This window comes from Thermobia domestica, chromosome 7 (assembly GCF_964235325.1).
Source record: "Thermobia domestica chromosome 7, izTheDome1.hap1.1, whole genome shotgun sequence".
NCBI lineage: Eukaryota > Metazoa > Arthropoda > Insecta > Zygentoma > Lepismatidae > Thermobia > Thermobia domestica.
The window spans coordinates 235124649-235196737 of NC_137460.1; the positions used below are offsets into that span (position 1 = coordinate 235124649).

The window sequence follows — 72089 nt, forward strand, 5'->3', positions numbered from 1 at the left end:
AGCGAATGTGGACAGAGTATTTTTTTTTTCCTAAAAATACGCAGATCAAAATCAAGGTGTGGCACCGCTCGGTTTCATGGTGAAAAAGGTAGCTATTTGCTCATTTAATCGGGGGTTAAAATGCTTTTCACGGACCCAAAGAGATGTTTATTTCTTCGGAAATCTATCGAATAGTCATTCGCCTGTTGCCGCTTTTCAACAGCTCATACCACTTGTAAATAGCCTTCAATGCTACCGCTTCATCGTCATACACTGATTTTGACATTTCGTGAGCTTCTTTGGCACTTTTTGCAGCTTAGAACAGAACTTAATATTGGCGCGCAACGGACACTCTTAACATCCTGACTCTTCTGCCTCTGGAAGCCAACTAAAATGTCATAACTCGTTGAAATTCAACACTGACTGTACCAAAGGTTTAGGCTACTAGCATGGGCGCCCACAGAGGGGGGCAATTGCCCCTCCCTGAATTTTCGAAAAAGGTTAGCATCTATAGCCTCTTCTGGTGACAATAGTATACTTTTAAAATCAACATTCACTAAATGATTTAGAGTAACAAAATTTAGTCAAATACATCCCCAAGATTTTAATCTACTTCTCTCCCCCCATGTGATGTTTCATTTTTTTTCAGTAATAATTATATTCAGCCTAATGCTGCATGCAATGCTAAGTATTTTGAATGATGGTATCCGTCAGTTGAGTTGAAAAGATAATTTCGCTCTTTGTTGTTTCTTTTACTGACGTGGTGCTGACAGCAATGAAGTTTTGTTTTGTTGGGTTTAATTCTAGCAATTGTGTGTGTGTGTGTGTCTTGCCCCCCCCCCCTTGTAAAATATCCTGCGGGCGCCCATGGCTACTAGGCTTACTAGTTGAATGGGTATAACATCGATAGATGGCACAGTGCAACTACATTTACCATACTTTTTGATCATACCTTGTAAGGTTGAAAATCCTCCTCGCTGACCTAATAGAAGTATCCATGGCTGAGTGGTCTTTGGCATTCGGTTGCAGCCATACGTTTCACCGTTTTTTGATACTTGACCTATAAGGGAATAAACGGGATGAGGATGGTTCACTGAGATCTGTATATGACGTGTTCGACTTCCGTGCGACACTGAGTTCAGACTAATTCTATACGAAAGACGCAGGAGGAACGGAAAATGTTGTCCACAGTAATACTTGGAGACATTTGCTAGTATGTAATAAAAGTATTTACAAAACTATTATTTGTTATAATGATTATTACATAGGTTCTGTTCTGTAGATCACAGAATTGAAAGTATTGGAATTCTCTTCGTGAATGATTCATTATTTAATATTTTAAATATACATGTCACTTAAAATATTTGTACAGCATTACAATACACAACTTTATTATATTTACAGTTAGCAGAAAGTGTTGTTGATGCACTTCTCAATCTAACGTAAACATCGTTCAATATTACCACAGTTAACAAATTAAGAATACAGGGTCTCTGAAACAGATTGTATATTTTTTTCTTAGGTGCTCAAAGTGTGGAGAATGGTGTCAGTGACAAGGATTGAATACTCTTAAGTTTTGATTGAATACCCGCCGTTCCCAAGATCACATTCTCTTTCACGGTAGCACCAACACAATAACGGAAAGCTTTCTGCTGTGGAATATGCAAAGACGACGTCCGTTATCACAGTTCAATGCAACTTTCGACGACAGTTTGCGGTGTATCTACCTGACAAGAACTCCTTTAAGCGTTGGCATACACAACTCATTGAGACAGGTTACCTATGCAAAGGCGAAAGCACCGGCCGTCCTTCGCAATTTAGAGGAGACAGTGGATAGAGTTCGGCAATACTTCCAACGCAACCCCACGAAATCAGTTCGGAAAACCAGGAGGGATTCCTGAGAAATGATTTTAGAGACAGGGTAATCTTCAGTAATGAGACCTTCCATATCAACGGCAAAGTCAACAGGCATAATATTCGAATTTGGGGCTCAGAACATCCACGGCGAATCACTGAGCATGTCATAGATTTTTTAAAGTTGAACATCCTTGCTGCCATGTGCAGAACGAAGGTTTTTGGGCCATTCTTCTTTGCAGAAAAACTGTAATGGGACATTCGCATCTTGACATGCTCCAGATATAGTTGATACCACAACTTGAAGAGGACTCCCGAGATTTCATTTTCCAACAGGATGGACCTCTCTACCCACTTCCATAATGGCGTGAGAGGGTATCTGAATAAACATCTAACACAGCATCGGATAGGTCGCGCAGGTCTTCATAGGGACTGGCTTGATGAGGCGTTGTTGAGATGGTCCCCGAGGTTTCCAGACATGAGTTTTTCTTTCTTTCTTTCTTTTTTTTTTTTTCCCAAAGGCCGCGTCTTTATCCTACCAAAGTCTTGAGATCTGTCGGAGCTGCGAGACGGATCACAGAGACCTTTGCTGCTGTTACAAGAGACGTGTTGATTCGATAATGGGAGGAAATGGACTATCGACTAGATATGTGTCGTGTCACGCGGGGCGCCAATATTGAATCTTTGTAAGGTAAATAAAAAAAACTGATGCTTTAGGTACATTAAAAATAATGTTAATATATTACTTTGCTTTTGTTATCTAAAAGGATTCTAATATAACATCAGGGGGCCCGAGATTTTTTTTTATTTATAAATGTACACTCACGTCCAAAATGATTGTCGCATATCTATAACTGCCTTCTTGTGAGAATATAATTTGATGATGATTTTGCAGGATACTTTTAATAGTGATTACTATGTGTATAATCGGGAAATGTATATTGTGATAATCGCCTAGAAGCAATTATTATTACATATGTAAATTATGTAAATCAACTCGATATTAAAATTTGAGTTAGCCAGAACACAATTTCTTTTTTTTTAATGAACATCTTTACTTTGCGATTCAAGCAGCTTCGATCGCAGGTAACGGAAAGACAACTTTTCTGCACAATAGATCCCGTTTCTTTCTGTCCTCGTGGCCCACACACAGGCTGAGCAATTAACAGGAATTCTTCGAGAAACTGCTAAAACATCCTTTTGACATTGGAAACATTCAAAAACCCTTTTGGCTTTAGAAGCATGTCATAAACTCAACCTAAAACGTTACAACGAACTTTTTTTTTAAAGAGAACAACGAAAACCGCCACCACAACAAAGCAAGTTGCGAATTTTAATTTTTTTTGAAAGAAAAGAAAGATCTTTTTGTTTATAGATAGGTACGCGCCCTAACACCGAAAGAAGCTACGGCAGTTGCAATACATTCGTCGAACATTACACACGGCCGCTCTACGCACACACACACACTCTAACAAATATCGACGAACTTATTTTTTTTCTAGTGATCCTTAATTAATAACTATGTGCTAGTGCATCGCCGTCGTGGTGTTTTGTGAGGGGCCTACCAGCTAACATTTCCTATTGATTAATATCGTTCAAACACTGTAGACTACATTGATAAATATTATTCGAATTATTTTACTTTAAGAAAAAGGTGTTATCAAAAGCAGAAGTGGTTTGTTGATAGTGGCGGTGATCGAACTTGTTGATAGTGGCAGTGATCGAACTTGTTGATAGTGGCGGTGATCAAACTTGATAATAGTGGCAGTGATCGAACTAGTTGATAGTGTCAGCCAACTCCATAGTAGAACAGAATCAAACATTTACATCCCATGGAAGCCCCAGCATATGCTCTGTGAAGAGGCAAATGAGCGACCAGCCGAGTATCCAGTCCAGCAGATGCACACGTCGGGATCCGAAGTAAGGACTTCAAACAAAGAACTGTGACGGAAGCATGGCCCACATGGAAAGGAGCAGGAGACGCTAAGTGCAAGCGAACACTTTAACAAGTTTAACGCAAAGAAGAAAGTACGTGCCTGGTAAGAAGCACTCATAAAAAGAAATGGCGATCAGTTGCAGTGAGAAGGTAGGAAATATAGTTATTTTATTTCTTCCCCATTATGACTCAAGGCCGGACTATTTTGGCAGATGTCATCCGTCGATTTCTTTACTTCGTTCCCCAATCGGGTCGAGACAGTTGGTGTTGTTTGATTCTCCGTTCCCATACGGAATGAACAATTAACGTGCCTTAACTTTCATCCAATAACCACAAATCCAGTTGCATGTCAGTGATCCATTTTATTTTATCGATTTATTTTATTTTATTGAAGAAATATTACATCTTATTGCATAACCTTTTGAGTTCTTAACTCCTCATCATAAACTAAGACTTTCTGTTACATAATTAATGAAGAAAGGGTCAAAATAAGAACCATATTTGTATCGAGTCCTAATACTTAGAATAATATTCATGTCTGTGGAACTGCAAATTTGAGAGTTGCACTTTGAATAAAACATAAATTCAATGTTATTAGTTATTTGATTATAATTGTTTGGATAGGCACTTTGTAAACGGAAACGAATTGTAGTTGCACATCTATAAAGGTTTTTGTAAAAGCAAGAGTTTCGGCCTATCGGTAGATTAAATAATATACACAAAAGTTAGGATAATTCATAGATAATTATCTAATTAAGCGACCCATTGAACAGACGGACTCTGATTACTAAAGACAAAAAGTCAACTGATTCAAAATAATGTCCAATTGATATCCCAACTACTTTGTATCAATATTATGTGTATTTTATTGCTTGTTTATATGGTAATTAACGTTGATTTTTCTTTAGTAATTTGTTTAGATAAAATTGAATAAGGATTTGAATGTTTATATGTATGAATATTTAGCTATATGATATATGTATATATATATATGAATATTAAGATCCACAAGTGCACTTCTATTCTATTGTATCTTTTCTATAATTTCACGTTTCCATTCCCATTCGCTAGCAAGTCATGACTTTTAAAGTAAATCAAAATTATCCAATCATAACTTCTCTACAGTCTTTTCATTTTTTTCTATTCTTTTTTTTATTTCATTCTTCCCTAATAATAATATCTGGAGGTGATAAATGAACTTGAATTCAAGTAATAACATTCTGTTTGCCACTGTTTAATTATAAGCAGAGAAATTAAAAATCTCATTTACTGTTAGAAATTATTCCATAGCATATATGATAGCAATTCAGATTAATTGTATTTTTTGAGCCTTAATTGGAAATTAATTTTAAAAAAAGAACTGTTAATCAGAAGTATGAAATGATTCAGGAAATCACATAATTGTATGCTGAGGTAACAGACTAAATTCTCTATTTAACGTTCTCTGGTGGAATCATTCTGATTCCATAAAAATAATTCAGGTATTGCCAATAACATTTTCAAAAATCAAGCAATGGTATTGATTCCTGTTGAAAAGATTTTTCTTCTGTTATTTAATTTTTTTCGTTGACTACTCTAAATTGTTATTCCGTTCACTAGTAACTACTTTTATTTTTTTAATTAATTAAAATTTTATTGCTGTTACCAAATTTCTGTGTAACTTATGTTATTTAAGCAAAGTAGATTTAAATTCCTCACCCCTGCTAGACATGGTAAAAGCATTTTTTTTTGTCTTGACATTACCAGTAATTTGGGAGATGCCTGAACTGACCACCGCAGTCATAATTAATTTGAGTTATTTTGAATTATTTCGATTTATTTCCATTATATCTTTTATTTCAATAAATCAAAAATCTATTGCAGCATTCAGCAATTGAATTTTTATTCAAAAATTCACTTGCTTCTCCAAGTGGTAGTCAGTACAGTCTGTCAGGGACGTACGCAGGGGGTGGGTCCTGGGGGTCCGGACCCCCCCCGAAATTTCGACTTTTGTATACATTTAGCCTAATCTTAGGGGCAATTTTAGGAATTTTAATATAAAATACCCTCATATTGAGTCTGGACCCCTCTCGAAATAAATTCCTGAGTACGCTACTGCAGTCTGTCCCATAAAAACTGCATTAGCGAGAAAATTCTCTTTCAGCTTTGCAGCGTGTGACCGTTCTGTGGAGGTTGCGTAAAACAGATTTTATTTTGTTTTGCTTAATTTCTAATTAGCTGCGCAACTACTTTTTCCTAGCGCCCTGGTAATACCGTTTTGGGGGAAAAGTAGAACTTAGAGATCTGTTTATCATTAGAAGTATTACTTTTAAATTTCTCTACGTTTCATGAATCGCTAATTGAACATTAGACTTGGAAACCTGAGGTTCAAGCCCCGCGGCGTTAACTTCAGCTTTCCATGATTTAGTTTACTATCGCACCGGTGCACTTTTCGGAAGCAAACCATCAAAAGCCCAGCCTTGGTAGGCAAATATAAATTTACATATTAATTTATTCAGATCTGGCGAACCCTAGCATAATGCATATCATTATGATAATTATCACATGCTCATATTCAGGAATCGAGGTCAAATTTACATATCTAATAAATTTGACCAAAACCAACCTTTACAAAATTTGGCGCAACCGGACTTGGACCAAAGTACCCCGTTACAAAATTTGGCGCCCGAACAGGGACCCGAAAATACTATACGAAACTCGAAGCGTCGTTAATTAGAATCGATTTATTATCACATACCGAATAGAGAACGATCAACGTTCGTTTCCCCTCCACCTTACGTTCTTTTACAGGAGAAAGTAGAATGGAAATTCTCAGTGGAACAACAGCAACTTGGAAATAATATCAAAGTTTCATTGGCTTCTTAAAAAAAACGTTATCAGCATGAGGAAGAGAAAGAATCAAGAGAGGAAATCATGTATATATATATAGGTTTATTTGTTCTGTTTACCTAAACAAAAAGTGACAATTATTCTGTTTTGTGTGGATTGAAGTAAAGAAAAAGAAGAAAATCAATGAAATCAAAATGGGTAAGAACAGGTAGGCAACAGGATGTATGAAACATAACCCAAATTCATTTATTGTTTCATTTACACTTTCGTTCACATATACATACATATATATATATATATATATATATATATATATATATATATATATTCTATTAGTGTTTTATTTACCTTATTTTGCATTTTTATTTATTTTATCAGTAATGTCATGTGTTAGTAGAAAGTAAAAATAAAAACGTATATTCATTTATTTCAATATTAACTATTTATATATTTCATTTATGGTTATATTATGGTAATTAATATTAAGCATTGAACGATGTGGATCAATGGGTTGTGTTGGCGCTAAGAGGGAAGTTCCGAGCAAAGCGCCACGTATTTCATGAATTGATAAATATACAAGTGTGTGTGTGTATCGAACTGCAACTAGAGCGTTTTCTAGAAGTATTTGTTTTTATTGAATAATTTAATTTCTCCTAGATTACGTGTGTGAAGGAAAATTACTTCTTATAACAGTGAAGATAACTTTACCAATATATTAGGCTTATAAGTGTCTTTTCAGATGCCCCAGTTGTGTCCATCCACCTTGCGGCAGAGACCTAGGAGCATGATGTCGTCCGATGAAGAAAGTTCAACTCGTCTTGCAGATGGACATGAGCAAGAGATGGATCCCACAGACAATATTAATAATACAGGAACGCTTGAAGACGCACCAGCATGGGCAAAAGTCCTAATAAGGCTGATTCAAAAGAACACAGAAGAACAACGGAAGTTGAGAAAGCAGCTAGAGGAAAATCTGACAAAAAGATAGAAGAACAGACGAAACAGATTAGAGAAAGCCTGCAGCGGGTGAAAAAAATTATCGAAATCGATTCTCCATCGGCACAGACAGTGCCAGAAGCCAGCAGTAAGCCACAACAGCTGCAAGCATTGGATCACCAAACCCGTCAGGATTCGAGTCAGGAGATTGAGGAGTCCCATTCTCCAATGGACAACCCTGCAACTAGTTCAAGTAACTTGAAGACTCACAAGGTCAAGCATAAACTGCGCGGAAGGACAATTCCAGGGAAAATAAGAGTCAAACCAAGACTCGAGAAGTACGTCAAGGTGCAGAACTCCTATGAAGGACGTCAAGAACGAGAACGCAATTATTTATACAGAAGAGGAAATGACCAGTACAGATTTCACAAGGAAACTTCCTTATACCGAGAGCAAGACACTTGCAGTGCCGATGCTAGGGGAAGATTCGAACACGTGAATGAAGGATCAATCCAGCATCAAAGTTATCACTGGGATCCAGGTAACTCAAACAATTACTACGGTCGTCAGGTAAAGTCCGTATTCAGCCAGGAAGAAAGTGATGGAAACTGGCAAGACGACTTCAGTCTAACCTGGTTAAACCCACATGATAAAGGCAAGAATACCAAAGACTATACATATCTGAAAGGTCAAAATAGACCGTATGGTATAAGGATGAGTACGGTCAAGAGAGTTAAATGTCAAGAAATGTCCGATGACAACTGGCCAGAAGGAACAAATTTGCCATGTTACAACTCACTAGACAGACCTAAAAGCACTGAAGACAACCTGAATGGTATTAGCTTCGCTACCATTCAGTTCACCATGATGTTGGCATATTAGAACTTAGTTAGTGGCCCAGGGTTCGAGATGATGGTCAGAGAGAGAGAGCATGCTAGAAAGCAACCTATCTTGAATTATGACGGCATGGAATAAATTTAAAAGAAGTACCACAATGATTGTACACCGGAAGCACTTGAATTCGAAGCGATAAAAAAAAGAAGGAATCCAATAACTAGATAGAGAATGTACTGCAGAAACAGCAGACGAGAAACTTTTAGAATGGCACGCCCCATTGGAATGAATCTGACACCTTAATAGAAGATGAAGTATAGACACCATAATACTAAAGAAAAATTGTTATTAACCAGCGTATTCCTGAATCCAATGACTATATTGCGAAGTGAGGCAAATATGAATGAAGAGGACAGATGGACAAAGATATCCGCCAAAGTGCGACATTCTATATTGAAACCGGCCTAAGAGACACAATTTTGAAATACATGTGAAAGTGCCTAGAGATGCATACGTATATATGTTATGTACAGATAGCGAGTCATCGGTTGAGAGAAATTCCCGATTTGAGCTCTGAAGGGAGTTTTACGCTTTGAGCAAGAGACTCAACGCACCCCTTCACCTTGGTGATTATATCTGCGATGAAGGCGCCGAGCTGAACGTGGATAAGCTCTGAGCTGCGAGCAGCCACCAAGAACTTAGAAAGTTTCAGTACGTTGATATGAAACTTTGCCCTCCGAATATGGTGCACATAATAATACGATGTTATATAGAAGAGGTGAAAGTACAGCCGGATAGTGAAATCTCAAGTGCGAGCCATGGCCTTGCCCTCGCATAAGGAGGAGCTCTGCCTCCAGAAAATCCTCTTAACTCTGATGTCATCCTTCCCTGTAGTCCAGGACGCTGAGAAGTGTATTAAAAGATATTGTTGTGTCACCTAGGGAAGCCAGTACTTTGGGAAAATGAATTCTTGCAGTTGATGGTCAAAGTAAACATCGCGATATTATTGTAAACCATGCCTCATGTACTAAGTGAGTAAAGCTCAAGAGGACCACATACTTGAAGCCCGGGACCACACTGACTACCAAGTCATTATATAGAAAATGACCACCACATGAATAATTAGAGCCAGGATTTTTATGTACTTCTTAAAATCAAAACAATTTTAGGGTTCGGAATTTTAGGAACTTATTTTTGGACTTTTAAATTTTGTGCATTTAATGTAACATATCACCCATGTTCTCTTGGAATGAAGCCGTACTTCAACGAAGTTGCAGCACTTGCTTCATCTTAGGAGGGGGGTAGTTGTGACAATCGCCTAGAAGCAATTATTATTACATATGTAAATTATGTACAATCAACTCGATATTAAAATTTGAGTTAGCCAGAACACAATTTCTTTTTTTTTAATGAACATCTTTACTTTGCGATTCAAGCAGCTTCGATCGCAGGTAACGGAAAGACAACTTTTCTGCACAATAGATCCCGTTTCTTTCTGTCCTCGTGGCCCACACACAGGCTGAGCAATTAACAGGAATTCTTCGAGAAACTGCTAAAACATCCTTTTGACATTGGAAACATTCAAAAACCCTTTTGGCTTTAGAAGCATGTCATAAACTCAACCTAAAACGTTACAACGAACTTTTTTTTTAAAGAGAACAACGAAAACCGCCACCACAACAAAGCAAGTTGCGAATTTTAATTTTTTTTGAAAGAAAAGAAAGATCTTTTTGTTTATAGATAGGTACGCGCCCTAACACCGAAAGAAGCTACGGCAGTTGCAATACATTCGTCGAACATTACACACGGCCGCTCTACGCACACACACACACTCTAACAAATATCGACGAACTTATTTTTTTTCTAGTGATCCTTAATTAATAACTATGTGCTAGTGCATCGCCGTCGTGGTGTTTTGTGAGGGGCCTACCAGCTAACATTTCCTATTGATTAATATCGTTCAAACACTGTAGACTACATTGATAAATATTATTCGAATTATTTTACTTTAAGAAAAAGGTGTTATCAAAAGCAGAAGTGGTTTGTTGATAGTGGCGGTGATCGAACTTGTTGATAGTGGCAGTGATCGAACTTGTTGATAGTGGCGGTGATCAAACTTGATAATAGTGGCAGTGATCGAACTAGTTGATAGTGTCAGCCAACTCCATAGTAGAACAGAATCAAACATTTACATCCCATGGAAGCCCCAGCATATGCTCTGTGAAGAGGCAAATGAGCGACCAGCCGAGTATCCAGTCCAGCAGATGCACACGTCGGGATCCGAAGTAAGGACTTCAAACAAAGAACTGTGACGGAAGCATGGCCCACATGGAAAGGAGCAGGAGACGCTAAGTGCAAGCGAACACTTTAACAAGTTTAACGCAAAGAAGAAAGTACGTGCCTGGTAAGAAGCACTCATAAAAAGAAATGGCGATCAGTTGCAGTGAGAAGGTAGGAAATATAGTTATTTTATTTCTTCCCCATTATGACTCAAGGCCGGACTATTTTGGCAGATGTCATCCGTCGATTTCTTTACTTCGTTCCCCAATCGGGTCGAGACAGTTGGTGTTGTTTGATTCTCCGTTCCCATACGGAATGAACAATTAACGTGCCTTAACTTTCATCCAATAACCACAAATCCAGTTGCATGTCAGTGATCCATTTTATTTTATCGATTTATTTTATTTTATTGAAGAAATATTACATCTTATTGCATAACCTTTTGAGTTCTTAACTCCTCATCATAAACTAAGACTTTCTGTTACATAATTAATGAAGAAAGGGTCAAAATAAGAACCATATTTGTATCGAGTCCTAATACTTAGAATAATATTCATGTCTGTGGAACTGCAAATTTGAGAGTTGCACTTTGAATAAAACATAAATTCAATGTTATTAGTTATTTGATTATAATTGTTTGGATAGGCACTTTGTAAACGGAAACGAATTGTAGTTGCACATCTATAAAGGTTTTTGTAAAAGCAAGAGTTTCGGCCTATCGGTAGATTAAATAATATACACAAAAGTTAGGATAATTCATAGATAATTATCTAATTAAGCGACCCATTGAACAGACGGACTCTGATTACTAAAGACAAAAAGTCAACTGATTCAAAATAATGTCCAATTGATATCCCAACTACTTTGTATCAATATTATGTGTATTTTATTGCTTGTTTATATGGTAATTAACGTTGATTTTTCTTTAGTAATTTGTTTAGATAAAATTGAATAAGGATTTGAATGTTTATATGTATGAATATTTAGCTATATGATATATGTATATATATATATGAATATTAAGATCCACAAGTGCACTTCTATTCTATTGTATCTTTTCTATAATTTCACGTTTCCATTCCCATTCGCTAGCAAGTCATGACTTTTAAAGTAAATCAAAATTATCCAATCATAACTTCTCTACAGTCTTTTCATTTTTTTCTATTCTTTTTTTTATTTCATTCTTCCCTAATAATAATATCTGGAGGTGATAAATGAACTTGAATTCAAGTAATAACATTCTGTTTGCCACTGTTTAATTATAAGCAGAGAAATTAAAAATCTCATTTACTGTTAGAAATTATTCCATAGCATATATGATAGCAATTCAGATTAATTGTATTTTTTGAGCCTTAATTGGAAATTAATTTTAAAAAAAGAACTGTTAATCAGAAGTATGAAATGATTCAGGAAATCACATAATTGTATGCTGAGGTAACAGACTAAATTCTCTATTTAACGTTCTCTGGTGGAATCATTCTGATTCCATAAAAATAATTCAGGTATTGCCAATAACATTTTCAAAAATCAAGCAATGGTATTGATTCCTGTTGAAAAGATTTTTCTTCTGTTATTTAATTTTTTTCGTTGACTACTCTAAATTGTTATTCCGTTCACTAGTAACTACTTTTATTTTTTTAATTAATTAAAATTTTATTGCTGTTACCAAATTTCTGTGTAACTTATGTTATTTAAGCAAAGTAGATTTAAATTCCTCACCCCTGCTAGACATGGTAAAAGCATTTTTTTTTTGTCTTGACATTACCAGTAATTTGGGAGATGCCTGAACTGACCACCACAGTCATAATTAATTTGAGTTATTTTGAATTATTTCGATTTATTTCCATTATATCTTTTATTTCAATAAATCAAAAATCTATTGCAGCATTCAGCAATTGAATTTTTATTCAAAAATTCACTTGCTTCTCCAAGTGGTAGTCAGTACAGTCTGTCAGGGACGTACGCAGGGGGTGGGTCCTGGGGGTCCGGACTCCCCCCCCCCCGAAATTTCGACTTTTGTATACATTTAGCCTAATCTTAGGGGCAATTTTAGGAATTTTAATATAAAATACCCTCATATTGAGTCTGGACCCCTCTCGAAATAAATTCCTGAGTACGCTACTGCAGTCTGTCCCATAAAAACTGCATTAGCGAGAAAATTCTCTTTCAGCTTTGCAGCGTGTGACCGTTCTGTGGAGGTTGCGTAAAACAATTTTATTTTGTTTTGCTTAATTTCTAATTAGCTGCGCAACTACTTTTTCCTAGCGCCCTGGTAATACCGTTTTGGGGGAAAAGTAGAACTTAGAGATCTGTTTATCATTAGAAGTATTACTTTTAAATTTCTCTACGTTTCATGAATCGCTAATTGAACATTAGACTTGGAAACCTGAGGTTCAAGCCCCGCGGCGTTAACTTCAGCTTTCCATGATTTAGTTTACTATCGCACCGGTGCACTTTTCGGAAGCAAACCATCAAAAGCCCAGCCTTGGTAGGCAAATATAAATTTACATATTAATTTATTCAGATCTGGCGAACCCTAGCATAATGCATATCATTATGATAATTATCACATGCTCATATTCAGGAATCGAGGTCAAATTTACATATCTAATAAATTTGACCAAAACCAACCTTTACAAAATTTGGCGCAACCGGACTTGGACCAAAGTACCCCGTTACAATATTTTGTGGTAAATTTCATAGGAAAAAATTATAAATACGAAAATTAGAATGAGTTAAATAAAATGTTGCTAAATGGACAAGAAAATTTTATTTTCGTTTTATTGTTATTTGCTGCTCTTTTGACATGAAATTTGCCACATACATGTCTTTGCCGATTATATACATACTAACATTATAAGAAATATCGGGCGAATTCGTTATCAAATTATATTCCTACAACAACATATTTATAGACATGCAACAATAATTTTGAACAGGAGTGTACATTCTTTTCCACACACCCTATTTATTTTTTAATTGCATTCCAGAAACGACAAACACAATATTGTTTACTCTTTCATAAAGTAAGGCCTAATTCAAAAAGTTCTGATCAGTTTTTCTGTCACTGTTTCATTAAGACCGAATTTGTTGATGTGTATATTGTAGAATATGTTAATTTTCTCTGTTAGTTATTGTTCTTCAGCTAGGATATCCTGAAGAAGACAATGACGTCAAAACGTGCGGAGATGCGTTCACAAATTCTGCGCTGTTGGTTGGAAAACAGGGAGAAGTCACACTGCCTAGTCGCAACGAAGGTGAAAATATCACGATGGACTGTGAAACGAAATTTCAAAAGTTCATGCACACTCATAGCAAAAATGAAAAACTAAGAACTGGAAGACCGAGTGGTACAATGGACAAGAACTTAGACCGGAAAGTACAGAGACAAATTATGAAGATTTCGTTTCTCTCTCTGCACAATTTGAACAAACAGTGTGGAACTACAAAATCAACCATTGAACGAATCGAAAAAAGAACTATCATAATATCTTACAAGAAACAAAAAGTACCAAAAAGATCTATTCAATAACCAAATACTGCTATTATAGGAGCAAAGCTATTGTATCGCTTGTTGCTTATATATATATATATATAAGACTTGTGTTGGACAACGAATCTTATTTCAAATATGATTTTCCACACTTATAGGGCGCACAGTGTTGTAGTCCTGCCAACAGAAATGACATTCCAGATGTTGAAAAAGAAATATTCCATTGAAAATTTCGGCCCCAACTGGCAGGCAACTTCTCAGAGTGGTGACAGCACACCTTTTTTCAGTGAAGATACAATTAAGGCACGTATGTGTCTCATAGTGTCTTGAAAAACATCTCCTCCTACCATTCCCCCGGAAGCATCAAGATACAGTACTGTTTTGGCCAGATTGAGCCACAGTTCACTACTCAAAAGTATCACATGAGTGGTTAACGAAACACAAGTGGAAGTTGCAGGGGAAAAAAAATGCAATCCCTCACTTCTCCTAAACTTTGATCAGATTTAGGGGAAGTGAAAAAAGGGTGCATAAGGCAGGGAAATATACTGAAAATTTTACTTTCTTCAAGATGTGGTTTGAGGACAACAAGCAGATTGATAAATGTATACTGTGGAATTTCATGTGTAATATCAATAACATTCGTTTATTCAAGAAAAGAAAGAAAAAAAACTATGATGATAGAAGCTTGAGCGACTGGAACACGTAGGAAAGAGTAGAATACAGTCATTAAGCTCCACCATTCGTAAGAGACCTGTCATGCGAAGAAAGTATTTACAATGCAGAAGAAAATGTTACGAATAATGTTATCAGTTCCCTTTCATACACCAAGTAGACCACTGTTTCAGAAACTTAAAATATTACCATCACCGTGTATATACATTCTCGAAACATCATTCATACATATGAATAAAAGAAACTTTCAACTCAATTCGGATCTACACCAATACAACACAAGAACAACCAATCATATTCATATACAAAATTTCCATCTAACAAGAACTCAAAATTCGTTACAGCACATAGGAATAAAACTATAATAAATTGTCAGATCGTGTCAAACGAATGACAAACTTGCAGTTTAAAAGACACCTCAAGTTACTGTTACTTAAACATCTTTTCTATGGTTTAGATGAATATCTTCAGTGTGATCTTTCTTTGTAATGTAAATATTAAGATTTATTTGCATTTTGAAATATATAAAACAAGGTACAATTTATATTTTCTCTAAAAATGCACTTTTAGTTTAAGTTTTATTGTTACGTATATATTTTGTATTATTATTATATATATAATTACTTATTTATTTGTTTACGTTCTGTTTTCGTAGGAAACTATATCTAACTGCAGATTACATTTACTGTTGTTTGTTTCTAATTATGATACACGTACTCACACATATATTACTTGTAATTTCAAGAGTGAAAATAATACATGTGTTTGTTAAACTGAAACCTTGACACAGGATATAATTATCGTAAATAATTCAACATTAACTAATGTATAAATTGATTTCTTCCGGCGAGAAAAATATTGTATTATTATATATTATTTTTCTAATAATTGCATTATTAATTATAGCGTATCTCTCGTAATTATTATTATTATTGATTGTAAATGTAACTATCTCTTGATGAAGCCATGAACGCTAAGTTCTTACGGCGGAAAATGAAATAAATAAATAAATAAATACATTTTTCTTTCTTTTTTTCATGTATGCTTTTGGTACAAGTAAGTTCAATGAAGATATTTAGTTTTAACGGTTGTTGCAGAACTCCTTCATTAGTACCTTTTCTTATTCTTTTGCTAAGATTTCAACCAAATACACAATGGCGTAGCAAGAAAGTGAAATGAAATCTTTAAGTTTTATGTCCTACTGTAATGCCAGCTAGGGTAAAGGAGATAGTGATGATGAGAAACGAATGAAATGGTGGAATGACTAAAGCGGGAGGAAACGGGAGAACACCGAGAAAACCCGTGCACACGGTGTTCGTACACTACAAAGTTTACTTGGCGCAAGCTGGAATCGAACAAAGGACCCCATGCACCAGAGTTGAACGCTCTATCACTGAGCCACCGCGGCCCCAGTGGCGTAGCAAGGTGAGCACAGAGTGAGATGGGCTAAGGTCCCCGCTCCCCTACGTTTGCATTATAATAATTAACTCTTGCCCTTTTCAAACTACTGCTATTCATGTCTTATTTACAACTCAACCAATTTTTAAAGAATCATATTACTGATAAACAAATAAACTTCAGAGATTTATTTTAGTTCCAATAAAAGCAGTACAGGAAAAGTCGTTTTTAAGATGCGTAGAATTTAAATATGTAGGTTTGATATGATTATTATATTTGCTTGTAAGTATTTTTACTAGTATTATTGTTTATAAATATTTGTACTACTACAAAAAATTAACATCTAATGTGTTTAAACCTGGATTGAAGGTAACCAGTAAATGTATGAAATAACGGCGGAACCAAGTATGAAAAACATGCACTAAATGTACTTAATGGAAACGAAGAAATAAAACAAAATAAACTACAACCTAAATAAGGAAGGGACCCAAAACTACTGTCTCGCCGAAAGACTCGGATAGTAGTGCTACATCGCTGAAAAATACATTCTGATTGCATAATACTAACATTCTGAACAAATTTACAGCAAAACATCGTGTGTCAAAGTGAATTTTTAACAATGATGGTAACATGACAATATTATGAATCTGACGGGTTTACCGGTTTTCGTGAGGACACTCGCTCTGAGCAACTCGAGGGATTGAATCCCGGTCAGGAAAATGTTTAGTGTGCATGTGGATGTGCGAAGAACACAAAATGTAACTAAGCTAGAACTGTGTACAATCACTAGCATTATCAATGACCTCTTGCCATCTTTGCGGTAGAAGATGAATCCCATGCAGATAAAACTACGCAAGTTTGGAGTTGAAGAACCCACATAAGGCAATTTTCACAGCCTCTACATCACCAAAGATGTTCTCAGTGAAGATTTGCAAAGAGTGAAAAAGGTGGAAGTCTATAGAATCCAAGTCAAGGGAAGAAGGCAGATGGAGTAAAACTACACCACAGTACATTAATTTTTTGACGTGTCATCGCAGCAGTGTGTGGCTTAGCGTTGTCATATAAGAAGATATCCCCTTGGCGACTGACAAAACCTGGCCACTTCGTTTGCAACGATTCCTGCAGTCTGTCTAGCTGTTGGCAGTAGATGGTCACATTAATGGTTTGATTAGGTTATAGGACCTTCCAATGAAATATACCTTGAACATCCCAAAACACACACTCAACACGTGTTTGGGATAAAACTCTTGTTTGGACCTCGATGGAGGCAGTTCTCAAAAGCTTTACGTTCCAGTACGTAACCCACTTTTCATTTCCTGTGACAATCCGTGTCAGGAAGGGTTCATTTTTGAGCTGGGAAAGCAAGGAAAGTCATGTGATGACTTACTCCTCTCGTTGAGTTGCACTCAGCTGACATGGAACCCAACGATTGAACTTTGTGGTTAAATGCAGCGCCACAAGCCTTCTTTTCATTGTTTCCTGTGTACCTGGAAGATTTTTGCTAATTCCTCTAACAGTTGGATTCGGACTGATTGTTATAGCTTGGTCCAGATCCACTTCAGAAAACACGGATGGATGCCCAAACCGTGGTTGACCTTAACAGCTTCTGTTGCTCTCTGAATTTAGTAAACCAAAACGACATGTGTTTTCGTCAATTGCGTCCTCACCATACACTTGCCTAATTATGCGGCAGCCAAGGCTGCAGTACTGCCCTTATCGAACTGAAACAGTGTACGATGTGTACCTTATTGGTCTCAATTTGATCGGCGAAACATTCTCCCCAGCTATGAGTCATTAAGACACACTCCCTACCTGCTATTGCTATAATGTACTTCTAATAACATGATCACCGATTCCAGCTTTTTAAGTGGCAACTATTCGGTCACAACACCTTTCACAAACGGGTAGAACTTTTACTACACGTAACCAATAGAAAGAGAAAGGGAACTTTGTTGTATTATATTCATTGTGATACAGAATGATTCAATATGTTCTTTACTTTTTTGTTACGAAAGATAGGATGAGAATATACCGTGAGAGACAAAATTCAGACCAGGATGGACGGAAGAAACGTGGAAAAAGGAAATTGAATAGCACACAGTGGAGAGATGAATTGAAGGACTGGGACGAACTAGACAATTGGAAGAGCATCGCAAAAATGTCCGTGTAGAAGTAAAACGTCACAGAGAGAAGTAAGAAACAAGAAAAGATAAGGGGATGACTTGTTTTAGAACAATTTGAGTCAAGTAAAGGACAATTTTCTTTAAACGGCAGCTTTAAGTTCCCACAATCGTTCGGAAGAGCACTGAATTATATTAAAAAGAAAGTTCTTCCTGAGATAGTTGGTAATCAAGCATATGGAACAAATAATAATAATTAGAACATAATGTGTTTTCATGTGTTATTAGCCTATATTTAAAGTGCTTCTCGTGGGCACTCTTCGTTCAGGCTTAGGCTTATGAATTTCTTCTATGCAGTTCTTCACGTACTTACTTCTTAAACTTACGCTGTGTTGGAAGACATAATTCACCACATCACGAAAGATAACAGGATAAGATTCCAAAAAATACAAGAAGCAGGTCTGATTTAGGTGTTGGTGCACTAACCAAATTACACTACACTGAAAAAAAACAACAAAAATCGTATATTATATATATAGTAAAGCGTCACAGAGTATTGTTGTTACAAAAGCTATGTGAAAACTTGCATAGATGCAAGTCTTAAGCATAATCCGTGATGAAGAGTGCCCGAGGAGAACTCTTGAAATATATGTTAAAAAGGTATGAACATTATTCACGTTAGTTTTAATTGTTCTTCTTGAGTGTCTACATAAGAAATAAGCTGCAGTAAAGAAGCTTGTTTCCAAGACCTTCCAACAATTTCCCAAAACCCACAAGAACTTTTTGCGAAAGCTATCTTGCGATTTACCTACACAAAGATGCTTGACACGGAAGTCCTCAGGTTGTTTACGAATAAGTTCTCGACGACCAAAACATGTATTTAAGAATTATTTCGAAAGAGTGGGGAATTGATAAGAAGGGATTTTCTGTTATTGAAGATGTTGTCAGTCCTTGTTCGTCAGATTTGCGGAAGCTATCTGAGAAAATGCCACTTCAAACGTGTAAAGGACAAATTACTAAAAATGAGGTTTTTATGGAGATTGTCTTCTCAGAAAATCATGCTGTCATTTCACAAGATGATATTCAACAAGCTGATTTCAGCCATGGCTGAATTTGAATTTTTATTTGCTGTGTTTGGCTCCGTGAGTCATAGTGATATCATATGTGGTGACTTCTGATTGTCTTTCTCATAGTAAGTATGCAGTACGGACATTTTTATGCGAAGTCATCACTGATCTACAGAAATGAAATTCTGAAATAAAGCATGCATTCACTTCCAGCAATAACAGTGCTAGATAACTAAAAAACAATTTACTCTTCCAAATACTTGTAAGATGCAAGAGGAGTGTAACATAACTTGTAAGTGGGACTTGTTTGCAAGTTTTCAAAGGAACGGAGAGTTGATGGAATTGGTGGTATGATAAGGCGGTCTGTGGGGTTGGAAGTCGAAGCCAGAGAGATTTTTACTTTCATCAACTTCACAATTTCACAAATATGTGAGTGTAAAAGTCAAGGAGGTGAAATGCTCTTTGTATCCAAAGTGAAAGTGTCATATAATGAAGATTCCTTAAACGAATCATAGATCGCCGTTAATTTAATTTCAAATTTACAGACTTGTCACTAATTTAAGTACTATGATTCTGAGTGTTCTAGTTGCAATGGTAAGCACATCTCAAAATCAGAAAATAAAAATACACAAGAAGAAACAAATGTATTGATCTGGAACTAAACGCGAGATACTATAAAGTACATATTTTGATGAATCGGAAGATGACAATAATAATTTCGGAACTGAGCACATTAAAAAAAAAGAAAAAAAAAGTTGTACCCGTGACATGAAGTTATGTCCGTACAGCTTTGTTCCCATTAATACAGGTGGAGAGTGAATCCGACACTCACGCACACAGAGGAAATTTCGGGAAGATCTATCAATATGTTGCGATCTGCCAGAGTAGTGTTGACGAAGAGTATTACTCAAGAGTAATGTTTTGAAATCCATGATGAAGAAAAAACCGTATTCTTATTAGATGAGAAGGATAATTCAGTCGTTAAATATTACCAAATACTAGATAAATTGGAAAGACCACAAATGGAGAAGAAACGGTTGTACACAATCACATATGATTTCAAGAAAGGACATACTATTCTGTTTCTGCACAAATATAAGGGACGATCAACTGAAACCCGTTCGTTCCATGTATTATTGGTATAATGTGTAGGATGATATTGTTTGTTTAATAGTTTGTAATGGCTAATGTCCCTGTATGTTGGTGTAGGAATGCTGTTGATACGTGTTTCCGTTTTGCGAGTATAACGAGTGAAGATGGCGTTCAAGATCCCCAATCCGTCCAAACAGGATCAGCGTGCCGTCATCCAGTTTCTGAGTGCAGAAGGTTATCAACCAGCTGAAGTGTTCCGGCGTATGAAAGACGTGTATGGTGATGCGTGCGTCTTGAAAATAACAGTGGTGGACTGGGCCAGAATTTTTCGGAAGGGCCGTGAACAAACCACTGATTATTCCCGTCCTGGTCAAGCCCATGTTGTTGCCACAGAAGACACGCGTGAAAAGATGAATGCGGCTATAGCTGCGGATAGACACATTAGTATTCAATCCATGGCGAATGGGTTAAACATGAGTTATGGTACTGATCAGGAAATTGTGAAAGATCTGGGGTATCATAAAGTGTGCGTGCAGTGGGTTCCCAGGGTGTTGACGGAAGACCAAAAGTTGCAGCGTATGGATTGCGCCATTGAACATTTGTTACGTTACCATTTGGAAGGTAACGACTTCTTGCTGCGCACTGTTGCTGAGGATGAAACTTGGTGCCATCATTTTGAACCGAGATCAAAGTCTTCCAATATGCAGTGGAAATACCCCTTATCTCCACGTTCCAAAAAGTCGAAGACGCAACCGTCTGCGGGGAAAGTTATGGTGTCTGTATTCTTTGATTGCCATGGACCATTATTGCTCGACTTCGAGAAACCAGGACAGTCCATCAACGCCACATGCTACTGTCAGACCTTGACAGTTACGGAGAGCCATCAAAAACAAAAGACCTGGTTTATTGACCGCTGGAGTCATTGTGTTGCATGACAACGAGCGTCCACACGTTGTAAACCAAGTGCAGGATTTGTTTCAACGATTCAAGTGGGAAATGTTGCGACACCCGCCCTACAGCCCTGACCTTTCACATCTTTGGGCCTTTAAAGAAGGCATTGAAAGGTCAGAGATTTCAGTCTGACGCTGAGCGTGATTGGTTTGGTAGTTACTCATCCAAATTTTACATGAACGGCATTTGTAAGTTACTGACACAAAGGGACAAGTGTCTCAACGCACGTGACTTCTGAACAATATTTTACTGCACGCTAACCATAGAAGCCTTTAGATACTGTACAAGTTTCCGCTCGAAATAAGATTTATTTCGTGAATTATGACGACTGAACGGGTTTCAGTTGATCGCCCTTTATATAATAATTGTATACGAAGGCTTTCGTTATTTTATAATGTGAATTTGTTATGAACATTTTTCATGATTATTTGTAAAGTTTATCAAAAGTTAATTAATATGGTACTTGCAGTACAGTTTGCAATTACTTATAATTATTTGACTGAAGTTAGAATATACGATAGAGGATCAGAAACTAAGGTTACAAAGCCGATATTTTTAGAGTTTCGTCTGTTACAGAGGAATAAGGAGTGTGCGGTAATTTTAATACATGGAGTTGGCAACTGTGCAGAGTTTCAGCCACCCATCACCGACAAGTAGAACTGTAGCCGACCCAGCACAGCATCAATAGATTATAGGACACACAAGCCTCGTTCCTACAGCGTGGACCTCACTCCAAGCGACTTTCACTTGTTCCCGCACTTGAATAAACACTTTGGAATCCATCGCTTCGCTTCAGACGAGGAGGTGAAACACTTGGGGCTCAACACGCAAGGGATAGAATTTTTACCAGCAGGGAATCTTCAAACGCATGCTACGATGCGATAAGTGCCTCAACTGGTACAAAGACTATGTCGACAAACCTAATGTATGTAATATTTGTTGGCTGTATTGTTGTATGAAATAATATATACATATTTCACTCCAGGTTTTCTAACCTTACTTTCTGATTACCCTTCTAATATACTAATGTAATACTTCGATGTTCGATGTAATTTCTTTGGTCACTTGATATCGTCCTTAAAAATAAGAAATCAATGTGGTTCCTAATGAACGCATATAATCAAACGCACAGTGTAACACTCGTTACCTTATTTTATTTTCTTTGCTTGAGTTTAAACTTCTATCACTTAAGGAATTTTCATTTACTTATTCATTGCTTTGGTAGCCACATAGGAGGCTGCGGTGGGTCACTGGTAGAGCCTTCACATCTGGTGAGCGGGGTCCTTGAGTCGATCCCAGCTCGCGCCAAGTGGGGTTTGTGATGGGCAAACACCATGTGCGTAGGTTTTCTCGGGATTCTTCCGTTTCCTCCCACTTTCTTCATTCCACCATTTCATTTGTTTCTTATAATCATTCTCTTCTTTAGCCCACACAGCATAACCATGGGATAAAGATTTTATTTTCATTTCAATTGATAACCACTTTTTTATTTTTATTTATTTATTTATTTTTAAAATTTTATATGAATTCGCAGTTTCATACTTCTATAGAACTATGTCAACAATTGTGTCCATTTCATGTAACACCCGTTATATCACAACTTTTCATTACAGTAATAAATATTTTAAATTATCACAATGTTTTACCAAACAGTACGAAAACTTTGAAATTGCCAAAGTGTATATAGTAACAATCGTTACGGTGAAACTGCCTTATACTAAAGAATGGATTTAATAAATCGGTTTGTTTGCTGAATCGAATCGGGGATTACGTGTATCAAAGACATATGCACCAGGCACTAGACCACCAAGGAAGGCTTGATTTAATAAGTTGTCCAAGAATCGAAAATTTTCCTGCTGAGACGACATGATTTCATAGGTCGAACGAAAGCTTTTTTATAGTGTATTATATTTAAGAATTTTATAAAATACAACTATGTACTATGCAATTTAGAATGCTTGTCCCCTCCGAAAAATAATTCTGCGCACGCCAGTGTTTTCAGCGTTATTCTCTCTCTCTTTCTTTCTCTTTCTCTCTCTCTCTCTCTCTCTCTCTCTCTCTCTCTCTCTCTATATATATATATATATATATATATATATATATATATATATGTATATATACAAATACACACTCACTCACTGTGAACTCCATCGTGGGTATATGGTATTAGGGTGATTCTCGATTGACAACTGAGTTCGATCATATGATTCGGATCCAGCATCTCATAACTCTCAATTCTGAAAAGGGAAGACTTATCAACCAACAACCAATTCGTATAAACACTACAAATATTAGAAAAGTAAAGGATTTGTAAATGACTCTTTAATAAGTTCGAAAAATTATTACTAGCTCAAATTGGTAAGCTTACTTTGTTAGAATACTAATGATATGTAAATTATTGCAGGGTCAGTTAGGGTAATTATGAGACATTGCCTATGGAGGGTAATTAAGAGAGACCCTCACTGATCTTCAACCACTGTAGGTAAATACAAATTAAGAGCACAGGCATTCAGTAACATATTTCATAATACTCTGTCTATATTTTTAAGTTTCACTTTACAAAAGTTTGAATGTACCATTTTTTTTTTTATAACTCATTCAAAAAAAAGTTTTGAAATTTGAAATCCTATCATTAACTTTTATATCTACTCGTGCAGTAACATCACTATTGTGAAACCAATGGGTGTTGGTGGCAGCCTGGTAGGCCAGCAGTTGTAGGGTAAGTTAAATTGAATTTATCCCTTGAGATTTTGTTTCAGAGTTACAATTTTGTTGTTGTTGTATCTCGTTTTGCTTATACGGAGGGTAATTATGAGATGCATGTTAGGTTAATGTCTTCACTTCATTTATTACAGATAAGTTGCTAAATCATGAATAATTTACATCTACATTAGTTTTCATTTCCTTTATTCGAGATAACAGGGTTGGCAAAAACCATGGTTTTTATTGAAAAAAAAAAAAAAAAGAAAACCAGTTTTTTTTTTTTTTAATTTAAACCAGGGTCCTTTTGGTTTAAATAATTTGCTCTATGTATTTATATTACATATGGACAGCAATAAGTTGGTTTCGCCTTGGTGTTATTATGCAACAAGGGGGTCACATAAGCTTAAATCAGAATTCAAACCGTTTCTCGCCTTACATCCGAGAGAAATTGTCCTCCATTTGAATAGAATGAAAGTTCCCCCACTTCACTCCAACATCAATACTATATTCTCTTATTCGGAAATCAGGATGTCCCGTTTCATTATAAAGTTGGGTGGTAGTAAATTTCTTAAATCGAGAAACTCTTCCCTTAGCCACAGGGAAAATCCTATTATTACTTTAAATGCAAAGCAATTGCATGTAAAATTTTACGGTCAACGTATTATAATCAGTAGGCTAAAACTGAGGTATTAAATTACAAATTTAGTATGTAGATACCATTCAATAAATTAAAACTGGAAGTCCAATTGAAGCTAACGTAGGTATTCTATAAATTTTGCCAATTTCTATGAATATCTTTAAGCAATCTTGGCTTCTTTATAAAACAACAGGCATTCAAGCAAGCAGAAATACACAAGTTGATTTCGTTTTTTATGTTTAACATCCTTATGTAATACCGAGGTTATTAAGGAGAAGACTCGCTTAAAGTGACATTCGAACCGCTATTTGGTTTACACTTGAAAGAAGGGTTGTGGTTCGACCAAGAATTGAACATGGGATGCCTTGATTAAAAGGTGAAAAGGAGATAAAACTATACAAGACAAATTCTGATTAAAGCATATATATAATCTAATAAATAACAGCTTTACAATTTCGGCAAAATATCTCTGCCTTCGTCAGACACATTATCTGATGTTGAGTTGAGTTGATTTTAGTATATCGTCCCGTTCAGCAGTGAGGCTATATGAGACGGACCTACTGATTATGGAATCCGAATCACGTGAGCTCCAGCCGGGAATCGAACTCGAGTCTCCCATGCCAAACGTGCGTACGCTAACCGCTTAGCTAATGAACTCACATTAGCTGATGTGTCTGATGTATGATAATGTATGAGATAATATGTCTGATGAAGGCAAAGATATTTTATCGAAACTGTAACGCTACTATTTATTAGATTATATATATGCTTTAGTCAGAATTTGTCTTTTATTGTATATTGGAAGTTCCAAACTTAGAATGGGTGGTATTCAGAGATAAAACTAATGCAGATGGTTTGATATATGGAAACGTCAACATGAAATTCACACGATTTAAAGCATTGTTTTGTTTAAACTTTTTTTTTTTTTTTTTTTTTTTTTTAACAGCTGGTTTTAACCTTGGTTTAGACAGCCAACCTTGCCAGATAAGCTTCTAAATCATCAATAATTTAGAACATTATTTTGTTGAAAATAGCCTAGGCTGCACATCAAAATACTAAAACATAAAGAAATAGAAGTAGCCTAAGTTGGTTTTAAGTGAACAGCCTAGAACTTGGTGTAAATTTGTTTCATAAGCCTGTTTTGTAACCTGAAACTATCTAATATATTAGCCCAGAAGCCTATTATAATCAACTCACAAAAATGCTAGAATAACATTAGTAGCTATTTCCACTTTCCTTCTTATTTTCTTGTAACTCACCCAAATATTTGTATATTTTTATGTAATAAACACAAAATAGTGAAGACTTCTTTGTCTCACAATTGGACTCCTTCATACCTCAATATCACCTACAGAAAACTGGGAACAACATGTGTCTCATAATTACCCATCCGGTATCTTATAATTACCCTTTTGGAGGGAAATTGAGAGATAGAACAAATCTGACATTTACTTATCAACTTATGAGATGACAGGAAATTTCTTGGCAGCAAATTGTTACTCTATTGGCACCATAAACTGCTGTCCAGATTAACTGCTTTCAAAACTAATGTAAGTTGAGTAACGTAGAAAACTTGTGTAATCTGTTTCATAATTACCCTCACTGACTCTATAATAATAACAATATGGAAATAGCGTATAGTATGTAACAAGCACTGTAGGTAAAGTTACATATCTTAAACTTTGATCGTTTGTTTAGTTTCTTTTTTATTCTTTTTCTTTTTTCTTTTTTTTTTTTTTTTTTCAGCATCCAAATTATATAAGATACGAATCACAGTTTGTGGGATCCGAATCACGTGAGCTCCCACCGCAAACATCATACAAATCTTTGGTGCCGAAAGCATGTAAGACAACCTTTCAGTCACAAGAAGCTCTAAACCTCGCAAACTGTTAAAACTCATTTGCATTTCCGTATCAAAGCTGTGTGTTCTATTTGCACTACACTTTCACAAACAAAAAATAGACAAATCATGTCTTCCTATGTAAAACCAGCACAACACACTTGAACATTCTGGAAATAAAAATCCTCACTAGTCACTGTTGCTTGAAACATCACAATGTTTTCGTTTACGTGATTTTCCGTTTCTTTTCACACACGATTTTAAGATGGTTAAGAGCATATCTCGCTGCTTATTTTGTATTTCAAGCATCCTCAGTAACTTGTCTTCAAATCCACTCATTTTCGTACTTTCTTCTTGTAAAAAAGACATTACACTTGTGAACACCGGGTGAGGTTTACGTGGAACTCCAACGTCATTGCAAGATGATTTATTCGTATTCGTTAGCACAGTTCCATTAAACGACTCCTTTGCCGAACTTACTGGTTCCACTTCTGGGATTAAATTTACTGTAGCTGACGCCCCATCTTGAGAAACATGTGAAGCAGTAGCTGTATTGTTTATTGAAACGTTGCTAGGGGAGTCTGTCACCTGTTGTGCAGGTGCCATAGTAACGAACGATTGATTTGTGGTAGCGGAACTTGAAACTAATTTATGTAATGGCGTCACTGTGACAAAAGGTCCATTTGTCGGAACTGGTAACGCGAGTGTGTTAAGTGATTGAGTAAGTCCAGTTGCTGGCAATGGATTCATTGAAAGTAACAATAATGGGGGACTAACTTGATTAGGAGTTGACACTACTGTTGGTAAGTTCACAGGTACTGGAGTAGATGGGTTTTGACTAGATGTTGACGCCGAATTCGAAATGTCTAATGGATCTTGTGTCACAGCCTTCTGTTCGATTTCACGCCTATCACCGATTATTTTTTCAAGTGTAGTCATGTATCGTGGCGGCTTTCTCTTTCTCTCATTAGAACTTCCTTGTTTAAAATAATTATAAGCACGCTCGAGGTTTCGCCATTTTTGGTGACACTTTCTCCCAGCTTCTTTCCTATCAATGGTCGGCAGCTGCGCTCCCATAGCAGTCATTTCGTCTGCAATCAAACACCATACTTCATTCTTTGGAATTGTTCGACTTTGTAAAAGCTTTTTAAATTTGTCTTTTTGCAATATTTCCAAAAGCAAGTCTGTAGGATCTTTCTCATTGCCAAGATCCCACTGCCAAAATTTTTCTGTCAGCACAACTTCCGCCTCTACGATACCATCTTCTGAAAAACAAAACAAAAGAGAAACGAATTCAAATTAACATTAAACAGGACAAACTCTATATTTCAATAGGCTAAGAATATATCGTAATTCTTATGAAGCGTATGGAACAATTGTAACGAATTACTCATCTACTAATGTTTCTTCAATTTTCTTAAGCGTTACACTGGGACACTCTTCTTCAGGGGGACACAACAGCTTAAATCCTGTTTCACAATATGATCTTTGCATAATATTTGTATCAACTACAGTGGTATTTGAGGAACATTCCGAAAATTTTATTAGCACTGATGATCACTTGCCGTTTTCAGTGTATTGTAAGTTTTTTTTTTTTTTTTTCCTCTTATAGACTTACCCAACAATATACAAATATATATCCTAAGATTAATGCATTAACATTCTCAGTTCTTTTTCAACAAATTGATTTCTTCTTGATTAGATTGCTATTCCTAATCTCTCACGAAGCTACTTGTTTATATCAAAATGTGCACAAGGCAGCGACTTCACACCATTATCCTAATGTTTGTTTCCACATCATATCACATTTTTCCATATAATTTAATGTATTCACAATGTACTATGTATATTAAAAATATATATGCCGTAAGTGTTTAAACTTACGTTGCAAGCTAATGTTTGTTTTTGTTGATAACTGGTAATGATACCGTCCCAGTCTCTATCCAGATTTCTTTTATCGGCATTCAGTTTTGGATGTTTTTATCCTAATATAATATGCTTCAAATAGCTACATTTCTTTCAGTATTTGAGATAATATGGTAAAAGAACATTCACATCATGTACCGAGAGTTTGGTCACTTAAAAATACTTTGATAAACCTGAGATGGTTTCTTCATCCTCTTGGGACTGCGCTAATGTGTTATTTACGCCTAGTGCTAATATTCCTTTTAGTGATTTATTATATATATATATAGCTTCATATGTATACGATATCTCGTAAATGTCACTTAATGTATTTGCCTACGCAAAGTAATCCTTATATTGCGTTAATATCCTTTCGATGTTCTTAACGCGTTTTAGGTTTCGATTGGAAAGTCGGAAGGGACCCACAAGAAGGTCTTATCTTTCTGATTTCTCAGTTTTTTCTCCCTTTCTTTTATTATATTCATTATTCAAGCTTCTGTAAATATTAAGGGCATGTTGTTTCTACATTTGCAGAGTAATTAAGATTATAACTATTAACGAGACCTAAGTTAGTAATACACTATGTTTTTCTCTGAGATCTTCTTGGAGTCTCAAACCTATCAGCTCTAATATACACATTTATCCATATGTGAGATTTTACCTGCTAGGGATGTCCATATTAGGGATAGCCACAAAGTTCCGGTTCCGGCGGAACCGGTTCCTAGATCCGGTTTTCAGAACCGGTTCTGGAACCGGTTCCGGACCTGGATCCGAAAACCCGGTTCCAGAACCGGATCTTAGGAACCGGTTCCAGACCTGGATCTGAAAACCCGGTTCCGGAACCGGATCTTAGGAACCGGTTCCAGATCTGGATCTGAAAACCCGGTTCTAGAACTGGATCTTAGGAACCGGTTCCAGACCTGGATCCGAAAGCCCCCAAAGACCCGTAAAGGAGGCACAAAGTTTACAAAAAAAAAAATGAAAAGAAGACCATGCACTTGTGCCTTCCCCGCCCAGACCCGCTTGTGTCCCCAGAAAAAAAATTTGGTCCACCCGTTATTGTTTAGCCAAATGAGTTGGCCAGTTTGCCTGTTTAGTCAATGAGTTCGCGAATTACCCAGTTTATTTAGCCAAATGAGACAAGCGGCCGCCGCTTGGGCGCCTGCCTATCGGTTTCACTATTTCATTTAGCACACTGTTCACAGCCTGCCAGCAGCTCGGATTTAGCGTAGGGATGGTCACAAAGTTTCGGTTCCAGCGGAACCGGTTCTAGACCTGGATCCGAAGAACCGGTTCCAGACCTGGATCCGAAGAACCGGTTCCAGACCTGGATCCGAAGAACTGGTTCTAGATCTGGATCCGAAAAACCGGATCCGTTCAGACCCGAAAACCGGTTCCACCAGGAACCGGTTCTATCCATCCCTAGTTCATATGCTTTTTAACAAAGTAATCACTAGCTGACCTTTGATTAGAATTTATTGTTCATTCTGAATTCAGAATTCAATATATTAAATACTTTCGCTATACAGACGATTCGCTTATAGTGTGAAAGAGTGATGACTCACTTCACTTTCGTTTGAGCAAATTAGAACATATTGATTTAAAAATACAATTCATGTATTTATTAGGAATATTAACATATAAATAAATAAAAGTAACTTGTTACTATCTACAGAAGTTTTACTTATACTCACTTGCTTTTACACACACACACACACACACACACACACACACACAAAAAAAAAAAAGGAAGAAAGAAAACGAAAACCGAAAAGCCAAAAATAAAAGGGCCTTTCAGTGAGTTTCCTTCCCACTCTTTCCAAGTTTGTCATTCAGGCTCCGACCAATAGCAAAAAAAGCACAGCATAAAACACCTAGAAACATGAAACCACATTATACGAGTATAAACGAATATATGGGTTATTTTGCGGAGAAAAATACGAGGAGTAGTCAAAAAGTTCTCGGAATGATAATGATGTTTTGGCATTTGTGATGGAATCACAATGAAACTTGTACAGTACAGTTATTAGGTTGCCTAATTATGAAATTGACAAGTGTGGACAGGTCATAAGAGGCAATATATGAATAATGTAGTAGAACGAAGCAGTGTGTAGTGATCAGTTAGTGTAATTTCATAAATCATCATGTTCATATGCAAATCGGGAGGAAATCTCCTTAACAGACTTTAATAGCCTTAGACATAGTTTAGCACCAACACAAGTTTGGCTCTTCCCAAAGCTGAAAATGAGCCTCAACCGTGGGCTAAAAATGGGACCAAAACCAACGCGACGGCGGCTGAAGTTTCGAAGATACGAAAAGAGGATTTTTATCGGCGTTTTCAGTAATAGCAGGAGTGATGGAGCACATGTGTGTGTTCCAAAGGTGCTTACTTTGAAGATAATTCAGTAACCGTGTGCTTATAATTTGGTAATAATTACGAGCTACAACCAAATTTTGGGATTTTTTCAATGCTCCTCGTACATTAAGTGACACTTACGAGATTTCTTGTACATCTGAAGCTAAGTATACACGAATACTAAAAGAAATATTAGCATTAGGCGTAAAGAACACATAAAGGAGTCTCGAGAGGACACAGAAGCTACATCAGGTTCACGACAGGATTTTGAAGTGACAAAACACTCGGTGCATGATATGAATATTCTTCACCATGCTACTGCAAATATTGAAGAAAATTTATTTGAAGCATATTCCATTAGGATTAAAAAAAATACTGATAAAATAAATCCGGATAGAAATCTTTCAGTTTTACGTCCCACGATTATGTCGTATAAGCTAAAGGAGATGGTAAGAAATGAATGAACTGCTGGAATGAAGAAAATGGGAGAAAAAGGAGAACCCCGAGAAAATCACGCACATTTTTGTCTATCCACCACAAAGCCCACATGACGCGAGCTGAAATCGAACTACGGACCCCACGCACCAGAGGTGAATGCCCTACTACTGAGGGGGCCGCGGTGGCACAATAGTAGAGCGTTCACCTCTGGTGCTTGGGGTCCCGGGTTCGATCCCAGCCCCCGCCAAGTGAACTTTATGGTGGACAAACACTGTGTGCGTGGGTTTCCTCGGGGTTCTCCCGTTTCCTCCCACCTTCTTCATTCCACCATTTCATTCATTTCTCATTACCAGCGTCTCCTTTAGCCTTTCCAGCATACCCATGGGACGTAAAACTCAAAGATTTCATTTCATTTTCTTCTACTGAGCCACCGTGGCCCCGAAATTTGAATAAAGATTGGGACGGTATCATTACCAATTACATGAACAAAAACAAACGTTAGCTTTAAACTTTTATTACATACTAGCGGAATACTCATCCTTCGCGAGGGAAGAAGACATTCATTTTGGATATAAAGGGTTGAATTTGGATTTAAACGGCATCGGAAGTGTTACTGTTCGTCTCAGCAACTCTGAAAACTATGAATTCGACACTAATATCTGCAATTTTCGATCATTATATATATATATATATATATATATATATATATATATATATATATATATCCTCCGCGCCTCAAGTTGCGAGGCTGAATTTGGATTTAAACGATATCCGAAATGTCACTGTTCATCTCAGCAACCCCGAAAACTATGGATTCAACACTAATATCACTTTTAAATATCTGCCCCTCCCCTAACTTGCACCGTTAAAGTGACAATGATAAAAATAATCCCAAACCCGATCTATGTTGAAAATTTGATCGAGATCAGTGGAGTAGTTCAAGAGTTATGAAGTCACAAACGTAGTCAGTTTCATTTTTATAATACAGATTAAGTCGCCTCCAAGTGATTAGGACTACGAATTCAAAAAGAAGAATCCATTTGTTAAAAGAAAATGGAATATACATAAAACACGTGTTAAAAAAAAAAAAAAGGATTCTTCAAAAAGACTCCAAAATCTTTATCATGTTGTTTTTAAGGGACATCATCTACTTCCCAAAATGTTCAGGCATTTCAGGCAGGATTAGAATGATGAAGAGTTGGCATGATTGTAGTCTTCTGGGACTAACCCACAGGAAAATGGACAAAAGTGAATATTTTTAGCTTTTAAGGGGTTTAAACGGAAAATGAAGAAATACTCGTTATTTAAATGAGAATGGGTGTTTTCTTGGAATACAAAATCTTTTCTTTTAGATAGTTGAAATACGAAAAGAAACCTGAAATTTGGTAGAATTGTAAGCTTAAAAGGTGCGAGGCCGAGGGCGAGTAAACGCAGGGGTCAGGGAGCGAAGTCTCCTGCTGGAACAAATTTAGGAAATGTTAAAGCAAATGCATGAGGGTTATTCCATGTCAAGTGGACCAATTTTGAAAAAAGTTCCCACTCCATCATCTAGGATTTGTTTCAAATTTTGCACAAATATTACCTGACACCAACAATGAAGAATGGTCAAATTTGAGTTGATCTGTTTTGGTTGCGGTAGTAGGGCGTTTTCAAAATGATGACTGTCTCAGCAACAACAAGTAGCAAACGTCTTCTCCCATTTTGAAGTGCTTGTCATTTTGAACTGGAAGCTCTGATAGACTTCAAAATTTGTTTCCTAGAAGAACTTTTAGAGTAGATTAAGGTCAGTTGGTCACAAATTCCCTTGGGGGTTCAGAATTTGTACAATAAATTAACAAAATTGGCTAAAAAGAGTTTGCACGTTTCATGTGTGCCATATTTAGACTCCCCATAAAGTTGTATGAAGTAAAAAGTCTGTAGATTTATATTTGAAAGAGAGAAACCATAACATAAGTATTTTAGAATAGATAAAACATTTAGCCTTTAGCGCATACGATTTAAGGGATATCTGGCCTTACAAACGGGAAAAAAAATAAGTATGCGAAAAATTGACCTTTTTATTACCCCAAAATGGCCATGTTGCCAACCTTGCACCAACTTGTAACCATAACCAATGGAAAGAGCATGTCTTGATATAAATTAGGAATGAATTTTGTTGTTGGTGCCTTGTTTGGATTTTGGATGGTTGTAAGTTATATTCTAGGTCAGTTCACAAAATCACCACAGACTTAATTTCTATAGTATATCTATGCAAGTAGTAATTTTATTGAACAATTGCTCTTTGTTATCAAGTTACATTAAGATTTTTTTTTTTTTTTTGTTGTTGTTGTTGTTGTTGATAATATGACAACTTCAAGCGATATTGGTCTTCCAGATTGTGCTATAGGCAAAAATGAAGGCCCTGCATGCCACAGCAAAAGGTTTTCTCGAAGTTGAGAGTTTAAAATGTGTGTAAACTTTACAGAAGAACAGAGACAAGTATTACTTATGCGAACAGGGTATGAAGTACTACCAGGTGGTGCATCTATATGTATTCACAATGAACAATGCTACTGGTTCAATACGAAGACCTGCAACTCCACTGTTGCAACCTGTTCGATTACCATAAATCAACACTGCGAAAAAAAAAAAAAAAAACACTACGAGTCATTGATACAAAAACAGCTGTTATGTTGAAAGAAAGAAGTGGGAATGATATTAAACCAGGAGAGAAGCTGTGTGCAGGTTGAAGGAAAAGGAAACTTTATATAGAGAAATCAGCTGTAGGGTCAGCCAGTGATATAGACACGTCTGTATTCAATCCACCTGAATCCCAACTTAACACAAGTCTTGTAGGATTTGATATTTCTCCCCTAAAACCTGAAAGAGTAAGTAGAAGAGATTTGCACAGATGTGTCAAGAGAAAAACAAGCGAAGCACAAAACGCCATTTGTCAAGATACTGCATCCGTTTTGTCGTTAACGTAAGAGTATGGTCTAGCACAAGTCACCAGAAGTGTATTGATTGTGAACGTAACCGAATCTGCTTGAAGAATTGAAAACCTAGACCGCAACATCTGATAAACAAAGAAACTTCAAATTCTAACTCTGACATCATGTGGTTGGTTTATAGAAAAAACAGCAAATGAATTTAGTTTCTAAACGAATGATTAAAACAGCTAGAAATTTGAAAGCACAGGAAGGTATTCTTGCAATTCCAGCAAAAAAGATACGGAAACCATTATCTTGTGAACTATCAATGAGAGTATAGCAATGTTATGACAAAGATGAATGCAACAGGATGTGTTATATATATATATATATATATATATATATATATATATATATATATATATATAAGACTGTGTGCCGGTAAGAATTGATGGACAAACGGTTTACAAACAAAAACGGATGTTGGTGTAATTTGAAAGAAATGTACACTGCCTACAAATTGAAATATAGACCTGACTTAGGTTTTTCCAGGTTCTGTGAACTTTGACCAAAATGGTGTGTCACAGTTGGTGTTAGAGTTTCACACAGTATTTGTGTCTGTACTTATCAACAGAAATAACAAGTTCTGCAAGACTTGTGTTAAGTTTCCTACTTTGAGATTCAGGTGGATTGAATTCAAATGCGTCTGTATCACTGGCTGACCCTACAGCTGATTTCTCTATATAAAGTTTCCTTTTCCTTCAACCTGCACACAGCTTCTCTCCTGGTTTAATATCATTTCACTTCTTCTTTCAACATAACATTTGTTTTTGTATCAATGACTCGTAGTGTTTTTTTTCGCAGTGTTGATTTATGGTAATCGAAAAGGTTGCAACAGAGGAGTTGCAGGTCTTCGTATTTAACCAGTAGCAGTTGTTCATGGTGAATACATATAGATGCACCACCTGATAGTACTTCATACCCTGTTCGCATAAGTAATACTTGTCTCTGTTCTTCTGTAAAGTTTGCACACATTTTAAACCCTCAACTTCTAGAAAGGCTGTGGCATGCAGAGCCTTCATTTTTGCCTATAGAACAATCTGGAAGACTAATATCGCTTGATGTGGTCATATTATCAACAAAAGAAAATTTCTTAATGTAACTTGATAACAAAGAGCAATTGTTCAACAAAATTACTACTTGCATAGATATACTATAGAAATTAAGTCTGTGGTGATTTGTGAACTGACCTAGAATATAACTTACAACCATCCAAAAACCAAACAAGGCACCAACACCAAAATTGATTTCTAATTATATCAAGACATGCTCTTTTTATTAGTTATGGTTACAAGTTGGTGCAAGGTTGGCAACATGGCCATTTTGGGGTAACAAAAAGGTTCATTTCTCGCATATTTAAATTTTTCCCATTTCTAAGGCCAGATATCCCTTAAACCGTATGCGCTAAAGGCTAAATGTTTTATCTATTCTAAAGTACTTATGTTCAGGGTTGACTGGTTTAAACCAGCTGTTTTTTTTCAAAAAAAAAGTTTAAAGAAGAAAAAAACGAAAAATGCTTTAAATCGTATGAACTTCATGGTGACGTTTCCGCATATCAAACCATCCGCATTACGTTTATCTACTTTTCACCTTGTAATCAAGGGGTCCCGTGTTCAATTCTCGGTCGAACCACAACTCATCTTTCAAGTGTAAACCAAGTAGCGATTCGAGGTGTCCCTCTAAGCGAAAGTCTTCTTTGTGATAACCTTGGTATTTCATAAGGATGTTAAGATTAAACATACAAAATGAAACTAAATTATATATTTCTGCTTGAATGAATGCCTGTTGTCTTATAAAGAAGCCAAGGTTGCTTAAATATATTGATAGAAATTGCCAAATTTATCAACTGCCTACAACATTAGCTTCCAACATCAGCTTGGATTTGACTTGGTTTTAATTTTATTGAATGATATCTACATACCAAGTTTGTAATTTAATAGCTCAGTTTTAGCGTAGTGATTATGATACGTTGACCTTAAAATTTTACATACAAATACATTTAAAGTAATAACAGGATTTTCCCAATGGCTAAGGCGGGATTTTCCCGATTTATATACAATTCTGTATAATGTTTTTACTTGTGTAACTGTATCTTTTTGTCCTTCTGAAATGACTCTTGACAATTATATTAACAAGTAGGCCTATGTAAAGATCAGTACAACGTATTTTTATCAGGAGTCCTTCGTGAGTGAGTTGGCAATCGCATTTGTGACCAATTAGTCCCGGTTTCGTATCAAAATGGACAATTTCTCTTGGATGTAAGTCGAAAAACGGTTTGGATTCCGCTTTAAGCTTATGTGACCCCTTCCAGCATTACCTTGTTGTTGCATAATAACACCAAGCCGAAACAAACTAATTTCTGTCCATATCTAATATAAATACATGAAGTATATTATTTAAACCAAAAGCCTGGTTTAAACAAACAGACAAACAAACAAACAAAAAAAAAGATTTAAACCAAAAAAAAAGTTTTTTTCTTTTGCTTTTTTCAATAAAAATCAGGGTTTTTGCCAACACTGTTATGGTTTCTCTCTTTCAAATATAACTCTACAGACTTGACTTCATACAACTTTATGAGGAGTCTAAATATGGCACACATGAAACGTGCAAACACATTTTAGCCAATTGTTAATTTATTGTGCATATTATGAACCCCCAAGGGAATTTGTGACCAACTGACCTTAATCTACTCTAAAAGTTCTCCTAGGAAACAAATTTTGAAGGTTGTCAGAGCTTCCAGTTCAAAATGGCAAGCACTTCAAAATGGGAGAAGACGTTTGCTACTCATTGTTGCTGAGACAGTCATCATTTTGAAAACGCCCTAATACCACAACCAAAACAGATCTTCAACTTAAATTTGACCATTCTTCATTGTTGGCAACAGTTGTGCGAAATCTGAAAAAAATCGGGGATGATGAAGTGGGGACCATTGATCCATTTGACATGGAATGACCCATGAAATTCACTTGATACAGACTGACACTTAGGAAACATGTGGCCGTAGGGCGAAGAAACGCAAGGGGCTGGGGGCAGAGCCCCTAGCTAGGCAAAGGCTAGTCTTTGCTTATAATCTGGATATGGTAAACTAATAGGAATAATCATTCTACTCTCAGAGTTCTGTAATTTCTGAATATTACTTGTATTTCCGAACTTTCAACTCTCCCCTGAGGTCTTGGTAACGGAAGATGAAAGCAAAGAAAAAGGAAAATAAGAACATTAGCGAAACGGAATGGACTTATCAAGGGTTATTAAGTTCAACGATTACGCGACAACGAGTGGTGATCTAAGTTGCAATAGGCGGAGTCGATTTGTGCACTTTTTTTGTTCTTTTGTGAAAGGTTGCGAACTCCTGTTGGTATTTTTGTTGTTATGCCAATGCAGTTAGAATTTTGTAATTATTGTTTCTTGTTCATCATTTAATCATTCCTGGTCTAAAATTATTACTTTTCCCTTAAATGAATAAATAAATTTTCAAGTACGAGTCTTTATACTAATAGGAATCACCTACAATATACTTCGAATTGCAAACGACCATTGGCACTGATAAAATTTTCGTACTAGTCCGAAAATACCACTATAGGTACAAAAATTGAGAAGAGCATATTGCATATATATATACAGGGTGACTAGTAATTCGATGTATTTCTTGAAGAGGATACTTTCGAACATTTTCATCTATATGATCCGGGGATCGCAAATCAATATTTTGAGTAATTTGAACATGTGTATGATTTCTTTGAAATTTGTCGGCTAACGAAAGGTGCGCGAGAAAGTTTCACACTGATCCATTTTTCGATATCGTAGTGTGTTGAAATTTTATAAGTGTAATCCTGCATATCTGTGCAGATAGAGTTGCCAGACGTCTCAGTTTTCAATGAAAGAATTAACTGTCCCGAAAAAGGCTTTCGGGACGCCTGTCTGTCCCGGTTTTCGTTCTTCAGACTAAAAAAAAAAAAAAAATCAACCCGCAAGAAGTAGTATGTCTCTATGTAGCTAAATAATTTTAATAAACAAACAACACGGAGTTTGAAAATCATATTTATTCTTTCGTCCTATAGAGTTGTTTCATGCTTTCAGCGGGAAGAAAAAGATTTTTAAAAAATATTCAAGACGAGCATATCTTATGGCAATAATTTCCCGAATATCACTTTCAATAGAAATAAACCGTCTTTTTTTTTCGGTGACGGGCTTTAACTACTAGTTATTTTGTACTTCAAATGTTTTTATTTTATTTTTATTTTTTAATTTTAATTTTTATTTATTTATTTTGCTAAATGCTAAATTTATAGCATTATCGTTGTTTCTGACTCAGGTGATGATGCAACAAAGAAAATAAAATATTTCTTCAATCATAAATGGTAGGGTGTGTTGTAATTGGCGCAATATTTAGGAAACGTTACACACAACAATTCGGAATAAGGGATGCTTATGTTACCTTTTCATATTCTTTATGCATCTCTTGTGAGGCTTCATTTATGTTAACTAAGTATAGAATAAACTGGAAAATTGTAAGTAATAACCTGGAAAAGACGGACAGTTAACTGATTCTGATCAAATGAGTAGGAATCCTCACCTTATATATAGCCTGAGATTGGTGTCCCGGGTTTTCGTTTACAAAATCTAGTAACCCTAAGTGTAGATCATGTGTTAATGTACAACTCGAAACTCTGCACCGTTGCTGTGTTATAGGTTCGAACGTCATGTAAGGGGTAGTGGTCTAAAATCCATTACTGATTGCAGAAGTACTTGCCTCTAGGAAATGACTGCATGTTTGGAAAGAGATGGAATGAAGATGGTGTGTGGTCCAGAGAAAACGCAAACTAAGACGGATTTCATACCCAGGATAGTGTATCTGTCTGGCCAACATTCAAGGAGTGAACGGGTGCGTTCTTTTCCAGGAGGTGGACACCTTTTTTCAGCATGCCACGCTCTGGGATTTCACAGAATCCCGCAACACATGCAGCAGTGAGGCATTGTATATCCTGGCAATTGTGGTACCCTCTGCCTGGAAAGCAAGTAGTAATACCTTATGCTAATCCCAAATAAACGTGATCATCACTTTGGTCACTCAAAGTTGAACACGGACTTCCTTGGTGGTGGTATGTCGACATGCTGTCATTGGTTTAACTAAGTATTTCCTGGTTTTCTTCACTCCTACATGGCAAAACTAGGATGGTACCTTCTAGAAGGCCAGGGCCAGTTCCTTCCCAAATCCTAGACCCCACCTGAAAGACCGATGTGATCCCGATGTCATTCAATGTGCCCTATGGCATTTCCTATTTCAGTTTTTGTTCGGTTCATTTATGTTCAACTGCTTTCATATTAGTGGTACTAGACGTTATATTTGATATAGCCACCATGTGTTGGCGCCTATTTTGAATATGGTGACCCATATGAAAAATCTTTTACCACAAGGCTGTTTAGTTTTTCAAGATCTATCGAACGGGGTACCACACGCCCCACGTTTCCATTTAAAATTTTAAAGTTGGGCCTTGGGCCCCTATAAAGGGCGGCCCTGGGGGGCACCACGATAACACCATTCGATGTGCCCCATAACATTTCCTATTTGAGTTTTTCTTTGGTTAATTTATGTTCAACCGTTTTTGAGATATTTCCATGGAAAGATTAAAATGGGCCACATATATATACATGATTATGTGCTCTTCAGGAAGGGTATCCGAGTGTGTAGCACTTAAAATATTAGAAGAAAAACTGAAGAAAATTTATTAGATGAATGATTTGTTATAAGTACACTAGACTTCCGAGAATCCTGTTTGCAACTATCCGGCCACCGTACTATCCAGCCTATTTTTTTTTTTTTTTTTTTTTTTTTTTTTTAATCGTAATTAAATGACGAAGGCAAGGCACTGCATTGGCAACATTGCCAAGGTATTGGAAGTGGGCGTCTACTAGGATCCTCCTATGTGTCATGTGCAAAATACAAGTTGTGACGGAAAAAGATTAGCGTACTGCTCCTTGTTCACTGTTTCGTCTGTTTGTAACGGACCTCAATACAGTACGCTTGCCGCTATGCAGATCCATGAACGCTAAAATACGTACTGTATTATAACAGTGAGTTTTAATATAAAAACTTGGTCTTCTTGTATTGGTGGGGCAAAGAAATGAGTTCATAGAACTCCTGTCTATCCGGCTCTTTTGTTATCCGGCCTGCCCTTCCGCTACATTACGCAGGATACTCGCGAGTCTACTGTACTCTGCATATTCTTTTCTTTTAGTATTAAGCAAAGTTCTATAAAATTAATGAAAGTAAGAAACAACGGATTTAAGCTTATTTTTACACACCAGGTTCTCTGTAGGTGCAAATTGAATAACACACAAAGAGTGAATGACAGGACCGAGACTCGAACCCAGGATCTCCGGCATACCATGCCGGTGCGTTGACTAGTGCGCCACCCAGTCCGCTTCCTAAAACAACCAAACACTCTCTTACTCCTGCAGTCGATGCTCTCCACTCAGACCACATGGCTTGTACCACAGCCTAAACATTGTTCGGCGTAAGCTCTAAACTGCGATAAACAAAGCCACGTGAAACCAAATCTCGCTGATTTGCTGTTGTCCTACCGACGCTTGTACTCCTCCGCAAAATAGTTCAAGTGATTGGATTATTACTTTTACTATGAAGCTTCATATAAAACTGCTATATTATTATAAATGACAAAAATATAATACGTATTATCTAATAATACTGCATTCGAGTGTGGTTAATGAAACAATAGAAATAAACACTAAGCATGAGCAGTAATTATGGCGCCAACTCAACTGTGGACGGGTGTTCTCCTTTTAAAGTTTGAAAGATGGCTGGCATGAACCCCGGTTCCGCGAGTGTTGTGGTGAAACACCAACAAGGCAAACCTTTACTCACTAAGCAACAATTGTTTACAAGCGAAATTCAAATACTTTTTCTTTAATCTTTCGAATTTTTTTCCTTCTTTTCTGCTGCTGTAAGTATCTGGACAACACGAGACAGTATTGTCAAAATGCACGTGTATAATTTGCTCCTCCAGGTGGGGAGTGGGAGTGATACATCACTAGCCAATCGTATTTGTGACAAGCGGAAGGATACAAATATTTTGTTTATCGGAGTTTAGAGCTTACGCTGAACAATTTATAGGTGCTGTGCTTGAACAATCCAGTGTCCATATATTGAGAACACCTTTTGACGGTTCCGATTTCATATATACTAATGAAACTATAGGAAACAACCGATTTAAACTTATTTTTACACATATGATCCTCTGTAGGTGCGGTGTAGGTCCGAGTAGTTCTGGTCAAGTCATTCACTTTTGCATTCTTTGTGTGAAGTTCAGTAAAATTATTTTTTAAAGCTTAACTGATAATTTCCCAGCTAGATAGTTACCCCTTCGTGCCTTCTGTGCGCATGGTTTTCCGATGCGAGTACTTATTTCGAACACAAACTCAAGTAATGCTTTGAATCGCACTTTAAACTGTAGTCTCCCTCTCATATAGCCTCGGTGCTCAAAAAAGAACCACCAACAATTTCAGTCTACGTAATTAAAAAATAAAATTTTATTTTTTCTCTCTAAATTTTAACAAAGCTCAAAAATAAGAGTTGAGTGATCTTACAAAATAATTTTCACCTTTTGCCCTGATTTTTCCCTAGTTTCTGAGTGCCAGACCAATCATTTTCTCTGCATTTAATAAGATAAAAGTCCATCAATGAAGAATGCCTATAAGAGCTAAATAAAGAAAGTTATTATCCGGGGCATCAAACCCGAGACTAAGCACGAAAACATGAGCGTTAACTATCGACCACGTAGATGGACGCAATAAAGTTAGAGAAAGCGATGTTTCAAAGTTACATTAGCTATTTAATTCTCACAGAAGATGGATTAGAGTATAGTGTCACTTTCAGCACAGAAGCTATGTGAGATGGACGAAGGGGTATCGTAAAGTTTTAATTATCACCAGGAAATTATTAAGATATGATGATAAAATTTTGTGTTATGTTTGGTTCTTATGTGCATGATGTTAAGGAAATTAGCTCCTAATGATTATTATTTTTTTTTTACAGTGTGTGTCAAAAGTAACCAAAATTGAAAGATGGATAAGATTGAAGCTCCCAGTGTGATAAAGTTCCTGCATTTGAAGAGTAATAATGCCAGACAAGTTCGTGACAAGATAAAGGCTGTGTATGGCGATGATTGTCCATCGTATGACAACAGTGTAAAGTGAAAAAGGAAATTCCAAACTGATGATATGTCCCTCATAGACGAGACAAGACCTGGAAGATCATCCCTGATGGACGATGCGGCCACTTAACTGTGAAGAAAGTGCACTGTAAAGAAAGTGGAGTGTTTAATCCTCCAAGACAGACGTGTAACCATTCAAACGATTATGAATGAGACTGGTCTCAGTTCTAGTAGTGTGTGGAAAATTATCCATGACGAACTTCACATGTCTAAGATATCTGCGCACTGGGTTCCTCGTTTGCTGACATCTCTTTCAGCTCATTCATCTCAAGTTACTGTCGACAAAGCAAGGGCATGTGGCTTCCAAGTATTACAGCATCTGCCTTATTCTCCCTATCTCGCACCCAGTGCCTTTTTCTTGTTTCCCCAAATGAAGAATCAGTTGTGTGGTCGCCATTTTGACAACAAAGATTAAGTCATTTATGAGATTGAAGAGTGGTTTAAAGCACAATGTGCATACTTCTATAATGACGCTACTCGTAAAATCAAGGAACGCTGGGAGAAATGTATAAATCTCGGTGGTGACTACTTAGAGAGGGGTTAACAACTGCAAATCCCAACTATCGCTGTGTCCTGATTTCTTAAACTATGATAATTAAAACTTTACAATACTCCTTCGTACATCTTAGTTTAAGGTGAACACGAACCACTATAATTTCTTAAAATTTTTCAAAGCTCTCCCACCGGGAATCGAACCCGTGACTCCTTGCAGAAACGGCACTCGCATTATCCTGTAGATCATTGGGGAGAACATGCGTGAAGTTATAATTGCAAGTAGTAGGAAACGTACCAATAAACTATTCACATGAAATTAAAAATTGTTTATGGAAGTCTATTTATTTGACTGTGCTTATATGGGTGTAAATAGTAAAATAAAAATTAAGGAAAAAATCTCAGAAGAAAAAATTGTCTACTCGAATACTGTTATGCAATACTATAGTAATAAATTTTCAACTGTGTACGTCCAGTTGGGCAAATGAGAGTAACGAAGCAGAGTGATGTACCCTCATATATATATATATATATATATGCAAAATACAGGAAAGATTGATCATTATTACCTTCTTTGCAATAAATTTCTTTTGAAATATGGAATGTATGAAGGAACATCTTAGGGTATCTAGGGAGAACAAGGAAGGTATTTGAGGACTTTCTAAATATCAGCCAATATCAAAGCATACGATTCAGAATATCGCTACACTAGACCGGGCCACCAGGGCACTTTCGATGAACTGGTATCGTAATATTATTCGCAACTTTATTAACAAAAACTAAAAAACCTCTAAACACTTTCTTTTATATCTGACAATGCATTTTGTAATTCTGTACAATAGAGAGAATTGTACATAGCAATACATGCATGATTTTGTACATAGCAATTTATACATATTGTATTGATTTTGTCATGAACTCTTGGACATCTAAATAATTGTAGTGGGTGGGTCTGAGCTTACATTAAAAGTGTTTGCTCTGGTGGTGTTGAAATCTGGTATTTGGGACCAGACTAGACAATTAGAGCTTGCAGCAGAATGGGTTAAGAACATAAAAAGGAATTCATTGCATGGAAGGCAATAATAATCTTTCATATATTTTTTTTTCAAAACGTGGAAACAAAATGTTTAAAATATCACTAAACAGGATACAAATCTGTGGCAACATTGACGTCTATGACTATATCGTACTTAAATATACATTATTTTTTTAATAGTCTGGTGTGGCAAAGAAGATATTTGGTTTAACGTATTTTTAGTGACGCATAGAATGTGTTTTTGGTGATTGCATGAAAACTGGGTAATATTAACCTGAAATAGAACCATTAATTTATACTGGTTTAATTAGTGCTATTTCAGATCACATATAATAGATAGAAAATATATTTAACACTTCCATTGAGTGTTGTACTGACTGAAATATACCTGAATACAATGATTCTTGAACTTACGAGTAGCTTTTGCAACTGAAGAGCTACATTCTATAATGCCAGTAGCGAATATCTTCACAATTTATTAAACATCCTGAAGAAAGACATTTGAGTAACATGCCAGAAATATTGATAGGAAGTTAAAAAAGATGTTGATCATCGTTACATACCTACAAGAACATATAAAGGTTAGTATTGTGTTACATCTAATGGACACTTTTATTCAAATATCTTATACATGTGGAATATCTTCGAAGAATGAAATGAAATCTTCAACTTTTACGTCCCATGGTTATGCCGGTTAGGCTAAAGGGGACGGTGATGATGAGAAATTATGGAATGAAGAAAGTGGGAGGAAACGAGAGAACTCCGAGAAAATCCACGCACACGGTGTTTGCCCACCACAAAGTTCACTTGGCACGAACTGGGATCGAACCAAGGATGCCACGCCCCAGAATTGAACGCTCTACCACTGAGCCACCAAAGCCCAGGAATATCTTCGAAATTAATCCTTAAAATTATATTTTAAAGTATCATTTAAACACAATACAAAGCATTTAAATAATAAGAATAATAATCCTGAAAGGAAGTCAATGAGTCCAAATGTAACCTGATATTTTAAATTACCGATCTTAAAAGCGCAGACGGCTGATTTAAATAGTACGAAAGACAGTTGTATTTCGTTTACAAGTGTGAGATTAGTAGTCTGAAACTATTATAATTGCTATACGGTGGTAATTTGAAACCATTACGAACGATATAGGAACTCGTATCACTGCGAAACTCACATAAAAGTACTTGTAAAGGGAACATAAAAGCACTAACCTACCCTAACAGATATTCAACTCTACTCTATTCTAATATAAACCTTCGCTATCTTACTGTACATCAGATTGCAAGTATATTACCAATCTCTACGCAATTATTTCTGCATATGCCCTCAAAACAAGAGTGAAGAAAACCAACAAAAGTAGTTGACGAATTATTATAAACCTGCACGGTGAAAATTCTTAATTTTCAATAACTATTTTCGTTGGCAACTCTAAATTTCACTTGTCTCAAGTAGAAGTATGAGAAGATAAGAGGTATGTCCATCAGAATTAACTGTTGAAAAATTACTTTCAAGATTTGTATATAAATACTAGGGATGACCAATTCCGGAATTTTTACTTTCTGGAATCCAGAAAGTAAAATCGGAAAAATTCCGAAATTCGGAAAAATTCCAGTTAGGAATCTTTCCATTTTTAACCTTTCGTTTTTCTAATCCTAAGAATGTATGATGCAAGTTAAGCTGAAGTATACACTACTCACTCTTTTCGTGGTTAATGAGATGTAGCCCAAAAGTATGACGTACTCCTAATATTTAATGTTTGTTTTACTGTGATATTGTCCAGAGATAAGACATATATCACACAGAGATAAACAAAATGACATAATGAAGATGAATTATCATGCGTAGTTTTCGAGAAAATCGTGAGAAACGAGTTATTATGAAGTTAAAATATGCGTCGCTTCGCCAATGTGATGCAACTGATAAGTTTTATGCTGAAATAGTATTATTATTTTATGTACTGTAGAAGAAAAATATGAACCGATTAGTAGCAGATTTTATCTATTGTTTTTTGATATCTTCTAACAGTAATACACATACTACCTGTAAATACGCAATGACTATTAAAGACAACGGCATATTAATGTGAGGAATACTTGGCAGACTAGCAATAAATAAAAGATAAACAATAGTTGCAACAAAGTAACTAACTTGGGCACGTCAGGCAGCACATTCACATTGCGCATTATGTTTGCGAGAATGAGACTCTATCATCTTCGTTTGGCTAACTTTAATAAGGTAAGCCTGATGTATAAAGTTGTTAAAGTCATATTATTACGCCGAGAGCTTTACGATGGAGGCATTAACGTTAATATTGATGGCACTAATGGACATTTACATTGTTCTAACGGTTAACCTCATTTTTGAGATGATTCTTAGACGTGGGCCTGTTGGCATGCAGTGAGAAGACCCATACTCGTTATTTAAAAAGCACACGTTATCTCTGGAATACTAACGATTTGCGTCATTATCGAACACTAACGTAGCACTAGCGACGTGTAAAGTCGAAATTGGGGTCTGACGTAAGTGGCTTGTCAACTTCACGGACATTATATCTTCGTTATTCAACACAGGCTTTATGGTACCCGTGGCAAACATGAAATTCGGCGTCTTCTAATTTATATGTACATCTATCTATCTATTGCCCTTTTAGGCGCCCCTCCAACCACACGCCCGGGGCACGTTCCTCCCTCCTTAGTAGCGGCCTGTATTCATATATATATATATATACCGCTATATTTGAAAAAAGTCCTGACTGAGTGACTGTCTGACTGACTGATCAACGTTCAGGCCAAACAGCTTAAACTAGAAACTTGAAATTTGAACAAGACATACAGGGCCTTATGCAGAGTCGTTTTGACGTCTGATTAACGCCATACTACGAGGTTGACTAACAAATCAAAATTGTATTCAGGGTCTCTGATTAGGATCTGGTATTTGACGAAGTTAATCACATGTGACTAACTAATCTAGAGCAGAGGCTAATCTTTTACCTACGGTTTAGCGTGCGACACATTATTTCGTATTTCATATATTTTCATTTTTACAGACTACTCATGCGCTGATCTACTTTTCCGTAGTTGCCACGTTTATTATTCTCACCCGATGCATTAGGGTTATATAAGTCAACCATACCCAAATCATCATTTTCGTTGTATTCAAAGTTGACTCTAAATACCAAAAAGTACACCTTCCCTAGTAAAGTATGTTGAAGTAGGCGAATGTCGTCAGAATGGTTATTGAAGGTTTCTTTTCCTTCACTGTCTTTCGTCCGGTTAAAAAGTAGTTTGTAGTGCTTTGGAGCAGCTGCAGGTGGGAAAACGATAATGTTTCAGACATAGTGGCGACTTTTTTTGTGTATGAAAATAACACCTTAATCATAAAGCAGTAGCAATTCTCTACCTAAGTAATAAGACATCTCCAACTATAAGAAACTACTACAAGTTACAATATATATTCATTATGGTGGTGTATTCTTTTTTACTATTTAAACAGCTAATAGCTAGGGATGGCCAATTCCGGAATTTTTACTTTCCTGAATCCGAAGAATAAAATCGGAAAAATCCCAGATTTCGGAAAAAATCTCGAATACTGAAATTTTTCCGAATTCCGGAATTTTACCGAAATCTGCAAAGTGAAATTTCCGATTCCGGAAAATTTTGGCCATCCCTAATAAATACAGCATCCGGATATACGTCTTAAAACTACAGTACAAAAACCCAAACCAACCACTGCTAGGCGACCAATAAAAAGCACGAACACTAGTACCTAAATCAGGGAAGGACCATGGTGTATCTTCGCTGTAGCGCGTCGGTGATGTTCACGATGCACGTAAATAAAGGAGTGAGGCTGTGATAAAAGCCTCAAATCTCTTGTATTTGTTTCACACTAGTAAGACTAAACGTCTAAACAAAACGCAGCTTTTACACACAATACAGAAATACTCTGCCCGAGGAAAATAGTATCTAGTAGGTCATCTTTCATAAACGCTCAGTTATTTTAACCGTCGTAAGGCATTTGTAATGATTTTACACTAGTAAAACTACACTTACAAACATCATATTAAGCCTGCCACCTGAAGAATTTTTCGTGCAGGTGTAGTTGTGGCGCACCGCATTTTGGAAGATCTACAGGTATAACTCAATACTTTGTATGAAAAGAGATATTTGTAAAGAACAAATTTCTGAAGGCGACAGAATTAATTACAAAGTAATACAGCTGTATTTTCGGTTTACAAGTGTTGAGTTACTAGCGTAAAATCATTACAAGTGTTTTATAACGGAGTAAATAAGTGAGTAAGCAGAAATATGCGGCCGGTGGTAAAGTGCATCGTTACTAGTAAACCATGACAAGTGCTAGCGAAACGCGTATCATTGTCAAAATTTACCTCCTTCCACTATCCTCTCTTGCGCGCATTCCCACCATTGTTGACGCGCCTGCTCTTCGGACGCACCCCTACGTGCGCCCACCTGCTTCGTTCAATTCTGACTCTGTTAAAAAGCATTTGTGCTTTCTAGTGACCACCTGGCATAGGTTGGTTTGTTTTTCACCGTAGTTTTTATGCTATACATCTGGAAGCCGTATTTATACGAAAATCGTAAAATAATTTTAATTTTCCAACAATTACTTGTGATGGTCTCCTTGAATTTTATCTATGCCAAGTATGATATTTTCATGTCACTCAGTGGAAACCTTTTAGTGGACAATAAGAAGGAAACCGGTGAAAGAATTATAATTTTTCAAGAATTCTTTTTAGTGGTGCGCCGAAAGTAAACCTATACTGATTTTTGCCCCGGCAAGTTAAGTTTAGACATACTGCTCGGAATAATTGCTGAAAAATAATTATTATTTCACTAGTTACCTTCTCACTGTCTCCCAAAAATATGCGCTGGGCGACACGCCATTACCCCAGTAAGCATAGGCGAAATAAAAGGGGACCACTAGAAGTAATTGTTGAAAATTTACAATTCATTTACGATTTGGGCCGAACTTGACAGAGCCCGCTCCAGTTATAATTCAATGCTGTAGATTGAATTCGCCTATTTTGGCCCTATTTTAGAACCAAAAAACAACGCATTTTAAAAACAAAAGGATGGTCCCAATACCATACTACTTAAGAAATAAACAAAATACCATAACACAAATTCCATACTTAAATAGAAGCAAGCACAAAAATTGTGAACCCCCTGGGTAACTACGAAGATCAATTGCAGCGTGTATTCTTAAGTATATCTCTAGAAATAAAGTTTACAAAGCCCGCTCCAACTGTAACCGAATATTGGAGTGGAGTGTATTACCGAAGTTCATTCCCGTGTCTAAAGTTTACGAAGCCCGCTCCAGCTATAACCCGATGCTACAGATAATATCCTTCACATTATTTTTCGAACCAAATTCACATCATCATATTTTAAACATACTGTTTAACAAAGCAGGGCAAATTCCACACTTAAGGGTGTGTAAGCCCCCCCAATAGCCCCAAATAAAATATACAACACTGCTTACCGCAATTTCAAAATTCCAAAGTAAATAAATCAGCACAATCTTCTGCGCACTTAACTTTAACTTTTCGATGTGCAAACACATGTCCAAACCATTTTGCCCAATTAACTCACCGATTACAAAGGAAAATATGATGTCCTCTATTTTTGGATAGGTTCAAACCTGACCCACCGGCTAAGCTAAAGCAGACTGTGATCATGAGAAATCAATACAATGGTGGAATGAAGAAAGTGGGAGAGGAAACGGGGCAACCCTGAGAAAACAGACGCACACGGTGTCTGTTCACCAGAAAGGTCACTTGGCGCTAACTGGGATCGAACCAAGGACGCCATGCATCAGAGGTGAACGCTCTACCAATGAGCCAGCATGGCTCCTTGATGTGAATGAAGAACTGTATCGTCTATTGTAAAATCTACTCATGATTTGCTTATAAGTAGTGCGTCCAAACGTATGCCGTAAGCAGTACACTACAAAAGACACAAATCAATCTTAGTAGCCATTAAAAAGTACAAATATTATTCAACCGAGACAGGCAGGAAAAAGCTGGTGGACCCGCACAGTAGCGTCACTGAAGGTGAGTATACGCGAAAGCATGAGTTTTCGCAATAGTATGAGTTTCAAGAACATTTGTAAACAAATTACAGCTGCATTAGCTGCTTAGTATTTAATTCTGCCGCCTGCAGACATTTGTTTCTTATAAATGTATCTTTCGATCTAGAGTACTGGTGCAGTTTTACTATATGTATCCGCAGTAGTATAGTAGGAACGGGTTAGAAGCCCCGCAGCGGTTTGTTGGGTTCTGTTCTCGACATAAAATGGGCAAAATAAAGACTTTCCCAATTTTTTCCGTATATTTCACAATTTGTGGATCCGTATAGTAAACCTGTACCGAGTACTAACCTTTATCTCTAAATTTGGTAATAGTTAAGAACAGCTACTTCTCATCTCCCGTGCACGAGGATACATCTTACTGTTGCACTACCTAAACACCCTAAGTACAAGGGCAAGAACTCAGTCTATTACCTACTTTTTAACATCCTAGATAGTCAATGAATAATTCCTGAAAATATGGCGTTTCTCGTCCTTCCCTAAATGGGAAGTACGGCTCCTTAACTATAACCCTAAATTTTGCAAAATATGGTGCTAAGCCTGACCAGCACCCATCATTCAGTTATATTGCAGGGACCATATACTTACTGCTTTTAGGATTAGAATCCGTATCACCATTACCGCTATCTTCATCACAACTGTCTGGTGAAAACATTACTACCTCGATAGAAGGACATTCATCATCAGTAACTTCCTTCATCTTTTAATAAGAATTATTTTTGATTTTCTGCTTGGTTTTCTATTAGATTACATTTCTTGCCTCATTTCTCTTGCGCTCTCTTTGTCGGCTTGTTTTTAATTTACGATGCTCCGGGCAGGTGTCCAATGAGCAATCCAATCGGTACGTGGAAATCGATCGGCGAACGAAGTGAAAAGGCACAATAGAACGAATCACTTTAGGTGAAACACTATGACGGAGACACCATATACTACATGCTGCTATGAATAAAGAGAGCACTCCGCTGTGGTACACTTTGGCCACATTATAAATTGTAGTTGTTCACTATGTAATATTTTAACAGATGACAAAGAACAAGATGTTTTTAGTTAACGGGTAAGAAGGCTACAGTAACGGGACTGGGGAATAAACAGAATGAATGAGTGTGCTGAGTATCGGACGGTAAACAGGCGTCAAAGAACACTGAAAAGTCAGGTCGTCGATAGTACCTTCTTCTTCTCCACAATTAGTGGTGCTATTCAGCCGGTTCGCTAGAACCGTTGTTAAAATATTTCGAGTTCGCAGAACCGTTTGTTATGCCCAGACATAACACATACTCGCATGACCTACCCTCGCATGTTCTCAGGTTTATATACAATGTTTTAAACAAATGATTTTATTAAGTTCTTTTCATTTTTATAAATAAATATTTATATTGTTTTGGAAAATTGAGAACATATAGCCTGTATAAATTGAATCGTGCAGAAGGGACTTGAAGACGCTACTAGACACCAGCATGACTGGTGAACAACCCTACGTGGATTACAATACTATAAAGCTCTGTTTTGTGGCTATCGCCGCAATGCATTTACGGTATACGCTATTCTGGAGTTAGCGATCGTAATTACCGCTTGAAAATACCCTCGCGTTCTCACTCGTATCCCTATTTCTGAGAATAGATTTAAAACTTTTGATTTGAATCATTACCCACTCTATTATTCTAAAGAGCTTCGCGTGTGAAACAGAAGAAATTGTTTTTCGTGAAATAATATTTTCCGCGACAGAGCAACCCAAGCAAAATAAAATATTAAATACCAAATTCGTCGGATATTCATCTCGTACTGATTTTTTTATCTTTAGATTTGAATTTTCCAACAGAAATTGAGTTTATTCGCATTCTGGCTCTGATTTAGGACAAGAAGAATTTGAAAAGGGATAAACTGAAGTCCAAAGAACACAAACGAGATGTCCCTGCTCCTTCAAATCAGTGATCTACGGGGAAGAGAACTTCTTTGTATCGTCGACACTGGGAAACTTCAAATAGATGAAGCATCCTGGATTTCAGAAAAAAGAGGTCAATGTCAATTCTCTAGATCCTGTTTCACCTGTATCTTCCTGCAGCACTTCCTCTTTGCCAATCACCGATGACCTAAGAGGTTGGGTGTAATCTCCTTGGGAAAAAGACAGTACGGAATTTCGAAGAATTAAGACTGCTTAATTAACAACCTTATGGGGTTAAAATATTAATACGGTACTACCATTTTCTAATAGTTTGATTTGTTGGCTGAAAACACTATATTCAAAATACAAGACTTTTGTAATGAAAAGTTCTGCCATTAAAATTATTTTTTTTATTGCGATAACTCCCAAAATAAACAAAATTGGTGAAAAAACAAAAACAAAAAGCGTTACGTAACAAAGGGGGAGGGTTCAGCCCTGCATTACGAAGTATTACAAGGGAGAGGGAGGGTGTAAGTAGTAATCGCCCCACTTGGTCTCACTTTGGACTTTGACCCCGACCTTTGTGACGTCATAGGTCAAAGGTCAATGACCTTGGCCCGGGGTCAATGACCTAGGGGTACCTAGGACCACCCCCTCTAAATTTTGGCAGGGGTACCTTGGCCCACTCCTAAATTTTGGCAGGGGTACATAGGACCACCCCCCTTAAATTTTGGAAATTGCCAAATTTAAAAATTTGGTATGGTAGCATAGGACCATAGTATGTACCTCTATCAGTATTGGGTGTCTATGTCGTTCCCTTTTATGGGTAAAAAATTGCCAAAAATTTAAATTTCGGGGGTTTTTGACCTAATTTATCCCCTTGGATGAGGTGTTATTACCCTATATAGTTATATGGGCGTATACAGGGGTCCATTACCTTCCATAAGACATGGGTATATGAATGCACCCCTTGAAATTTTTGGGAGGGGTACCTTGGCCCACCCCTTCAATTTTGGAAATTGACCAATTTCAACATTGGGTATTATAGTATAGGACCCTAATATGTATTATGATAAATTTGGGTGGTCCACCTCATTCCCTTCTAGGGGTACAAAATTGCCAAAACTATAAACGTAAGCAATACGTTGTACCACGTGTTTGGTTTTCGACCTAATTTATCTCCTTGGATGAGGTCCTATTACCTTATATGATTATATGGTCATGTATAGGGGTCCATTACCTATCATAAGACATAGGTACATTTGTGCACCCCTGGGAGGGGTACCTTGGCCCACCCCTTTAATTTTGGAAATTGCCCAATTTAAACATTTGGTATTATAGTATAGAACACTAATATAGATCACTATAAATTTGGGTGGTCCACCTCGTTCCCTTTTAGGGGTACAAAATTGCCAAAATTTTAGTACAACCACGTGTTTGGTATTTGGTACATTTTATCCCCCTTTGATGAGGTTCTATTACCTTATATGGTTATATGGTCATGTATAGGGGTTCATTATCTATCATAAGACATAGGTACATTTGTGCACCCCCAGGAGGGGTACCTTGGCCCACCCCTTAAATTTTGGAAATTGCCCAATTTAAACATTTGGTATTATAGTACAGGTCCTCAATATGTATCATGATAAATTTGGATGGTCTACATCGTTCCCTTTTAGGGGTACAAAAATTGCCAAAATATAAACGTTGTACCACGTGTTTGTTTTTTTGGTCCATTTTATCCCCTTTGATGAGATCCTATGATTACAAGGGGTCCATATCCTATCATAAGACATGGGTATATTGTTGCACCCTTCTTAAATTTTGGCAATGGGGGTCCACTGAAATTGTCCAATTGAAGCATAGTACAGGACCTCAATATGTTTCGGTGGTCCTATTTTCAAATTTTTAAGTACAACCACGTGTTCGGTTACTGACTCAATGTATCCTCTTTGATAAGGTATGGACGGTATCTCCTTTCAATTTGGTAGTACCCTTCGGGTGTAGTACGGTCACGTGATCAATGATTTGGTTTTGATGCGCGACGAGGTCCCTGGTCAATGTTCTCTAGGAATTAGGTGGAAACTTTGTCCAGGGTTCTCGTCTTATATCGCACAGTTCTTTAGGAGAATCTGATAACGTTGTATATGGAATGGACAATAAAAACACATAAATAAGTATAAATTGTATTTTATTCATATTTCTGGTTTCTTCTTTTTCTTTCTTATTGACAATGTTTGTATATTGAGCTGGGTTTCTTCATTAGACCGCCTCCTCTTCTTGATTGTAATGATTTGTTTCCATGTTTTGCAGCATAGCACCCGTTTGCAAAGCTTCGTATTGTGAATTCTGTAAAAAAGAACGAGGAAAAAGATGATTAGTATAGAAATAGATGATGATTAAACAAATACACTTACAATGATAAATATGATAAAATTACCTGGAAGGTATATTGCAGCAGTCTACGATCATTAACCGTGGGTACTGTTGTGAACAAGTATTGAATTTCACGCAGAGATTTTCCTTGGGCTTTACAGCACAAATAAAAATAAGCATAATAGCCACATACGGATGAACCAAGACTTTGCATTTGGCTATTATTATATTTATAGTACATACAATGAAGTTTTAAGAATGCAACATGTTGTGGTACATAAGGAGGAAGGCCATAGCTGTCAAAATATTCTCCAACACCGCGATGATCAATATAAATTGCTATCCAATGACTTCCTAGTTTTGTGGATGGATCTGTATTTACAATCATTGCTAGAGGAAGAGAAATCCGTGAGGGTAACTCATCGCTTGCAAATACCCCGGTAAAATGATTTCTGAATAATGGACTACCGTGTAAAGCACTAGCTAATTGTAATGTATTCAACATCGTGAATGGAAATGATACATAACGTATACGTACCTTGTAATTTAAAAGTCCAGGATAATGTTGCGCTGGTGGTCGATCTCTAGGAGTGAGGAAAACTCTCCATACACAATACAGTTTGCAGGTGCTGCTAATTTCTCTTGGAAATGAACTTCCAATCGGATGGCGCCATGTCGTTGTAAATTCCAATAGTGACAATCTCCAGCAGAAGAATCGGGAGTTAGGTCAAATACAAACAGTGTATATCCATTCTTGTAGTCGGCTCTTGAAATTGTATTTCCAGTATTGGTAAAATGTATGCCAGAGCCTGAGAACAATGTGTGGTACGATGAAATGTAGAGATTTTCTTCAAAGTTGGGTTGCAATGGTTTTGAAGGTACAGCTTTTCCATCCACGTACAATGTAAAGAAATTAATGTTTAGATGTTGAAATTCAAATGGATTGGTGGTAATAGTTCCACTGGATGCTTCATTCGATGTAAATCCTACAATAATACGATTTGGCAATGTTCCCATAAACAGGTTATCAATAGTTTTGGATTGTATATCCTTCGGGATGGTAAATGATTTCATTTGAACCCTTGTCAGAGGATACTTTGCCGGTGTAGATTGTAAAATTTTATTGTGTGCCAATTTGACACTAGGGCTGATGGTGACTTTTTTCACCTGCAACGATGCATCTAGAATATTGATTTTTGCATTGACACCACTTTCACCGGCCATGAGACAAAAGTTTGGTTTTGCAGGAATAAGTTTCACACGTAATTCCACTCCATGAATTAAAAATTTATCTTGATTAAAAATGTCACAATGAAGATGTCCAATCATATCGAATTTCATACTTTGTTTTGTCAGTTCATAGCGTTGTTGAAATCCTTTGTTCTCACTTGTGGTTGCGTTCATATGACCAGCCGTATCTTGATACCACATTGCTGTTTGTAAATGTGTATTTTTAGCTCCATCACTATAATTGAGCAGTTTTTCCAGGTACGAACGATATGGATGATTATGTGACGGAAATGAAATCAGTTTATTGTTCAAGTAGATTTGTACTTCACTAAACATAGCATTTAGAAAATCATTGACAGGTGCAATTGCTTTATCCGTATTGATGAAGGAGGAACCATCTGGTTTCACAATTTGTGCTTGGATGTACAATAAGGTTTGTGGCAAATCAATATATTCATCACTGCTACCACTCACTACAAATTCTATTGGTGAATTTTCAGCTATTGAACTAATTGGTTTGTAGCCAATAATACGATTGTCCAGAACACTGGTTTGCGTGGGCAACGTTGAAAAAATGTCCAATTCACTTTTTACACATTCACAGGATTGATGATGTAAGAAAGCCATCGTTGAATTAATCAAAAATATCTGGTGACGATGCCAATGATCTCTTCTTCTTCTTATGTGATAATTTACGTCTCTTTGTAGGATTGATGGTGTTGTTGATCGTTGGAAGGTCAACCTCAAACTGAGAGCAGTCATCCCATTTTCGTTTATGATATCCACTTCCCAGCATAGTTTTCAACTTATTTTTAGCTTTTTCTTGTAAATTTGTTTTTGCCTCTTGCATACGTTGATGAAACGATTCTTCCAGCGGTTGATTCGAGATCACAACGTCATTAATCATATTGGCACCTGATTTTAATAATTCTTTTCCCACAGTTTTAGCTCCTTGCTTCACAAGTGGTAACACTGAACGAAATAAGCCACCAAGGAAACTTCCAATGCCATGTCCTGCTTGATAGGGACTTCCCACATAGACGTTGCCGATACCAGACAACGCTTGTTTTTGGTAGTATTGCAAATACGGATCAGTCATGACGACGACGACGGAAATGTAGTTTTGTACACACCGTTCCAAAGGTGAATGGCATACGATGACCTGTGCTATCCCTTATATCGATTTGTATTTGCTCAAAATTCATTTTTTCCACCGGAACATAATGTGCAGGATTAAAGATTTGTACTGCATGACTTCCAAAAGTATGATTCACAGGATCCATGTTGACAATTCGTAGCAAGGGTACCATTGTATCTCCAACAATGACAGATTCAATAATGTCACAATAGACGTACATTTGTGATGGTAAGCCTAATCGTACATCCGGTGTATATTGTCCCTTTTCCATATCTTTTAAATCACTTTTCGGTTCAAATCCAAGCATTAAACTAACACTTGGTGAGATTTGTACAGAAGTATGGATTTCCTTTTTGGGATGTCTTATGAGGCATATATTATTAGTTGCGTCATGAGATATAAATAAATTGGTTTCTTTATGATGTATATTAATTGCATGAATAAGATCCCGTATATTGTTATAATAGCGTACAGGGATCGTTACAACCTTCCACGGTTCTTGATCATTACTACTTGATGATTTGTAATATATTTTATTGTTTTCACTGTTAATGTTCAGCAAAGAATGTGGATAATGAATCTCTACAATTGCCACATCCCATTTCTGGCGAAACTCTACACGTCGTTGTAATTTCGTAATATATGAAGTCAATGTATTTTCTGGAAAATAATCCATGGAACTATTACTGGGAAGTGTAACGTAAAAATCTTGATCAGGTTCCATTCTTCTTCTTCCTCTTCTTCAATGAAGTTGCAGGGATCCACGAATTGAATGAGGAAGGATATCCTTTCCACTGGACGAGATACTCCTTTCTGCGACCTTTTGTTCTTGTACGTAATATTTTATCGATGAGGAACGTCGAAGGGAGCGGTACTGGTTGTAATTCTTCTCTGTAGAAAACACCATCGATAAGTTGATGATTTAAATCCTCTAGTCGATACACTGGTGGGTTTCTTGGTACAATGGCTTTTACTCTGAATATTTCCCAAGTCCAGTTCTCGAGGTAACCCTTGTCAAAGATACGTTTTGTTTTACTTATACGAACAGTATCACCAACAGATAAATCCGTATCTTGTTTTGAACGTTGTAGCTTTTTGTCGTATAAGTTATGCCACACCTCCAGTAAATTGTCCTGAGAAACGTTTGCAGGTGCCATTTTAATACTGGAATGCCGACTTTCATTGTATGCTTTTACAAGTAAAGGCAATACTTTGATGTAATTGTATGTTTGATATTTGGTAAAGTATTTCCACATACGATGTTTCAATGTCTGATTAAATCTTTCTGCGATGCTGGCTTTAATATCTGGATCCGTTGTTGTAACATGTTGCACGTTGTGTTTTCTGAAAAACTTTTGTACTGTCTTGTTGGTAAATTCAGTTCCTTGATCACTACGTAGTACAATTGGTTTCCTGTCCTGGAAAATCATTTCAAATGCATTCACTATATCCTCGGCACTTTTTGATTTTAGTGGTACAGCCCACCCGTACCGACTAAACACATCAATCACTGTAAGAATATAGCGGTAATTGTCATTATAGTTTTGAAGTGATTGTAAATCATTTAAATCACATTCCCATTGATCATCAATATTGTTGACAAGATAAAAATCTCTACGGAAACGACGACGTACAGGACGATGTAACGTGTAGGTAGGTTGTTTGTTTAACCAAAGTTTTATTTTGGCTAGAGGTATAGATTTTCCTGTGGCTTGCCATAATTTCTTTGCAGTAGAAAACGATGCAGGATGTGCTGGATTGTAATAAATGGATTTCAACTTTTTGTTCATGGTTTGTACGTTGACCATTGTGGAATGATACGTTTTCTTTTTGGTCGGACTTCTAAAACATCATCGTCTTCTTCTTCTTCTTCTTCTTCTTCTCCGGAAGAAAATAATTCAGGTGCCGGTTTTGGTGGTGCAGATCCTTCAGATGCTGTTGTACTATTATGCTTGACAATATAGTTTAATCTTCGTGGATTACCAATCAATTCTTGAGGTATGTTTGACGATGCAAGGTAGTTGCAAAACAATTCCCAGCCTTGAGGATTAGAATGTTTCCTCGGTCGAGTCACATCACACATTAAATCTACAATATTGGATCCATGTAGTTTATTATCGTTGATGTACACTGTTCCTTTATGATCCCACGTAATTGCGTCATCTTGTTTTAAACGACGGAATAGTAGTTCGGCTTTCTTACGATACATTTGTGGTATTGCGGCTAAAATTTCTTGTTTCGTGCTATCGTCAACATTCGGGACGTCACCATCAGGTTTCATTGATGTAATTGTAAGTGGTATTGGTTCTTCTTGTTTACGTATCACATAAAGATATTTCTGTAATATTCTATTGTACTGATTCCATTTTTCTTCATCACTTGGATACGATGTATTCAATATAGATTGCATTTCACGATCGAGATTAGATTCTCGATTTTCACTCACACGGGATGATGATGCATGCATTCGTTGAAGCATTTCTGGTGGTACTAAAACCATCTTCTTGCTATGTTCCATGATGTTTATTGTTTAAACAAAATACTGGATAACACACTTCCTACAATAGGTGCAAGTAATGCAGGTAAGAATCCTCCTTGTTGTACGGCTAAATGTTTCTTCTTTTTATCCAATGATTTTGTATTGTCCACCAGATAGCGGAGCGTGTTCTTGTAACGCTTTAATCTTGACTTCTGCGCACTTGTCAGTGGAACATTGCCTTTTAAGACATTATAACAACATTCACAAATACTATGAATTAATGAAGCGTCTGCATTGGCAATAATAGCTTTACGCAATCTTGGTTTAGCTTTGTGCAGAGCACGTAGCAGATCAGCGTGTTTCACTGTAGGAGACATCGTGACAGACTAAGTCATTCTTTTCACATGCACAATAATTTAAACATGTTTTGTTGGTACGTAAACATAATGATGCAAATCGTCGGGAAAAATATTTGTACGAAATCGCATTTCATCGGGTGTATCTTGTTTAAGATCCAGCAGTAAATAGCCATGTGGATTTCTTGTTGCGTCTGCATAACTTTCTTGTAGAAACAGTGGATGCTCAGGCATGATTTGATAACTCATATGCTTGATTTGTGACTTGTCACGTGGATTTTTAAACAACACCAAATACGAACAATTTAAACTCATATTTCTATTTGCTTTACTTTGATGAAATACATTTTGTGTTATAAAAATCACACTAATATTTCGATGATGTGATCCTTTTGTGAACATATCAACAATATCACTATTCACTTCTCGCATATGGTCATCAATAATAATCAAATGTGGTCCATCTTGAGGCTGAAAATCTTTCATTCGTGGAAGTCCTTCGTGAAATTCTACTGGAACTGGCATTGTTGCATACACGTCTTGCCATTCTGCATAATACCAATATATCTTACGAAATTTTGCATTGATCATGGTTGGGAGATGTGACAGTAATCGCTTCACAAAATACGTTTTTCCACACCCACTAGGCCCTGCGAGAATACAGGTAAATGGATGTTTCCACTGTGTATCCATGATGAACACTAACACCTTGTTTCAAAAATGATGCGTATTTAAAGCGAGTACAACAATTCTTGCACTCACTGGTGTGAAAAGGAAAGAAACAGTTGATCTGTTTATCGAGTAGTTGAAAACCGTTTATTTGTTAATCGAATAGTTGAAAACCGTTTATTTGTTAATCGAATAGTTAAAAACCGGATAAAGTTTAACGGTTAACCGTGAAAGCTGATCACTGTTTGATTTAAATTCTATTTACAAAATTTTGTTTGAAAATTGTTTGTTTAAAATTTTTTGTTCGAAATTTTTGTTTTGAAGTTTTTCGTTTCCAAATATTATTTGTTTAAAATTTGTTTTGAAATTTTTGTTTGTAAATTTATTGTTACAAAATTTTTTGTTTGAAAATTTTTCGTTTCAAATTTTTTTGGGTTGAAAATTTTTTGTTTCAAAATTTTTGTTTCAACTTTTTTCGTTTCAAAATTTTTCGTTTCAAATTTTTGTTTTGAAAATTTTTTTAGTTTCAAGATTTTTGTTTAAAAGTTTTCGTTTCAATTTTTGTTTTGATTTTTTTTAGTTTGAAAAGTTGAAAAAAAAAAGTTTTAAATGCCAAGAATCATGTACAAAGTTTCCACCTAATTCCTAGAGAACATTGACCAGGGACCTCGTCGCACATTAAAACCAAATCATCGATCACGTGACTGTACTACACCCGAATGGTCCTACCAAATTGAAAGGGGATACCCGTCCATACCTTATCAAATAGGATACATTGAGTCAATAACCGAACACGTGGTTGTACTTAAAAATTTAACAATAGAAACACCGAAACATATTGAGGTCCTGTACTATAATACCAAATGTTTAAATTGGGCAATTTCCAAAATTTAAGGGGTGGGCCAAGGTACCCCTCCTGGGGTGCACCAATGTACCTATGTCTTATGATAGATAATGAACCCCTATACATGACCATATAACCATATAAGGTAATAGGACCTCATCAAAGGGGGATAAAATGTACCAAATACCAAACACGTGGTTGTACTAAAATTTTGGCAATTTTGTACCCCTAAAAGGGAACAAGGTGGACCACCCAAATTTATCATAATACATGTTAGGGTCCAGTACTATAATACCAAATATATAAAATGAGCAATTTCTAAAATTTAAGGGGTGGGCCAAAGTACCCCTCCGAAATTTTTAAAGGAGTGCACAAATGTACCTATGTCTTATGATAGGAAATAGACCCCTATAATAACCATATAACCATATAAGGTAATAGAACCTCATCCAAGAGGATAAATTGGGTCAAAAGACCAAACACGTGGTACAACGTATTGCTTACGTTTATATTTTGGCAATTTGTACCCCTAAAAGGGAACGAGGTGGACCACCCAAATTTATCATAATACATGTTAGGGTCCAGTACTATAATACCAAATATATAAAATGAGCAATTTCCAAAATTTAAGGGGTGGGCCAAAGTACCCCTTAAGGGGTGGGCCAAAGTACCCCTCCCGGGGTGCACCAATATACCATGTCTTATGAAAGGAAATGGACCTCTGTATACGCCCATATAACCATATAGGGTAATAATACCTCATCAAAGGGGATAAATTGAGCCAAAAACCAAACACGTGGTATAACGTATTGCTTACGTTTATATTTTTGGCAATTTTGTACCCCTAGAAGGAAATGAGGTGGACCACCCAAATTTATTATAATACATATTAGGGTCCTGTACTATAATACCCAATGTTGAAATTGGTCAATTTCCAAAATTAAAGGGGTGGGCCATGGTACCCCTCCCAAATTTTTGAAGGGGTGCATTAATATACCCATGTCTTATGAAAGGGAATGGACCCCTGTATACGCCCATATAACTATATAAGGTAATAATACCTCATCAAAGGGGATAAATTAGGTCAAAAACCTCCGAAATTTGAATTTTTGGCAATTTTTTACCCATGAAAGGGAACGACATAGACCCCGAATACTGCTAGAGGTACATACTATGGTCCTAGGCTACCATACCCAATTTTTAGATTTGGCAATTTCCAAAATTTAAGGGGGGTGGTCCTAGGTACCCCTGCCAAAATTTAGGGTGTGGGCCAAGGTACCCCTGCCAAAATTTAGAGGGGGTGGTCTTAGGTACCCCTAGGTCATTGACCCTGGGCCAAGGTCATTGACCTTTGACCTATGACGTCACAAAGGTCGGGGTCAAAGTCCAAAGTGAGACTAAGTGGGGCGATTACTACTGTGTAAAATTGATCAAAAACAGTGTTACGTAATATGTGAACCTCATGCCCTAATGCCCCTAATGCTTATTACGTGTGCTACCTATCTGCAACACGTTTTTGAATGACTCCAATGTGTTCGAGATATAAACGTTCGGAGCAATGCGTACAAAATAAAATGGTCTTTTCATCATCGATATCTCACGCGATTACTTGTCGTGACCAATACTATCATTCCTCAAAATATGGCACTTTCCTATTGGGACACCCTATATATATATATATATATATATATATATATATATATATATATATATATATATATATATATATATATATATATAGAGAGAGAGAGAGAGAGAGAGAGAGAGAGGGAGAGAGAGAGCCGGTTGTTAAAAGATTAGAATAACACCACTGTCCACATTAACAAACGGATGGGGTACATTCATTTCAGGGCGTGGGGAGAGAGAGAGAGAGAGAGAGACGGTTGTTAAAAGATTAGAATAGCACCACTGTCCACATTAACAAACGGATGGGGCACATTCATTTCAGGGCGTGGGGAAGTGGTAACGCCTCTCGTTCTATTCATTTCCGCTATATACTTTTAATAATTGACCATGTAAAACTCTTTTATTAATTAATTATACTCTTAATATACTTAATAACTGTGCAACGGTGTTTCGAGCCATGGCGCATTAAATTGGTGAAGAAGAATAACCGGAGGGGCGCTGCCGCTATTTATATTGGTGAATAGGAGTCTGAGAAGTATGAAGACGGGGGCAAGAATATAAATAATGTTTTTTTTTTGTGTCCAATCGTGAGGAGCCTCCCATTTTCTTGTGGTAGGAAGAGATTCTATTTGCCAGTAAAGAACCCTGGTCCTATTCGTCGGTAGCAATAGCTCGGAGAAGGAGAACAGTAGGAGTGCCATATTGGGTTGCATGACCACTAAGGATATCACTGGCTTCGTTCTCTGGGATGTCAGAGTGGCATGGTGTATGGATTAGCCATAGGCGTGCGCAACGTGGGTGCCTTGGCACCCCCATTAGGCAAACTTTTTTATGTAGAATTATTACAAACTGAGAAGAGATTACGTGTAAATTATTTCCCGTCTGCATGTGTGCCGTGCGTCGCCGACGCAGCGTGGGGTGCAATGACGCTATCTTTTCTTAGGGGAAAGGGGGGAGGACGACATTCCATATGGTACTTTAGATCTGGCACCCACATTCCCAATGTCCTGCACACGGTAGTGGGATTAGCGTAACATCTTGATTATTTGAAGATGTTGATAAAAGTTGATTGTATCCATGTATTTGCAGACGTCCATGGGTTGCTACATGTTTCTTGTAGAGCACTAAGGCTGTCACTGCAAATGCCAACTGTAGCTACTTTCCGTTGAAGGGCGACTTTCGATGCCGTGCGAATTTTTTCAGATTTCCGCCAGATAAATTGATACATTAGGGGAAATCTGTGAGTCTCTGTATAGTTAAGAACAGGTATAAATATTCCTGCTCCAACCATAGGTCCATGCTCAGTATATTGTTTGGAAGCATCCGTGTAGATAAAAGTAGTATTTGGGTGATGAGATTGGATATGGTATTCCCAGAGATGGTGCACTAACTGAGGCTGAGTGGAGCGAAGACGTTTGAAAGAGTCTACAGATTGCTCAAGTTTGGGTATATATATAAGTGTTATATATTGGGCGGTATAACATGCTAGTTTCCGTCCCCGATATAGTAGGTTTAGCTAAATATGCATATTAACATATGCTCGATAAAGCCAAGGTAATTCTTTATTTCAAGGGCATTCTCGTGTGACAATATTATTATGTAGGAATTGTAGTTTCAGTAATAATAATATCATCGGTATTATCTATTCACCTTTAATTGCTGTTTATATTACTCTAATACTAGTGACAATGATTCATCGAACTACAACACTTTATTTAATATAATGTAGCGTAGTACTGATGGCTGAACAATCAGGAGATCCTCCTCCTACAAATTCCATGGCCACTGACTCTCCCACAGAAAACATAATTTCAGATTCCGCAATTCCGATAGCGTCGGAGGTTAGGCCCCATTTTGAATTTATACCACTGGTCAATCTCTACCAATATCATCATTTATTTATTTATTGGACACCTATTACAGGAAAAGAATATTCCCATTTACAATAGGCTTACATAATTACAAGCTTTATAAATATTGAAACACACAACAAAAAGAAAAAATAAAATAAACATGCAATTAACATCACGAACATGAGAAAACACAAGTAAGAAATATATTTGTATTAATTCCTTCAATAAGAAATGCAAATATACAAATAGAACCTAGTAAAGACTATGAAATCAGCCCTTCGTGATAAAAAATGAATGAAATACAAACAGAACATAACAAAAATATAAATATCCAAAATATAAATGTTGAAATAAGATTTCTGTCAAGAAGCAGAAATGTTTTCATTTAATAGAAATACTCTTTTAATTTCAAAATACCATAATCAATGTCAGGTTCGAATTGAAAATCTCTCTTAATCAAAAATTATATTTAAGAGTTTTTACATAGACTGAATAAGGCATAGCAAAATCTAAGTCGATATTCTCCTGTATCAGCTTGTTGTATAATCGACAAATTCTTGTAATAGGTGAGTTTAAATGTGCCATAGTTTGAGACCTGTTGCAGATAAAAGGTAATCGATTTCTTAATATTTTAGATTTTATATTAAAATTCAATAGCTTTAGGCACTCTGAACTGTCGACAATTCCGTTCACTAATTTGTAGAGGAAAATTAGCTGCGAGCGCTCATGTTTAGTTGTCAATGAGCTACAACCAAAAATACTCAGAAGAGATTTATACGATACCTTTGCTTCATAAGAATTGATATTAAAAACCTTATAATACAGATATCTCAAAAATTTATAATACAGATATCATCAAGAATATAGAGCAGCAATAACGCATATCCGCCGCATTCATCGACGGTAGAACATTGAATTTTTCGGTAGAACATTAAACACGTCAAAACTAATAACCTAGTAGAAAAGCAACGCATCCTGCACAACGCTCTCCTAGAACTTTATTTCTGGACCTCCGAAAATGGTACGTCAGTTAATTGAGCGAAGTCTTCTTGTACACTTTATCCGAAAACATATTGATTCTCCGATCCATCTTTCGGTATATACCACCAAGTTACAAGTTACACTTACCCTACAATATCTTGGATTTCATCTTGAATCCAAGTTTAATTAGAAACATCATCTTAAAACAATAACACTCAAAGCCCAATGGTACTTCAAGTTGATGTCCTATGTCAGACACAAGGGTTGGGGAACGGAATACCCTATCTCCAACATGTCTGTATTCAATGTATGGACACAAAACTCAAATCAGCGAACATCACATCCATTTTCAAGTCACAACAAACAAACTATATTTCGACAACCAAAGACTGTACCTTCTTCCGCGCTCTTAGTAGATAATGGAATCATTCCTTTCCCGGGGAAAACATATTTTATGAAGAAAAATTTCTCCTTCAATGCATGTGCTACACCTCTTATTATTATTACGACTACCGAGTTCCTTACTTACCTGTTATTTGTATTTAATGCTTCGTGACGTCATTTCACACTTGAACAGATCGCTGGAAGATCTAAAGCGAAAATGATGTATTAATAAAAACATATTTGACACAATTTTACCTAACCTAAATAGTTTCTAGCTTATTATAAAGTATTCTGTCTGTGGCCAGGTCCTGGGACATTTTTTTTTTAATTAGGGTGTTTCAAAACAACACCGACAACGTTTGGAGGACGTGATTCCTGACACTAAGGTAAGACAAAAAGCATAGACTATCCTAGGTACACAAATGCTTCCTCTCGAACTTACAGGCTGCCGAAAATAGGAAAAAATTAACTTTAAAGACCTATAGATCCAAAACTGTAGGACCTACTGTAGTCAGGTCAAGACTTCACTTAGGAACTAGTATGTGCCCTATCCAAATATCCATGTTTCAGAATCCTGCGGTACTTCCAAAACAAATTTTATAGAAGTAGTTGGTGAGTACTTCAAATTATACATTCGTAGCCAAACTCCCTCTATAAAAAAGTATTTCTTGAGTACCCTAGGATTCTCAAATATGTATTTTTGGATAGCGCACATATTAGTTCCTAAGTAAAGTCTTGACCCGACTACGGTATGTCCCATAATTTTTGAGTTACTGGTCTTTAAAATTCATTTTTCATGTTTTCGGCAGCCTATAACTCCGAAAGGAAGCATTTGTGCACCCAAGTTGGCCTATACTTTTTGACTTATCTTGGTGTTAGGAATCACCTCCCAAACGTTGTCGGTGTTGTTTTGAAACAACTTGTATATGATATACGTATATTTGGGTCAATCCATACGAAGTGGTCCGGAGGTGGTTGCTCGACCATCTCCGAAAATTATATAAAAGAAGTGAGTATGACGAATCTTGTGTATGCGAAGGTCAATAACCCTATTTAGTTTGTAGTATGTACAAGTGTTCCTGAATGGCGGCCATTTTTGTTGTCGGTGGAGTGCCATTTTTTGCATTTGCAAGAGTTTATGAAAACTACAGTTGCTCAGGACGTACGAATTAGACGAACACCAAACAAAAACGAATGTTTAGAGGAGAGACTGAGGTACAAGAAGAACATATACTCTTGCTTCTAAATAAATATGCAGGGCTGCAAACCAATATCTGAAATCGCTTGAAAAAGTACAAAAAATTACTTTTAAATTACTTGTATTTTGGAATGGCATAAAGTGGGGGGTACATAAGTTTTACGCTGAATACTATTGCATGTAAAGAGTCTGCAGAAATATCCACAGCTATGATACTATGGGGGTCCGAAACTTGCAGTTTGTTATTTTGATGCCATGATGGAGCGTAATATCTCAGGAGGGCAAAGTGCTAAAAATTCTGCTTAGGCCACAAACTAATTCTGTATGTAAATAAACTATTGCAAAAAAAAAAAAAAAAAAAAAAAAAAATCAGGACTGATATCACATGGAGAAAAAGTAAGGACATGGTAAAAACGCGAAGAAAGCATGCGCGTGACGAGGGTCGTAGCCCGGAAAAATTTTAATGTTTTGATAGGTTTGATGCTAGATCTCAAAAACTACGCATGGTCCAGCAATTAGACCCTGTTCAGTTGTACAAAAACTTGCGAGTGATGTTTGTTCCATCTTTCAAGCTCCATGATCATTGCCACGTCTACAGGGTGGACAATTTATCTTGATCATCCACTATAACGGACAAACCAAAAGAGAAAGAAAAGCGAAACTTTGCACGAAACAACTATAAGAAGGAAGATATCTTTGTATGTATTAAACAGAAAGACTTAACAGTGTTGCCAACCCAATATAAAGTTATTTTTTTCAAATGGCACTACGTCAGATTATTACATATTTCAAATCAACGTGTCAAATGTAAACTTAAAATATCACTTTTGTTATTCAGTGTTGCAAACAAAGGATGTTATAGTATCACAAAACTCCAAAGTTCGGAAGCCTCTAACGCAAATACGACACAACAGACATGGACAGGATAATGCACAATGAAAGTACTTTAGTGTTGAATACCATGGTAATGGTATGACTTGTTTCCAATGAATAGGAACGAAGTTACCAGGGCATGAAAAATTTATTTTTTGAAAGCCTTTATTTCGAAAAAATCCTGAGATAAGTATCATATCTAGTTAGTTGTATGATTTGTAACGCAACCTTGTGAACACACTAACTTCCGTAACTGGGATTGAATTTCAATGATGCTTTGCTGATACTTTAAGTGTCTTAACACCGCAGTGCAATTTGACAATGGGTGTCATGGGTACAAGGGAGAGCTAACCTCCTTACCATATTATCGTGGCAATGATCATGGAGCTAGAAAGACGGAACAAACGCCACTTGCAAGCTTTTGCAGAACAGAACACGAATAAAAGCGGGCCAAAGTGCTGAAGCATGTATAGTTTTTGAGATCTAGCATGAAACATATCAAAACATTAAAATTTTTCAAGCCTACGATTATCGCCGCGCGCGTGCTTTCTTCGGGTTTTTACCATGTCCTTACTTTTTTCTCCATGCAATATCAGTCATGATTATTTACAATAGTTTATTCACATACAGAATTATTTTGTGGCTTAAGCAAAATCTTTTTATCACTTTGCTCTCCTGAGATATTACGCTCCAAATATGGTATCAAAATGACAAACTTCAACTTTCGGACCCCATAAATCTACAGTTCCAGTAGTATCATAGGTGTAGATATTTCTGCAGACTCTTTACATGCAATAGTATTCAGCATAAAACTTATGAACCCCCACCTTATGCCATTTCAAAATACAAGTAATTTAAAAGTAATTTTCTGTACTTTTTCAAGCAATTTCAGATATTGGTTTGCAGCCCTGCATATTTATTTAGAAGCAAGAGTGTATGTTCTTCTTGTACGTCAGTCTCTCCTCTAAACATTTGTTTTTGTTTGGTGTTCGTCTAATTCGTACGTCCTGAGTAACTGTAGTTTTCATAAAAGCTCGCAAATGCAAAAAATGGCACTCCACCAACAACAAAGATGGCCGTCATTCAGGAACACTTGTACATACTACAACGTGAATGATGTTATTGACTTTCTCATACACAAGTACAAGGTTCGTCACACTCCGATTTCTATAATTTTCGAAGATGGTCAAGCAACCATTTTTGACATCTTTGGACCACTTCAGATGGATTCACCTACATACATATACAGTGGCGGTGGAATAAAAGGTAGGGTAGGCCAAGCCTCAAGACAAATACTTTATAGTTACTACTACTACTGCTGCTATTGCTACTACTACTAATGTATTATTATTGTTATTATTAAGTGAATTGCTTAAAAAATTTTAAAATGCAGTCAGAAAAACTTATACTAACACATTAAGTATAATCATAGGGCAACAACACTATGTCCACCACTTTTGACTTCTCAGAAAATGTATCTGTTAAGTTATTGTCATGCAGAAATAGTAATAAATCACTTTTGTTGTTAATTGCGCAAAGAATGTCATTGCTCTATGCGACCGGTAGTTCGGATTTGAGCTTTTCTCTGTTCAACATCGGATAGGAACAGGATACAACTGTTAAGTCATATTCTGGGAAGGAGTGTTTAAAAGTGGAAAAGTTCTGAGGGTACACCTATTGGAAACGCGTGTAATACTTTCTAACATGCGTACTTTATTCATTTTCGCACAACCACACGAAAACACAAGGGAAAAAAAATAGCACACAAGACACTAAGAGGATGCACTTCTAAACTGACGGGTGGGCACGCGGCTGATTTTGATCCCTTGAGCAGAAGTAACACAAGAGAGCAAGGTCAAGGGACAAAACAACTGAAAATGCGGAATCAACAACATCTACAGACAAAGCGAATTTTGACAAGCAAGCAAGCTTCAAACTTTTTCGTTCGGAAGGGAACGGGCGGAATCGTGTGATGAGAGCCGACGATTCTTGGCCCGTGCTACCTACATTCAAGCTGGGTTTTCACGTTGTTCGCCACATGAGTCAATGCAAGACCATATTAAGTCCACACTGAAACATCTCAGGCTCTTTTTGCCTTTATTTTGTGCTGACCGTATGAATAGCGTGCCCATAAGCGTATGTAGTACATGGAAAAATTAATTTGAAGGAGTTTGTTTTTGGTTCAGAGTATAACTCAAGACACATATATTTTTCTATGTTAATAAAAAAAACGATGGGAGGGCCGGGCCCATCTGGGCCCTTATGACGGGCCGCCTATGTGCATATATATAAAGTTTGGGCCTGGAAATATTTCTTCCACGTTTAACGTTTCTTAATCTTCAGCTTCCTCTTTTAACTTCCAATATTTTCTTTCATTTTTCAAATCATCAATCACTTGTGTTGTTCTTCCTATTCCTCGTTTTCCGTCCATCCTACCTTCTATATGGCGGTATGAAGAAGACAATTTCTTCGTAAGATGTGCCCAATCCAATTGGCCTTCCTGCGAAGCATGGTGGCTAAAAGGGTCCTCTTCCCTCCTACCCGTTTTAAAACATAATTAATTAACCCGTTTAATTTCTACATATTAACTTTTAACCTAACTTAGCTCATGCTTGAAACAAAACTAACCTAATTGAAAGCTATACACACTGGTACAGCAATTCTTCTGCTTTTATGAATTTCTAATTTCGTAAAGTTTGTATTCTATTTAATCTCAATGCAGGGTCATTCCATGTCAAATCACCTAATATTAAAACATGACCGTGCTTCAATGTCTCAAATTCTCTTCAAATTTTTTTCATATATTAATACCAATGAAATTATGCTAAATTAATTTTTTCCGATTTTTTGGATTAGAAATGGGCCGGGGAGGAATTTTTGAAAAATGTGAATTTTGCTTCAATTTCACTTTCCGGCACTCAGCATCATGGAACTAAAATTACCATAACTTCCTTATTTTTGAAGTTATTGGGCTCATTAAGATGTCAAATGAAAGCTTAATTTTTGCTCTTTCAGTAGATAATAAGTAACCTTCCAAAATATTACACTGTCAATCATTAAGAGGCATACAAACAAATTTTAGAGTTTTTCTTCACAAATTGTGACGTTGCTCAAAACTTACAACTATGAAACTTTTGAAACTTTTTTGTACATTCATCTTAACACGTACATGGCATGGTTAAAAAATAAAGAGGGTGTTTTTTGTAGTTTTGTATTATTTTTTATGTACGGCAATATACAGTTTTAAGTTTTGTTACAAATTGTGCCATTGCTCGTAAGTTACAACTATGAAACTTTTGAAACTTTTTAGATGGAATCATCTTAGTACATGTACATGATATGGTTAAAAAATATAAATGGCGCTTTTGGTGTTTTTGTAATTATTATTTTTTGTTGGTATTTTACATGTATCTAAATATACAGTTTTAAGTTTTGTTATAAATTGTGTCATTGCTCGTAAGTTACAACTATGATACTCTTGAAGCTTCTTTTTATAGAAAAATTTTATCACATACATGATGTGGTTAAAAAAATAAAAAGGGTACTTTTGGTATTTTTGCAATTGTTATTATTATTATTATTTGTGTTTTAAATGTACAGAAATATACAAATTTACTGTTGTTAACAGATTATGCCTTTTGTCTGAAGTAGTGATGGCCAATTCCGGAATTTTTACTTTCCTGATTTCGGAAAGTAAAATCGGAAAAATTTCGGAATTCGGAAAAATTCCGATTTCGGAAAGATCTGGAATTGGGAAAAATTCCGGAAAGTGAAATTTCCGATTTCGGAAAATTTTGGCCATCCCTACTCTGAAGTGACAACTGTCACACTTTAAAACCTTTTCAAAGAATCCTCTTAGTAAATATTATGTATACTTAAAAATAGAACTGGTGCAATGTGTAGTTTTGGTATTACCATAATATTATATTTTTGTACTTTAACTATGACTTTCACCTTTTTCCCAATTGTACCATCGCTTACAACTATCAAACTTTTATAACTTTTTATTGGATTAGTTTGCATTTACTAGGTATGATTAAAAA

The 72089-nt window shown here is 36.5% G+C and overlaps 2 protein-coding genes across 2 annotated transcripts; one reads left to right on the top strand and one right to left on the bottom strand.

The window, feature by feature from the left end:
• The first annotated feature begins 20654 nt into the window (after positions 1-20654).
• On the top strand, positions 20655-21425 carry LOC145689603 (histone-lysine N-methyltransferase SETMAR-like). The gene has a single exon (XM_081763785.1). The coding sequence runs from the start codon at positions 20655-20657 to the stop codon at positions 21423-21425; it is 771 nt and encodes a 256-aa protein (XP_081619911.1).
• Positions 21426-24474: 3049 nt separating this feature from the next.
• LOC145690758 (uncharacterized) lies at positions 24475-51286 on the bottom strand. Its single transcript, XM_081765976.1, has 2 exons — positions 50749-51286; positions 24475-27886 (listed from the first exon to the last, which is right to left on the bottom strand). The coding sequence occupies exons 1-2, from the start codon at positions 50858-50860 to the stop codon at positions 26811-26813; spliced, it is 1188 nt and encodes a 395-aa protein (XP_081622102.1). The 5' UTR covers positions 50861-51286; the 3' UTR covers positions 24475-26810.
• Positions 51287-72089: the final 20803 nt, after the last annotated feature.

What these genes read in the sequence shown, in the direction of transcription:
- LOC145689603 (XM_081763785.1), top strand. Translation starts at nt 20,655, where the DNA reads ATGGCGTTCAAGATCCCCAATCCGTCCAAACAGGATCAGCGTGCCGTC.
- LOC145690758 (XM_081765976.1), bottom strand. Translation starts at nt 50,860, where the DNA reads ATGAAGGAAGTTACTGATGATGAATGTCCTTCTATCGAGGTAGTAATG. An exon ending in GGATTCTAATCCTAAAAGCA is followed by an intron (nt 27,887 to 50,748) that starts GTAAGTATATGG and finishes TTTGTTTTTCAG; the next exon opens with AAGATGGTATCGTAGAGGCG.